This window comes from Lytechinus pictus, chromosome 4, assembly GCF_037042905.1.
Source record: "Lytechinus pictus isolate F3 Inbred chromosome 4, Lp3.0, whole genome shotgun sequence".
In the NCBI taxonomy this organism is placed as follows: domain Eukaryota; kingdom Metazoa; phylum Echinodermata; class Echinoidea; order Temnopleuroida; family Toxopneustidae; genus Lytechinus; species Lytechinus pictus.
Genome location: NC_087248.1, coordinates 7,129,010 through 7,201,098, shown reverse-complemented (window position 1 = coordinate 7,201,098; position 72,089 = coordinate 7,129,010). Strand labels below are relative to the sequence as shown.

Below are 72,089 nucleotides of genomic sequence, written 5' to 3'. Positions count from 1 at the left end.
AATTAGAAGTAAAATTGAAAACTAAAAGAATAATAATTCTATTAAATAGTAACTGCTTCTACACTGTACATTCAATTTCAAAGTAAAATGAAAGAAATTGAATCAAAATAAATAATAAAAAAAAATCAAATTACGAGTAAAATTTGAAATACACATTCAAATGAAATTTCAGAGTTACATGAACATTTGATATTTTGATTTCAAATTTCAATTTCAATTGATTTCTCCATCACAAAAGAAACATAATGTACCGGTAATGGAAACTTCTTTAATTGCATACCAAATTCAACTTAAAGGACAAATTTTATCCTCTTATGGCAAAAGTGAAGACGACTATTGTGAGTTATCAAGTTTCTTTTTGTGTTATTAGGAAGAATATTATAGTTGAAATCAAGAATGATCAGATTAAGTCCGACAGGAATTAAAGTGATTTGGACCCAAGTATAAAACATCACTCATGTGTAAAATCATGTGTAACTAATTAAAGGAAACCAAAACCCAAGAAGAGATCTTATTGAAAAGAGTAAAATGAGAGGAACAATTTATAAACAGTTTCATCAAAATCGGTTATGAAATAAGCAAGTTATGGACGTTTAGAAAGTCTTGTTGTACTTGCTATTTGTATTTCTATTTTGTACACAAATTTTCAGATTTTCCTCATTATCTTTGAAATTGCATCTTGCCTCCTTCTGAGCACAACATATGCCATGGGAAAATATAATTCACACCACATATGCTCAAGGTCGGGAGGAGATGATGTGAAATATGTAAAATAAAGGGGAAAATCTGAAAATTTGTGTACAAAACAAATGGAGAGTTGTCCACAAAATCAGCCATTTTGAAGTACGTTTGTCAATTTGAGGATCCCCATAGAAAGTACAACAAGACTTAAAGGAGAATGAAACTCTTGGAGCAAGTTAGCTTTTGTGAAAGCAGAAAAATCAAAGAATAAGATCAACAAAACTTTGAGTAAAATAGGACTAGCAATAAAAGAGTTATGAGCATTTGAATGTCGAGATCACTAATGCTATGGAGATCCTCCCATTGGCAATGCGACCAAGATCTGTGATGTCACACACGTACAACTCTACCATTCGGACACTGAAAATATACCCCAAAACATCTCTTTTTGCTCATTCTAATCATATGACAAACGATTCATCAATGATATAATGTTGTGAAACCTCTGTACTTGTCATCTCATAAAGAAAACACCTAACCTTGTGATAGACTCTATAAAAGTGAGAATATAAGTGAAATAAGTACTAAAGTAATGAGGGAGTTGTACGTGTGTGATATCACAGATCTTGGTCGCATTGCCGATGGGAGGATCTACATGGCACTAGTGATCTCAATATTCAAATGCTCATAACTTTCTTATTATTCATTCAATCTTCCTCAAACTTTCAACAATATGTTTCTTTGATTTTTCTCTTTGATATGGATTCAGCTAGTGTCAAGGGTTTCATTCTCCTTTAACCATAACTTGCTTATTTCATAACCGATTTTGATGAAACTTTTTTAAAATTGTTCCTCTCATCTTACTCTTTTCAATAGGATTGCTTCTTTTCTTGGGTTTTGGTTTCCTTTAACAACTATGTGAAATGGCCCTACATGTACGAACATTGATTGTCACAAGATAAACAAATTGACTTACATCTCGCAAGACGAAGGTAGTAAACTTGACTTTCTTCAGAAGTATGGCTTTCAACAACTCAACAACATTCTCAAACACACTTCCCTGATCTTAAAGACAAAATGAAAGGGAGAGAAGGAGAGAGAGGTCATGGTGTCAAAACTCAAAACTAACCTGGATTATTGAGTATTGTTTGAATCATAATCATTATCAAATAATCACATTATTAACATCATTATAAATTATTACAACTATGATTAACACTGTCATCATTATCTTTATTATTATCATTAACATCATCATCAAGGTTGGTGAAATGGGGGGGGTAATCGCCCCTACTTTTTATGTAGTTGATTTTTCTTTAAAAATACAAAAAAAAAAGAAAAAAAGGAAGAAATGCTATGATTTGTAATAATATATTTTGACATAATTCAAACAGATTTCAAGCATTTTTTTCTTACCTCTCTCATTCAGACTGATGGTAAATTTATTTGGTTTCATTCCTGTGAAAACTCCCACTTGACCAACAAAGGAAGTGGTTGTGTATACAGTCTGAAGAAAGGTAAAACGATAACATAAAATAAAAAAAGTTCAAGTTTACTTTGGGGCAAGGGTAACAGAATATGTACACAACTATCCAGGTACAAATCTTCATGTACTTAGCAGTATTCATCCAGCACAGATTACAATTGAGTCATACATGGAATTCACTATATAGTTTAATCACCAAGTTTTTACCCGGAAAGCCCTTTAGAGAATAAAGAAAAAAACTTCCTTTTGTACCATTTACAGGTCTTGTCAATATTTTTTAGGCATCTGGATACTATGCAATATGTATATCTTTACACACATTCACAATACAATTCCAAAGCCTTTTTTCACAAAGAATTTATACTTTGGAAATTGCTTTTCAACCCTGATACAGTTCATACACTCTGTGAGATTTCTTAGTTTGAATGCATTGTAGTTGATAACTCATCCAAAAACTGACTCAGAGGCAAATACATGTAGAGCATAGCTTTGTGCAGCCATGTGCTGCACTCAACCCAGGTGAGGTAAATGGGTACCGGTAGGAAGTAATTCCTTAAAAAGCTGTGTGCGCTATGAACGCCTAGCTTAGCCGGGTAATATAGGAGCGCCTTGAGCACCTAACAAGGTGGATATGTGCGCAATATAAATACCCTATATTATTATTTTTATTATTATATTATATTCTCACAAAATCCAATATCTTCATGTACATGAACATGGGGATGCTTTTTCAACAGGCCCTAGTACTAGCAAAACAGAACTTCTTTTTTTCACAAAGGACAAAGGATGATTACTTGGAAATTGCTTTCGAATCCGGGGGGGGGGGGGGGGGGCACTCCCATCGATGAGTGGATACCATGCGCGACCATGAGGTCTAAAAAAGCACCCTAAACACGTATTTTCCATATTCTGAAAATGCACCCCTTAACAAGTATCGGCGTGTGAAACCCTACCCTTAGCAAGTATTGGAAACAAAACGATACTATTGGCAAGTATTCCCTGAATTGAACCCCTAAACAAGTACAGCGATATATCAATTGTTGTTGTTACCTACATCAATGGGTTTAGTACAGCCCCACACGCGCAAATCGTACTCTAAACACGTAATGTTGACTGTTGGGGCAAAAAGTTCATCCTTTATAAAACTTATTTGTTTTTTATACCCTCGCAAATTTGACTCTGAACACGTAGCTTTCCTAGCGAAATAGATAGTACCCTTTTTTCATTATTTTAGTGTTTTTGACACAGGTTTATCACGTTACGTATGTAACGTGTGCTATCTTGAAAAAGACATCCCTTTTACATGTTTTTTTGGTCGTGCATGGTATCCACTCTTCAATGTAAGTGGCCCCCCCCCCCCCACCGGGTTTCGAACCCTGATACAGTTCACTCACTCTGAGGGATTGCTTAGTTTGTATGCATTGCACTTGATAACTCATCCAAAAATTGAGCCAAGTAAAGAGCACAACTTGGATCAGCCACCTTATATTCTAGCAAATCCAATATCTTCATGTAAATGTACATGAGGATACCCTTTTCAACAGGCCTGCTAGAGCTAGCAAAACAGATTCTTCTTTGATATCGAAAGGCTTCATCTTTCCTCTTCGCCAGCTTTAGATTAATACTTGAAATCAAAAGTAAACAGAAACTACCTTAAATACCAATTGCCTGGATTTAATATTTCTTTGCAAAAATTAGCCAAGAAAGGGAAGTACTTAAAAGGAAATTAGAATTCCTACAATACTAATATACATTATACATCATCATTATTATAAATGCACATTTCATGGGTTGAAAATCATGTTGCTTTCATTTTTTTGAGAATTTTGCAAAGGCCCCCCCCCCCCGAACATACAGCCTTTTGATCACTGGCGTACAGATGGGGGGGCTTGGGATCCCCTAAATTTTTCACTTGTGACCAAAATAATAAATAAAAGGAAAGAGAGGATGATGAAATATGATATTCCATCACAAAAATGGAGTTTTGTAGTAAAAAAAATGTTGAAATTGTTTGCTCGCTCGCAACTGTATATAAACTTTGCCCGATACGCCATATCTGGCCCCCTCAAAATATTTGGCTCATTACGCCACTGCTTTTGAAACAAAAGGTAAGTAGAAGTAGTAATACAGGTTATAAATCCAGTTTAATCCCTGCCTAAGGGGTAGCCATATTTACTTCCCACTCAAAGTAAATCACACTCATCCCAGCCCTACTACTATTTTTAGAAACATTTTTTTATCTTATCTCTCACATCAAAACTTACAAACTTTTTGATGAACATGAAAAGCCTCTACCAGTAAGAATATTACTTGTTTACAAAGGAAGCTTCTGTCACATGACAGTACTCGAGTATTATGTCACATGAGTAGTTAATCTCCCTTACACCTCCATGATAATAGCTACTTCATTGATAACTAATCAGCGATCAGTTTACATGGCTTCATAACCTTCATCCGTGCTTTTTACAATGTTTGTTCACACAATAGCTACGTACATTGTACTGTACTTGTTCAGTCACAAACCCAGTCCACAATTTAAACAGATTTTTCTCTTGATCAGAGTAATTACATGTATATTCATTTGATATCTCTTTTGTGAAATTCCTATACATGTAGTATAATATGTACCTGTAACTTTAAAAAATGGATCATAATTTATTAATCACCTCTTTTTACATGTACATGTATAAAATGCATTACCGTATTGCATTCATGTGGTCAATAGAGGTGAAAAGAAAATCATGTCTGTAATATTTTGTGGGTACATTACAGAATAAATGAGGTATTCCAGTTTCATTACTTACAAGCACATGCATCAGCATCAAATCAAATTGCAACCTTATATATCGTGTGAACATCACCACTGAAACTAAATTAAGGAGGGCAACGAGTGATTAAGTAAACTGATAAAACATTGATGTTATGTATTTAGATACACCTAGGCTACACTTCCTTAATAATAATAGTGGATTTATACAGAGTAGAAACTATTCAACAAACAAAATATATTTTAGTTTAAGTATAAACTGTGATGATAAATATGTTTACTGGACAAATTATAAATCAATACATCAGTGTGTCTTGAGGCAGAGAATGGAGAGAGAGAGAAATAAAAAAAGGGGGTGGTAATTTTGGTAGGAGCGGAACAATCCTCTAATTTTCATTTTTCATCTTTAAATAACATTTATAAAAATCTGAGCCTATGGTAAAATAACTGCTGGGTGTATACGGATCAAGTTGGAAACTGTGGTAGATTTTTGTCAAAAACTTACTGGTTAATTAAAAGTCAAATCCACCCAAGCAAAATGTTGATTGAATAGAAAAAGAAAAATCAAACAAGGATAAAAGTTCATCAAAATTGGATGTAATCAGTATTTCAGTAAGCATATAAGAAATATGAAATATCACAATTTCTTCTTGTATATAATGTGAAACAAAATTTAATTCCTCCCTGAATATGAGGAATTACCACCGCCTTAACATTTTATGGTTCAGTCAAGTTGGTCCTTATTGTCAAGTATATTTCAAACAATAAAAAACAAAAGAAATAGTGAGTGAGGGACATCATCAACTCTCTCATTTGCATGTCATTGAGATGTGCATATAACTGTTTTGTGAAAAATAAGCGAAATATTAAAATGTCATAACTTCCTTATTTTACATCCGATTTTGAAGAAATTTTTAGCATTATACTAGTTTGATTTTTCTCTATTTATTAAAATTTTCTGAGGTGGACTTGACCTTTAAAGAGCTTACAGACTGCAGTTAACCCACCTTTCCATGTGACTTGAAATCAACGATAGCTGTGACATTACTCAAGGAAGTTGAGAAACTATAATCGAGGTTTCGACCATGCCAGATGGTACCATTTGCATCCTGGGCAACGATGCTTGTACAGGCTCTGAAACGGTCAAGTTTGGAATAAAAATGAATCTAAAAAACATAAGAAAATAACTAAGAATTTTTTGTTTATCAAATTTATTTAAAGGAGAATGAAACCCAAAATTGAATACCACATAATATCATTGATAAGTACATGACAATCAAAATGAATCCACTTTATACCCCAATCTGATTTCCAAGTATCAAGTACCACCTCTTCAAAGTTGGGCTTCTTCAGGTTCGAAGTCTCTGAATGGAGATCGCCATTGTTGTGGGGTTCGTTCAAAATTGTGACGTCAGCGACGAACAACTGCTCTCGGTAGTACCGGTACTTCCATGTGCATTATGCATAGCTAGCTAAACGGGCTGAAACTTCCCCCAAGTTTGCATAATATAGATACTTTTTTTACCAGAAATAAATAAAATATACACATAAAACACTTGAAAATAATATTAAAAAGCTATTTAAATTATTTTATGGTTTAAAAACACAAATTGATGAGTTTTGATGAAAATTTTTACACATTTATTTACGATATCCAAATTCGCAAATTTGACAAAGCTAAATTTGTACGTACATGTACTGTACGGACGGTCATGTACCCTGAACCGAGTGATCGTGTTATGTTGGAAGTTTGGTTATTTATCCCGTTTGAATATCGGGAAATTGTTGATTGTGCTATATTTCTATATATCTAACGTTGTTTATTATTTGTTACCGTCGATTTTAAATAAAACAAAACTTATCGCGGACGTTTGTATTGAAATGGAAGGCCGAGAGCCTACGACTTCGAGCCACAAATAGATCTACTCGGCCGAAGAAATCGCTCAACGAGCAGAGCTAACTTAAAGGTAGTATACCCAGTTGTTGTGTGTCCGGACAGGTTGTGTGTCCGGACGATCAGTTTTAGAAAGTCATTTGGAAAACTTTACAAGCAAAGTTTCATAAAATGTTTAGTACGAAATATTAGGTAATATTATAGAGAACAAAACAGAAGATGATTACAACTATTGAATTCGTATTTTTAGTGTAATCCAAAGACAAAAAAGAAGGCTTCAAAAATATTAAGTGTCCGGACACCCCACCCCCCATCCTATAGAGTAGAGGCACGTCGGCGCACGGTCAGCAGCAGCCACCCAATTTTTTCTTTTAGAGAGATTTCTGGCCTCTTCTGCGGATCGTGAATTAGGTAAAAGCTAGTTGCATTTTGTCCCCTTTTCTGACCGATTTCGGCAGCCATACGCTTGGCAGTATACCATCCTAATCAGCATTGTTTTACGCTAGCAATCACAGGCTCTCGCCAGGGTCGGACACTGAGTTGTCCGTCGCTGATGTCACAACCCCCCACGGAGATATGGGGAGTATGAGCAAAATGGAGACCTCCACGGGTCTTTCGAATATCAAAATATTGATAACTTTGACTTGGCATATCATGGGAAATAGGAAACCGTTCTGCCTCATTTTAATTTTATTTTAATTAGTGAAATGTAATTGGCTTATGACCAGATAATAAATCTATCCTTTCATTTTCCTTTAAGTCTATGATCTTCAGTCTCTGACTCAATCAAGGTTGAAAAAAAGTTTCTAAAAATTAATATATAACAATGATGACTGAGATATTAAGAATTTATAATATTGTGTGCAAGACTAGTCAATTGTGACTACCAAACAAAAAGAACCAAGAAGAAGAACATCACAATTCACTATTAAGCATATATCATTGGTATTAAATATTCCCTATCTAAGCACCTTCAAAATCTCACTAAAATCCTTGAGTATCCAGATATGGTTACCACTTACAACTCTCACTATGCAAACTTTTGTTTCCTTTCTTATTATGATCATATTGCTATACTACTATTATCATCAATATGAATATTTATACACTTAATGACCACTGTTTTAGTTTTTCTATTTAAATCCATTTATTTATACATATTAATCATAAATCTGAATTATCAGCAGAATCATTTAAATAATTGATCAAATCAAATAATCTGATTTATTTATTTAATTTGTATTTATAATTCATCTAATTATTTCAATGACCAAATTCTGAATGGTAAAACAATGCGTATCTGGTACTACTTCTCATAAAGATGCAAGGGCTCAAAATTGGGCAAAAATTGAATGAGACTGTAATTTTGGCTAAAAGATTCAAGATTCAAGATTTATTAAAAGAAATGATTGCAGCTTGTGAGGCTGAATTGACAAATGTTTTACAAAAAGGCATAAAAACACACATAAAATCAACAACAAAAGCAATGTTACAAAAGAATCAAGAAATTACAAAAGCAAATACGGTATAATCATGATAATAATGAAGAAGTGATCTTAGTTTTGGAACGCTTTGAAAAAGTACATATGTTGGAAAAATAATTCACTCCTAAATATAAATTTATTGTGATGTAATATCGGTTTAGAGAAGAATTAAAAGGAAATTTGATGTAACGGCTTGAAGTAGATTCAGTATTAATAATTGAAAATGAAAAAAAGCAACAAAAATTACTGTCTAATGTGAGAGTAACTTAAGGAAAGTAAGGGAAATAAATCGGGAGAAATCAAGAGCTCAAAGATGCCAGAGACAATTGTGAGAAATACATGTAGACATGCACTTTTCTCTCTGCCCAATACAGTGCGTCCCACAAAAAACGAAACCGAGATTTATCGATGACTTATCATAACTTAATCACAAATACAGTAGACAAGTGAACTACCAATTTAAAGCTTAGAATCTCCTCTTTCATCTGAAATAACTTAGATTATTTCTCATTCATGCATGAGTGAGCAAAAACAATATGAAATAAGGATACCATTTGGCGGGGGGTATCTGAAATTCAAAAAGAAAATCACATGCCTAAAAAGTTCGATATCTGCTCTTTTATTTGATACCTTAATCACAGAATATGGTCAAGAAGTAAAAAGGTTCTGATCCCTCGAAACAATGCTTGTATTTCCATAATTTCATAAAATAAGCGCGTTTTCACCGGTTTCCCACAGAAGCTATCGCACAGTTAACAAAAGACTAATAATGCATGGCTGATCGTCAACAAAATGGAGTGTCGAGTGAGTCTGAATGCTAGCCTGTAAAACAACTTCATTTTATGAAATTATTGAAATTCAAGCCTTATTTCAAATAACCAGAACTTTGTTATTTCTTGACCATTTTCTGTTATTGAGGTATCAAATTGAAGAGCAGATATTGAACTTTTTAAAAAATGTGGCTTTCTTTTTGATTGAAACCCAGATACAGCCCGCCAAGTGACTTTTTGGTATCCCCTCTTCAAATTGTTTTTGCTCACTCATGCGTGAATGAGAAATAATTTAAGTAATTTCAGATGAAAGAGGAGACTCTATGCTTTACAATGGTAGGTCACTCGTCTATTGTATTTGTGATTAATTTATGATAAATCATCGATAAATATCGGTTTCGTTTTTTCTGGGACGCACTGTATAATAGGGTACATGGAGCTTGTCATCATATATTTTAAATTACATGAAACATGTTTCTTTTTATGATGCACAGAAAGCTTTTATTACAACATATGATTGTAAAACAATCCTGAATTTTAATTCAAATTCTCTTTCTCCTTCCTGGTGGATACTGAAATTTCATCCTTTGTGCTTGGAATCAGGGAATTTCAAGAATAAAAATGACATGGTAAGAGGACAGAAGAGTTAATATTAAATCATAATATTAGTTTCATACAAACATTCCCTAGTATTTAAAAACTCCAAAAAGAGAGATTATAAATTATCTTTAAAATAGTAGTTATTGCTTACTTTACATTTCAACAGCATCTAGACATTTTCAATTCAGTTTGTTTTATTATCATATCTCAGCCTAGGATGAATTGTATGACATTTACAACAAAAACTGACAAAAGATTCTTCATAATGACCAAAACAAGTGCAGCTCAAATAAAATTTTAATATCTCGATGACAATATTGACATTTTTTACAATGCAATCTTCTGAACTATTTCCAAATAAAATTCTTTCTTTTTGGAAAAGATCCAGTGTTTTATATCAATATTTCTTTCTTAAGATAATGACTTTCAAGGAAATTAATCTTACATTCAAACTGTATTATTTACTTTAAAAAAAATGGAAATAGTTCCACATGCACCCCCCACCAAAATAACAAAAGATTGTTGAGACTTCCGGTTCGTTCACTTCAGATTTTTCTATCATTTTTTACTGTTGCTTACCTTAGTAACTCGCCTCGTTTTATCTGCAGTCAAGACCTTTCCCGCTATGCTAGCCAGAAGCGCTGATACCGGAAGGGGTATTTTAACGATTATCAGCCGATAGTTCGACTAGTCTTGACTCACAGACCCTTTACTGACTAAATAAACCGATGTCTATGGACAATTACACGCACTAGATCCTGCTCGAAATTTGACGGAATAAAGCCATATTTTGGTATGTATTTCCACTCCCCCATCATATATGTTCTATATTAGGGCTAGACATATTATTCTGAACCTTCTGCATGTTTTTATTTTTCAATTTTAGTTGGGGGTGCATATGGAACTCTTACCAATAAAATATGAATAGCACACGAAACGACAACTTACGCTGTAAAGTCATAGAGCATATTAATGAAAGCCATCTCGCCGACACCAATGTCTAAAGTCTTTGCAACTCCCCTGATTTCTCCTGAGTAAGGGGCCGGGAGGAGTTCATCCAAGACATCACCAAGCTGGTCTACCAATGGAAGAGCTTCCTTGGGTACAACTTGTCTGAAGAAAGATTTAAAAAGAAAATAAAGCATGAATATATTGTAATAAACATTAGGCCTATTATTATCACCATTATTATTTCATACAAGAACAATGATTACTAGCATAGTCTTTCTCCTCCTTCTTTTCTCACCTCTTCTCCATTGTATTTATCTTGAATAATGTACATTCACTTCTTGATCATCTTTCTCCTCTTCATATAACATACTTTGACTAGATCTACTTCTTTGCTTGCCCTCCTCTATCTTGTTCTCTTTTTTCTTCCCCCATTTCTCATCCTTTGTCTCCTCCCATTTTTTTTTCTTTCCTTCCTTCCTAATTCCTTCTTTCTTTCTTCCTTCCTTCCTCCCGTCCGTCCTTCCTTCCTTCCGTCCTTCCTACCTTCTTTCTTTCTTTCTTTCCTTATCCTCCTCCTTCTTCTTCATCATCTTCTTCTTTCTTTTCTTGCTTAGATTCTAATTTAGAATTACAAATATCTCTCTTTTATGATAATTTCAGCTAAATGACCACAATCCAAGCCAAAAGTCACCTCTAAAGAATACTCACTCAATTGTCCCAATAAAAAGAGTTCTCATTTGAGTCAAATTCCAGTGGTGCAATGCGGGACCCCATCGCTCCTCTGCAGGAGAATCGAGGTTAACGCTCAGCCGTGGTACGGGGAGGCTTTCCGCCGGGAGTCTCGAGCCAGCACCCGCTGACACTGCCGTCAAAATTAGAGCACAAAACGCGAAGAATGCGAATTCCACGGATCCTAATTGTGCCATGTTTCTTCTTAGACCACCCTAATCCTTTACGTTTTCAGTTAATTCTTCTTGAATGTAACTTAATGAATCAACAGTTCATCATCGACGCGACTTTGTCTAAAGTATGATAAGGCTAAGCAGATTTCAGAGCCTCGATGCCATCCTAGCCTCTCTTGTTGTTTGTGTACAAGCGATCACCTGACTTTCCGGAAGCTAAAGCGGTATGTAAGTGGAAGCGCGCGTAATAAAAGGAATTTTTAATTTACCGGCGCGCCAGCCATGCATATACATGTAGTCAATGCACGTGCGCTGCATAGCTATAGAAGTATAGAGCAATATTGCATATTGACTTGCGTATATCTACCATATCATAACCTTGTTCATTGAATGAGTGATATCTACATGTGATTAAGCAGCTGTGGATGGAACTCAAGACCACCTTTATATTAAGACTTTGTGTATATTGCCAAGCCACATCTAGATCAACTGATCAACTTTGTTCTGAACAAATTAGTGAGTGATCTTTTAGTACACAAATTACAGGTTTAAAAAGTTAGGCCTTTAAGTTAGGGAGTATCATAATATATTCTAGATCTACTTATCATTATAATAAAGTTTATAGCTTTTAGTTTTAGGCTAATCTAACGTTAGATCTACATGTAAGTTAGATCTAACTTGAGTACATGATCATCAGGTCTAAATGTCGTCGACGTCATGGTTGTGTTATACTTATATTATAGGCCTAGTCATGTTGTAAATAACTCGGCTGGTTACATTAGTATATTAGCATGATTAGCAGGGGCCGCGGAAGCGGGGGGCTTCAGCCCCCCCCCCACTTTTTTCCAAAACCATTTACAAAAACTTAAAAAAGACCATACGATTGTGATTTTTTGCATGGTCAGCCCCCCACTTTTGGCTCAGCCCCCCCCCCCCCCCACTTTGAAAACTGTTCTGTGGCCCCTGATTAGGATCTAACTTAATCTGTAGTACAAATGAAATGATCAACATAAAATTCAAGAAGTTTATGTTTAAATAATAAATGATAGTTACTGTTAGATGGTTAGACTCTAGTGCCGTCTTGTGTTGAATCATGATCCATCATCTACTGAACGAGATCATTCATATTTAGCAAGATAACAGGGGCCTGTTGCACGACGAGATGCACGACGAGATGAGCGATACGTAAGTAAAGTAGGAACGTCCTAGGACCATTCTTCCGAGATGGGAAGATTGGCGACAAATCAGCGCTTTCCGTTTCACGAAGGCAATTTTGTCTTCCAAGTCCGCGACATCGTTTGATATCGATAGTATCGGAAAAATATTTAGTCTTCATCGCCACCTGAACCTTTTATTTCGGAATGACGACTTTTCATAAAATCATAGGCCTATATTTCAATAAATAGAGATCAAATAATGTTTTATTTATTATTGATTGTAGAATTGATGTATGGAGCTTACTTTATGAGGTAAAAAGAGAAAAAAAATTTAAAGATTCACAAACATTAAACTGGATAAAATAAAAATTTTCATTATTTCCCTTATTTAGAACACGGTGTCCTTTTAGAGACACCTTCCATTGATATTCCAACGAAAGAGACCCTTGTCCGACATAAAAATTGACTGAATTAAGTAATTTCGACATTGTATTACATTGTAAAAAGTAATACTAATTACTATGTACAAATGAAAGTATTAGGAGAGGCAGAGCCTTATATTAAAAGAAAATCTCATTTCAGTAGATTTAAATTTTTGAATTATTAATTAAAAATAGAAAAGTAAAATTAATTAAAAATAGTAAAGTTAAAACATACACCCATAACGTAACATCAACACACACACCATTCGTTATCAAACACCCGCATGCACACATGCATACATTTTGTATTCAAAATTTCAAACTTACATTTAAAAGGTACTTTTATAATGAATAAGATTTCATTTTTCTTCAGCGTTGGACTCTATTTTATTGTAATTGGTAATTCATTTCAAATTAAAGGACCTTTATTAAAATTGTATGTTAGGTTGAAGTTTTTGTTAAAGGAAAGCAAAAATTTTTAGAATGCCTAGTTTGATATTCATTAATATTTCAGTTCAGTGGAAAGTATGAAACAATAGAACTTGGTGATAATTTATGGATACATAAATACATAAATATTGCACATTGGTATACATATATATGAGGCATTTTCAGAGTCTTTAGATTAAAGAATATTGGTTGGTATGGGCAAGGTATTGGGCTATGGTAAACAGGTCTTACAATTTTCTTTTGTAGCACTAAAAGTCTATTAGTAGTATATGTGGCAATATCAATGTGTTATAAGATCATTAGGGTTTGTTTAGGAAAAAAAAATCAATTTGTGAAATAAACCAATACGTTTGGCTATTTTATTCCAGATGACACTAGTGTGTTCATTCCATGTTAATTTATTAACAATAGTTACACCTAAAAAGTTGTCTGTCTAGCTTGATCTATAAAAGAGTCCTTGATTTTAAATTAATTTTGGTTGCATCAATGTTTTTTTTTGTAAAAGTCATGAAATTTTTTTTTTTTATATTGAGTACAAGTTTAATATTATTAAGCCGGTCAACCAGTTTCTTCGCCCCTCGGAGAAAATAGTGATTGCCAGTCCAACCTCGGATAAATAATTCCCACTATACTTTCTCAAAGCCTGATATATTTGTTTTATATCCCTCTTTGACTTATAGACCTAGTCCCTGCTGATACGTTTAGCTATTTTATTCCAGATGACACTAGTGTGTTCATTTCATGTTAATTTATTATCAATAGTTACACCTAAAAAAGTTGTCTGTTTGACTTGATCTATAAAAGAGTCCTTGATTTTTAATTTTACTTGGGTTGCATCAATATGTTTTTTTTGTAAGTCATTAATTTTTTTTCTATTATTATTCAGCTGGTCAACCAGTTTGCCAATTTCAGTATTAAAGTTATTTTGAAGAGTAATGATGTCATGGTGGGACATAAACACACTAGTGTCATCCGCAAATAATATTGGCTCAAAAAGTCCTGAAATATTGCACATGTCATTTACAAATAGAAGAAATAAAAACGGGCTAATATTGAGCCTTGGGGCACTCCACTCCTAACTGCCATCATCTGAGATTCCTTGTCCTCTATGATAAGGCTAAAAAGTGTCTTTTTATGGAAACATCAATTGTGGGTTTAATTCATTGCAGTAGTGTTACCTTGTGCATATGACATCATAATGTCATAGCGCCCTCCTTCAGAGGATATATTAATTCACATAAACAGAGTTGTCAGAGATGCACCAGCTACAGATCACCAACACATGTAAGGCAATGGCTTCAGCCTCTAAGATGGCTGTGTGATGATATTAGTGCATGAGGTCTGTATTAAGCTTCTTGCAATACATTCTTCATCTCATTCTGACCTGGCAATAGCAGTGCACTTCCAATATGTAATACATAGATTTATCTCTATTTTGTAGATTACGGAGTTATACCCTTGAGGCATGACTGATAAAGTTCTTGTGATTGGTAGTGGAGGGAGGGAGCACTGTCTGGCATGGAAGCTAGCCCAGTCATCGCAAGTAGCCCAGGTCCTGGTTGCCCCAGGAAATGCGGGGACAGCCAACAGTGAGAAAATTACAAATATGGGTGAGTATCTCAACCTTCTCTCTAAACTACCATAGGTTTTGAATAGGGATTACTGTCTGGTACCAGGAGTCGATCAACTGGTTAAACGGTTAGCAGTGGGTAGCAGTATTTATAAGGTAGCACTGTGGATTGATATTTAACTTTCAATTTTCGGAAGTAAAGGATGAACAATTATTTCACAATCTTTACTGGGATCCAGCCTATGCCTTCATTGATATGATTCTTCATTACAATTTTGTCCTTAAAAAATATGCTGTAAATGCTTATGAGCTGTAAATTTGGTAAGCCAGACAAAAATGATTTATAATGCATGCTTAAATGTTGTAATGCTCTTGTTTTTATTGATCATAATATCATAGGATGCATTATGTGGCCGTTTATGTAGTGACTTGTTTCTGTAATGAGTTGTTACCGTTTCTGGAATGACCTGTTACCACAAATCTATTAAAAGCAAAAGAAAGTGTGTGTTTCTCTATTACAATAATGATTTACCGTAAGTCCTTTCGAAAGTAGTAAGATTTTTAAGTTGAATACCATATTTTCTTTCATATGATGTATAAGTTGCATCTTCCAGTTCCACACTGTTTTTGTTGTTTGTGCAAAATATACTTGGGTTCAGTCGATTGCAATTACTCTGGACAAGTGTTTTGATTTTACTCTTGATACCATCAGGACCAGATGTTCCAACAGGTAACTACCCCGCCCTAGCCTCCTGGTGCCAAGAAAACTGCATCAGTCTGGTGGTGGTGGGACCTGAAGCGCCTCTTGCTGCAGGAATCGCAGACGACCTCGCCGAGGCAGGCATCCCGTGCTTTGGCCCCTCGAGGGCAGCAGCCGAGATCGAATCCAGCAAGGTCTTTGCCAAGAGCTTCATGGATAATTGCAAGATTCCAACTGCTAGGTGGAAGAGTTTCACAGAGGTGGAGGAAGCCTGTAAACACATTAATACGTGAGTTGTCTGATTAGGCGTAAAGAAACAATATCGAACACTTGTGATGTTTCTGATATAGTGTGGAATCAGATAAAAACTGAATATGATCTTTCTGCAAGTCTACATTGAACAGAAAAAAATGATGCAGATGCTTCATTGTAGATCATATATCTGTGTTGGGCAATGGACATGTGATTGCTTCTGAAAAGCACCGCCCAGATTTGACTTATCAGCAAATGTGATCTTTCTATCATCTAACTCTACTATGACCCTTCCTATCCAATCAGAGACCAACACTATACCAAACTCCCAGACAATATAAATATCCCCTTTTTCTCAGTTTTGCTCATCTTCCATAAAACACCAAGAATTTACTTGCTGAAATATCAAGTTTGATTGGTCCTTTTCAGGAGTTGCCCAAGAAAGATACACTGTATAGAGTGAAGCCTCTACATTGATAAAGAAGATCCTCCATGGGATCACCTTCCTGATCCATACAGGTTTTATCCAGTAGGAACAGGACCTGTTCTTACATGTAAAGGTCATGTAAGAAATTCCTACTTAGTTTTTTCAGAAGACTAACTCAAGGTTAGGGTTTAATTGATGATCTTCAAGATAAAAATAAAAGGAAGAAAGATTAGTCACAGACTTTCCTATACCATCTGATTTCTTTTCAGCGCCCCCTATAAAGCCTTGGTAGTTAAGGCCAATGGGTTGGCCGCTGGTAAAGGAGTAGTCGTTGCTTCAAGTACAGAAGAAGCTTGTGATGCTGTCAGGAACATTATAAAGGTGAGTTTGGATGACGATTGATCTGAAATCAATTGTAAATTTTCAATTGGTTGCAATAAGTATGATTTAATTTGTAATAAAATGTCACTTGCAACCAGGCCTTCTTCACTGCAGATTTTCAGGATAGCTTGTTCCACTTGTTGGGAATTTACAACATTTTCCGGCCCTATTTGTTCTTGATGTTTGGCAAACATTCCTCACTAGTTCTTGATTCCCAAATCTGTATCTTAAGGGATGAATACAATACTTTCTGGAGGAAATAAGGAAACCTTACCATAAAACAAGTCATCTGTGTACCAAATGGCTAAGTTACTGTACATATTTCTATCTTGATGAGCTCTATACATCATTTTTAGGGGGATGTCTAGAGAAAGCCTTGCTTTCAATATTATTGTGAATTGTATTATGCTTCTGTTAGATTCTTGCTAGTTTTATTGAAAGGCTGTCTCTTGAAAACTTTTTCTGTCCTATTTCCAGGATAAATTATTTGGTGCTGCAGGAGAAAGCGTCATCATAGAAGAACTCTTGGAAGGTGAAGAAGTTTCAGTAAGTTGAGAATTGCATAAGATATAATGAGCAGTTATCACATTAATACTGGGGCATTTAGGGGTTTTTAATGCAACTTCTTTGAATTGCTATTTTACAGTTTTGATAAGTTACATAGATTTTTAATAATACAGTGAGGATCAGCATTGACCTTTTGTGGCTAGTGTTTGGCTGATATTTACATCAGCACAGCATCAAACTTTAAAATGTAGCTGAACCTAGTATGGATCTCATTGGATGTTGAGATATTGATGATGTGATTTTGAAAAACTTTGTTAGCTATCTTAACTGTGTTAGAGCTAGGGAATGAAATTGCAATTGCACTTCCACTTGGAATCTAACAATCTAGCATGTAACAACCATCCATCTTCTCTCCCAATGTGGTGCCATATTTTTAAGTAGTGTTGGGAATTTGTGCGGATGATGTATTGGCTCAGAACAATCAAGGCCAAACTCAGTTAAGTTCAGGTTCATTTGTACTGATCAATCATTTCAGAAACATAATTATTTTGCTAGAATAACGATGTAATTCTGGGCCCCATCTTACAAAGAGTTACAATTGATCCGATCAACCACAACTATGGAAGGCCAGCAATGTCAACATCTAAAATGCATGTTCAAAATATTTTCAAGATGTGATGTATAATCATACATTCATTGTTTTCTTGAAAATTCAGTGTGCATCTCTTTTGTTTACAAAGGACATCATGCAAATTTCCTGGAGAAAATTATGACATTTATGGATTTCCATATAGTTTAAGATGATGGGATCAATTATAACTCTTTGTAAGACAGGGCCCTGATCCACCAGAAGCAGAGGTTTTGATATCTGTCATCAACCTCAGAATTAACACTAATAATGTGTATGTTCACACCTTTTTTTTGTCTTCAAAATCAATCACTGTTATTGTTCTTTAGTAATTTTTGTTGTTTCTTCTTTGTTTTAAACTTGATCATGGTTATCATTATTATATAGGTTCTGGCATTTTGTGATGGTAGCCATTTTGAGTCGATGCTTCCAGCACAGGATCACAAACGGGTTGGAGAAGGAGACCATGGTCCTAATACAGGTGGAATGGGAGCATACTGTCCTTGCCCACAGGTGAGGCTACGGTGTATCTATACTTCAGGAATGTTATCAGATGTTTCAACAAATTATGTAATATTAGAACTAACCCAATCTTTTCATGCAACAGTGATGTGTTGATATACAAAAGATTACCACCATTAGACAATTCATTTCTGCAATACAGACTCACCTTTCTTTTTTCTCGGAAGAAATTAAAATTCTTTATTAGTCTATGACTGTAACTATGATCAAGTGGACAGAGTTAACTTCTGATTTTTTATCAAATTCTGAAGAGAAATGTTATTACAGCAAGGATGATTATGATCCTACCACAAAAATTAGAATTTTGTATATAAATCTTTCATTGATTTTTGCATCCATCTTGCAGATATCTATTTTTTAGTTTGGAAGTTTTGTTGAATCTTGAACAAATATGATATTAGCCCTTCGATTCTATTCTGGTTGCTGCAGCACATACAGATATTCATTTGATCATCAACAAAGATTGTGAATTTCAAAATGTTTTGTTTGTGTGAGTGCAGGTGTCAAGGCAGGTTATTCAGCAGATAGATGAAGAGATCATTCAGAGAGCAGTAGATGGAATGAAGGAGCAAGGGAGGCCATACAAAGGTGATTCTGAGTAATGGTTTTAAGGGTGGGGAATTCGTTTTTTTTTTAATGTGGAAATAAAAAAACTGGAGAAAAGAGAATGTTACTGGGCATTTTCTTTAGGGCTTTTTAAGTTGAAACAGTAAGGAAATATTATGCCATTAGGTAAATATATCAGAATTTAGGAGTATTTATTTTTTTTACATACAGTTTGTTGAAAGGTACTAGCATTTATAGTATCTTTGCACTATATATATGTCACATGTGGTGTATATTGATGACTCTTTCCAGAGGCCAATGCTTGACAACCCCTTGTGAGTCAATTATATATTTTGTGTATCTCTTTGCTATTTGTCACACAGTGTATTTTATGATATGATTGCCATGCAACATTTCTTTTTTGTAACAAGTTTTGAACATAGCACAATGCATTAAGGTATTTCTTTCCCATTGCTTGACACTGCCAATCAAAAACAGATGTGAAAAAGTCCCTGAGATTTGTGGTTTGTTTCCATTATTAGGAGTCCTGTATGCGGGCCTGATGATCACCAAAGACGGCCCAAGTGTTCTGGAGTTCAACTGTCGCTTCGGAGACCCTGAAACCCAGGTCGTTCTGCCGTTACTGAAGAGTGATCTCTATGCTACCATGAAGGCCTGTGTGACCGGAGACCTGCCCAAGGCCAAGCCAAGTTTCCATGACGACAGATGCTGCGTGGCAATCGTTCAGGCCAGTGGTGGCTACCCAGCATCGTACAAGAAAGGCTATGAGATTTCAGGTAGGTCAGGGTCGTGTTTTTATGATTGATAAAAAACAGAACTGGATTTTAAGATGCCATAGATCAGTTAAACTTCAGAACATAATTATTTAGCTGTTCGGCATGTTTCATAAAACTTGGTATGCTGAGTTAGGACCTTTTGTTGCAAGCTTCTTAAATCTTGTTTTTTCAAGAAGTTGTTCTGTCTGCATGTCAAGCTTTCCCTCGGCACTGCTAGTAGGTTCCAAAGGAATGGGCAAACTATTTGGTACTAGCACAGCTCCAGAATTTACTGGAAGGTAATGTAAGCTATTCTACAACTTTTGGGCTCCACTCCTGATTAGAAAAGGGTTCACTTCCTTAGCCTTTTCCATGTCACATGGCTCACCACAAGTCAGTGGCTGACTCATGGTGGGTTGGTGCATCAAACTCATACAGGCATCGGAAGGCCTACCACAGACCTGCCAACCAGTACGTTTTAGCCGTATTTAGTACGTTTTTGCAACCAAAATACGGCAGTACGTTTTTTTGTTGTTTTTTAAAAACTAAATTGTAATTTATTGAGAAAAATAATCTCTATATGTCTCTATTTCATAAAACATGCACAAATATGGTTATTAGATCAATGTAATTTCAGGTAACTTGTTTTTTGTTTTTCAATCATTTTGTTCAAACCAGGGTGAAGATATACACATGTTTTAATGTTGTTTTTTTCATCTGCAAGAGCAGTGCGCATTTTAGCTTGCATGCAGCTTGAGCGCCGCGATGAGCGAGTGCGCCAAGCATTTTATTATGAAATACACTTTTTTGGGGAAAAATACAGTTTTTTTTATCACAGAATACAGTTTTTCATTCCCAGAGGTTGGCAGGTCTGCTACCAATGCCTGTGTACAGAGATGAAAGGAAAAAGATGACAGAACCCCATGCCTATACCTTTACCACAGTACGGGGATAGGTCTTGTCAAAATGCGGATCTATTTATACATGTATGTACCTCAAATCAATATCACTGAAGATATGATCATTCCAGGGGGCAGGCAAGGAGTTCCTTGAAATTTTGAAAAATTGTTGATAGTAAGAAGATAGACATCTTGGGAGGTCAAGGGACTTTATCTCCTTACTCTAGTGAAGAATTACATGTAGCCCATCAAACTCCATTGTAAATTGATTTAAATCAATCTAGCTCATCAAGGGTTACCTTTATAGAGCTGCCAACTAAGACTAATTTTCGGTATTTGGTACTGAAAAAATTAGAAGAATACCGAGCGTTGCATGCAATACACTGATTTCTAAAATTTTCAGTTTTATGTGTTATGCAGTGGTGTTTCTTTAAAAATATTGATTTCTTTACAAAAATTATTACTGAATTTTAGCTTAAAAGCTAGCGAAATGCTCTTGTTGAGGTTGGCAGCTTTGCTTTTGGTCTATTGTGAAAGGTCTAAACCTTGAAATACAGGCTAGATGGATAAGAATATAGTCCAGATAATTCTTAGATTATTGCTACAACCTTGTTACAGTACAATCGTTTAAATCGCTTGCGTGTGATCTGACTTGGCGGTCACTCTAGTACATTTGCTTATTCATGACAAAATGGTCACAGTCACTTTGTCCCTTTTATTTTCTCACCTAGGATTGGATGAGATAGCCAGCCAACCGGACATGATGGTCATCCACGCAGGCACTGCCGTCAAGGATGGGAAGGTCGTGACCTCAGGTGGGCGTGTCCTAGCAGTGGTAGCCTCGGCAAGGGATCTGGTGACAGCAGCCGCCATGGCCAATAAGGGGGCAAAGACAGTCAAGTTTGAGGGAAGCTTTCACAGAACGGATATAGCAAAAAGAGCATGTGACTTCCTAACTGGTAACAGGTACAGTCAATCTGCTTTAGTGATTACCTGTATAGAAGCATTACTTCTCTGTAAAGACCACAAAGTTGTTTTTTTTTCTTGCATGGAACTCCCCATTAAATCATGTATTAAAGAAACCTGTTCATAAAAACCAAATTTCTCTTTTCCCTAGGCGGTCATGAACACATCTGTCCGACAAGTTGTCAGATCTGACAACTTTCCTTGAATTTTATTGGCTGAGAAGCACTGTTACTATAGTAACTCTCGCATTAGGCAGGACTTGTTGGATGAAACGTCCTTGCATTCATGAAACGCTCCCCTGGTTTCACTGATTATGGAAGCATTTGAAATCATTTTCAGGGAGAGTGATAATGCAGATGCATTTTACTTTATTTTTTGTGAAAGCATGTGAATGATTCGATGTGAATACCATAGATTTAAGATTTAGATAAAAAGCTATGCACCTTTTATTTCATATAAAATTTGTTAGCGAAGGGGTTGTTTAAAAAAAAATTTTCATTACAAGAATCATACATTGGCGTCCAACCCCTCCAAAATTAAAAAATCTTATATCTAATCCCAGGGAGGTGTTCACAAAGATTTAAGTGTGACTTAGAGTCGCACTTAAACTTCAGATGCATGCGGGTTATAACGCATCATCACAGATCATGCACACTGCCATCAATCAGATTAAGTATTAAATGACATATTTTGGAGGAAAGGACAGTGGCTGTAGAGGTCCTTGATTCCTGGATGGCTTGTTTGTTTTAAGTTCTTGTTGACATGTGCACGTTGGCAGTTAAGCATGACTCTAAGTGACACTTAACTCTGTGAAATACCCCCCAGATCATCAGGTTTAACATACAGTGGCAGTGGAGTTGACATCACAGCTGGTAATTCACTAGTCCAAGCTATCAAACCTCTAGCCAAAGCCACGGCCAGACCAGGATGTGATGCCGCCCTTGGTGGTTTCGGGGGACTCTTTGATGTGAGAGCTGCTGGCTACAAGGACCCTATCCTAGTATCGGGTACTGACGGCGTCGGCACAAAATTGAAGGTGAGTTTGACTGTTTCTGCTCGTCATGGAGGATGTGTATGAGGTTATTTGTTTTCTTTGTGTTTTCTTTGCTTTTGACTTCTCACTAGCTTGTGTTTTTCTGACCTGTAGATGCATTTATACATTATTCAAACTTCAAACAGAATTCAATTCAATTAGCATATATTTCATTCTTGAATTAAAAAAGGAGGCTACATAATGCAAAATGTATGAAATGAAAATGAAATGGGAACCTGTATGAATAAAGCTAGGAAGCATTGTAAAAGCTCAGTTCCCACAACATTGATTACATGGTAAGAAAAAGAGACCATTGAATTACAAAAAGCATCTCATGACAGTTTAAACAAGGTATTGACTAATAAAAACAATACAAAAGTTCCCCAAGAAATGTATCTATTGGTCCATAAGTTTCACTGTTTTTTCTCTAATCTGATGGCAGGAATATTCAGTGTTCGTCATCATTTGCAACAGTGATGAAACTGATTAGCTAAGCTAAATTTACCTGCAACTACTCCCAATTGTCTTGCAATGGGTGGTCAACAAGGAATTGGAAATCATGACGTTTCATCACTTGAAGAAGTGCACAGCAGTAACGCACGAAACAATGTGATCTGCTGTTCCTTGTCGACCACCTATTGGGAGAAAAAAAAACTGGAATAGTTGCAAATATCATTATCTGCACGGAATAATACCTTTATAGCCTCATTAAGCTAGATTAATTTAATTTCAGATCGCTCAAGCCTGCAACCTTCATCAGACGATAGGCCAAGACCTGGTTGCCATGTGTGTCAATGATATCCTAGCACACGGAGCAGAGTCTCTCTTCTTCTTAGACTACTTCTCATGTGGGAAACTAGAAGTGGGCGTGGCAAGGGACGTGGTGGGAGGCGTGGCCAAGGGGTGTAAGATGGCTGGCTGTGCCCTGCTTGGTGAGTTAATCCTTTAGCTTAAACCTTACTTTACTAGAGATCTAGACCGTTAAGAAATATGATCTGCCGAAAATTGCATCAATGCTGTGCACCTGCAACATACCCAATCAGTATGTGAGCAGAAGTTAATATTTGAAGTGTCTCATGGCAATAGATATTCACTTCCTTGCATCATATCTTAAAAGAGATAAGGTAATATGTCGGGCAGGAGGTTGTCGAATGTGAACAAGGATGCAGTATCCATTATCTTATCATGGGCACTGTGCTTATAGTGGGGTATTGATATTGCCAGTGTTGGAAAATAAGTTTTTAGGGCTCTATATATGTAATGACATATTATCATTACTATGCATGTGAGTTGAGGTCATACATGAATCTTTGTAAAACATCCTAGATGTAGACAGTGCCTTGGTATTCAAAGGATATGCTTTTACTTCTTGATTTAGGTGGTGAAACCGCTGAGATGCCTGGCATGTACGCACCAAACGAGTACGACCTTGCAGGGTTTGCCGTGGGGGCAGTAGAGAGGGGTCACATGCTTCCGAGGGTAGATGAGATTCAAGCAGGTGATGTCATCCTGGGCGTGGCATCGTCTGGTATCCATAGCAACGGCTACAGTCTGGTGAGGAGGTTGGTCGAGCAGGAGGGACTGGACTTCAAGGATCCTTGTCCTTTTAGAGATGGAACCACTTTGGGTAAGATTGATATTCAATTTAATTCAATTTCATTTCACGTTGATAACAAATACAAATCAATGTAATGCAATGCCTCTCAATAATGATAGTGGCAGGATTACAAAGAGCACAAAGTAATGGCTTATTAGAAATGACCCTTGGCAGTAAGTACCGGTATGCATGCAGAGATGAATTTATATAAATGGTTACATTTACACCCAAGTCCAGCTTCTCACACACACTGAGTCGGTGATAAGATCTGTAAGAATCTTCAAATCTGAAGGAGGCATATGAATCAAGGTTTTGTTTTACAAAGTGTTGCAATCGTTTAAAATCAAACTCAAAGGTTTTTATTGAACATATTTCCCTATCTCTTATCTCGGCGATTCAAGATTAATCTCAGTTTAATTTTGATTTGAATCTCTTGCAACTATGCTAGACTGGCCCTTGTAGGAGGAGGAAATAAGTTCATACTGTTTTTCATTCCCAGGTGAAGCACTGTTGACCCCAACTAGAATCTACTCCAAGACCCTACTCCCTGCCATCCGCTCAGGCTGCGTCAAGGCCTTTGCACACATCACCGGTGGGGGGCTTTTGGAGAACATCCCCAGGATAATGCCCGGTTCCATGGCTGTCCAATTAGATGCCTCCAAATGGGAGATTCCATCGGTGTTTGGGTGGATCTCACATCATGGAGGGGTGGAGGAGATGGAGATGGCCAGGACGTTTAACTGCGGTGTTGGGGGCGTCCTGGTGGTGAGATCGGAAGATGAGGGCGCTGTCTTAGAGATGGTGAGACAGAGTGGAGAGACGGCATGGAAGATTGGTCAGGTGATGCCGAAATGTGGAGGTGAGTGAGACAACAATTAGATTTCTCTTTTCATTTTTTGTAAATTTCTCTTCAAGGGAGTGCTAGTTCACTGGCTTGTACCTCATTTCATGATAGCTTATGTCATGATGGTATTTGCTTCAAGTGATTTTTCTTTTTGAACTGCATTTCATATTTTATCTTCAAGCCTTGTTATTATCTACACTTGCTGAAACAAAAGAGTATCCTGGGGGGAATTTCATCAGCATTTTCATCCGACAAGTTCTCAGATTTGACAATTTTCCTTGATTTTGATTGGCTGATAAGCACTGTTACTACGCTAACTGTCGGATAAAACGCCGACAAGTCCTTTCATGAAACGCCCCCTAGGTGGTTGTTTCATAAAGTTTCATAATGTACAAATTGATTAACACCCGACCGGTGACCCTGTCTTAGCCCAAATTATATTCATATGTTGCTGACTTAGCACTTATGTTCCAGTCAAGTTTAAAGTCATTCACAACTTTGAAACAGCTTTATGAAACACCCTCCTGGATCCTGTTTCATGAAGACTTGTTACAATAACAAATGCATGATTTCTATAACAAATTTACCATCAGCCAATCAGATTAAAGGATTTCAGTAGCTTTTAACTGTTATTGTAAATTTGTTATATAACAAGTTTTATGAAACAGAATCTTGATCCCTTATAACACAACAGTAATCACCATTTGTTATGTCTTGCTTTATACTAGATGGTGCAGGAGTATCAATCTCCAACCTTTCCTCATCCCTGGCTCGATCATACTCCCCTGCTATGAATGGTATCCAAGAAGGCGGAGCTGAGAGGAAGATGAGAGTAGCTGTTCTCATCTCAGGCACAGGTTAGTCTACGAGGTCCCCGTGATCGCCTAGCTGATTTTTATATGCCGTCCTAGACGGGACGTATTATGATATCACGCTCGGTGTCCGTCTGTCCGTCCGTCTGTTAACTTTTCCTTGTAAATGCAATTACTTCAGTTTGACTTAGCCTAGGCTTATATAATTTGGTGTGTATGATACAAGCATTGATCCAAGGAAGCCTATTGATTTTGAGGTCAAAAGGTCAAGGTCACAGTGACATGTTTTCATCTTACTCTTCTGCAATCCTTGTAAACGCGATAACTTCAGTTTAACTTAACCTAGGCTGATATAATTTGGTGTGTATGATACTAGCATGTATCCCAGGAAGCCTATTGATTTTTAGCTCAAGAGGTCATAGGACAAGTCCCCACCTTTCACTTTTCTTGCTTGACCAATAGCTCCCATTTCCAAGTTACAGGCGGGCGTATTATGTGCTCGCCCTAGTGACACTCTTGTTACAATTGATCATACACAATAATCAATGCAATCAATCTTATACATCAGCCAAAAGATCAGTTGATTAGCTTTATGTTATGGGTTCTGTTCATCAGTTCCTGATCAACATGTTTACTATGAAAACTTGAAGCATACAGGGAATTTGAAGTCCCACAGATTCCATTCTGTGTCAGATCATAACAATATGCTCTGCCTTGTTTATATCTGTTCATTTCGATGTTGATTGGATTGTGCCTCAAAATCACCATTGCTTATATACATGTATCTCGTTGATAGCAGCAATATAGCAGTCATATATCTGTCATTGTGTCATTTATGTTTTTAAGGTCATACAGGTAACGTTGCCAACCAGTGAGTCATCTCTTTTGGTATCACAGAAATCTGTTCAGTTAGGAGAAATTAGATTTATAAGATGTTTATGAGGCATATTTTGCATAATCAGGAGGGGGGGGGGAGGTGTTTCACAAAGATTTAAGTATGACTTAGAGTCAAACTTAAATGCCTAGTGTTATAAAAAGGCATCACTGCATTGGTCAGATTATGCAAAGAGGACTACTGGGTATTAAAAAGATTGCGCGTTACATATCATGTACACGTTGGCATTTAAGTATGTGTGTGTATTTGAGTTTTGTCAGACGTGTATCAATCAGATATGATTATTTACGTCTGGGACCGACCTTTAACGTCACCATCCGAAAGACGTGACCAGGGCTCGAACCTCTGCATCAATTTGTAACTTCCCCACAGCTTGGATTACAGGCGCACGCCACAACACCCAGTATGACTCTAAGTCATACTTAAATCTTTGTGAAACACCCCCCAGGTCTGAAAAACTTGCTAGAACTAGGGTGAACATAAAAGTTATAAAAAGTTGACTTGTAAATGCAAGGTATCCTGTATATTTATTTTACCTTTTAACAGGTACAAATCTTCAGGCCCTTATCAACCACACCAAGGATCCAAAGAAAGTGTCTAGAGCTGAGATCTGTCTTGTCATCTCTAATATTCCTGATGTATTAGGATTAGAGAGAGCAAAGAAAGCTGGTATACCAACAAAGGTAAGAAAATATTATCTTCTTGATCTTTATCAGGGAAATCTCATAATACATGTTTGTCTGATCCTCTATATAGGGCACTTTTCTGAAATAATTTTCTATGATAAATAGTGAGTGACCCCATGGACTCTCATTTGCATATCACTGGGGTTTGCATATAATCGTTTTGTGAAAAATAATCAAAATTTTAATGTAATTCTTATTTTACTTCAAATTTCAATTAAATTTTCAGTATTATAACTGTTTTTTCTCATTTCTTTCAAAGAAACTTTTTGTTGGGGTGGACTTAGCTTTTAGATAAACGATTTAGTTAGAATTTGCTACAGATAGAAAACAAAATTAAGTGGAATTTATTTCATTTTAAAATTCCCATCTTAATTCAACAGGTTATATGTCACAAGGGCCTAAGCAGAGTAGATTTTGACATGAAAGTCCACGACACTCTCCAAGCAGCTAACATAGAGTTCATATGCCTTGCCGGTTTTATGCGTATTCTCAGTGGAGAGTTTGTCAACCGATGGCACGGAAGACTCATCAACATTCATCCCTCCCTCCTGCCATCCTTCAAGGGAATGAATGCCCACAAAATGGTCTTAGAGGCTGGAGTGAGACTATCAGGATGTTCGGTTCATTATGTAGTGGTAATATATGGGTTTCTGTTCTTGATAAGTAAAATGATTTGTGACTGTCTTTTCTTATGACTCTCTCTTTCTCCCTCAATCTTTCACCCTCCCTGCCCCGCCATTTCTCCCTATGTTTCTTTTTCTATTTCGAACTCAATTCTTACTAGCTTGCAATTTTTTCTTTTTCTCTTTTCCTTATCTTCTTCTTTATTTGGTATGGCTGGCAACTAGTCAAGAAATTACTTTTTTGCAACGGCTTGTTGGAGCTTTTTTTTTATAGTATTAATAGCTTTCAATGCTTGAGTGCATAGCTTTGATTCAAAATGATTTAAACATTCACCAGTAAAACAAAAATATGTATATTTTGTTTGTAAATGAAAGCTTCTTTTAATTGTATTAACCTAATCTGCTGTTTAACTTTGTGTTGTTGGACTTAGTGCTTTTAGTTTCATCGTATTATGAATTTGGTTTTTTAACCATAATTTCATTTTTTTCTTCTGTATGAACAGGAAGAGGTAGATGCTGGAGCCATATTGGTCCAGGAATCCGTCCCTGTGTTGCCAGGGGATACGGAACCAACCCTACAGGAGCGTGTGAAGACAGCAGAACATGTCGCGTACCCTCGCGCTCTGGAACTGATCGCAAGGGGTCAGGCCTCACTGGGGACAGAGGGAAAAGTTGTTTGGAAGTTGGATTCATAGCGGGATTGTTTTTTGCGACGATGGGGAAACATTGTTTGAACTTTGAACCGTAACAGGATTGTCACCGCTAAGGTGGTATGAACTGCTTTCAAGAACACTCCTTGACATCACCTGTACGTAGGTCACCGATATTGCTCCATCAAAAGGACATTTTGACAGATGGAACTTGTTTGACTTTTTGTGTGACAATTACTGCTTGCTCATTGGAGCAATTTTTTTCTTCAGGCAAATGGATGTTATTATTAGATTAAATTTGTACTTTTGATCATAAAATGTTGTCTTTATAGATAAGTTTAACAAACTTTGTATTTTGAATGCAAGGAGATTTTTCTTTTGTTGACACATTTTCTCTGATGATTGAATAATAGAAAATACTTGTAATTTTACTTATGAATTTCTTCTGGTCATTCCAATGAAGTGAATAATGTATTCATGACACATTTTTAATGTTGCCTAACATCTTTATGGGATATGGAAAGTTTTCACAAAAAACTTGCACAGTGTGCTTGTTTTAGAATTCAATTTAATTTGATTTAATAATGGCTTAAAAAAAAAAATCTTTAGACAACGGACAAAGGCTGAATTAGTCTATGAAATACTTTTGTGAAACAAATTTCTCATTGCTTTATGAAAATGAATTAAATTATTTTTTTACTGCTATACAACATGAAATGTATGTCTTGTCAGCTGAATTGGATTTATTATGGTTTGTATCTTATTTGTTTTTGTATTGTAGATGGTAAACTGAAATATGTAATAAGAGGCAGTAGGATAATATATTTATGTCCTTTTTTCAAACAAAATATGGAATATTTGGCCTTTTAATTATCATGGGGATATATGACATTGGTCCTTTACGAATTGGCCAGAAAAATTGAGTCATCTACTTGCTATCAAAGATGGTATGAAATCATGGCTTATAAGTCCATTTATCTTTTACTTTTAATCAAATCACTAAGCTATTCAATATAGAGAATGTTTTCTATGCCAACCAGTGCCATCAGTGGCAGAAGGAAGGCAGGAAGTGGTTTTAAAGTCTTGTTGGTTTTCGTAAATCTCCCTTAATACATGTGTCCTATTCTCCTGAAGATGACAAGAACACACTTGTCGAAATGTCAAGTTTGGGTGGTCCACAAAAGAATACATGGTGTACCGTGAAACCCACTACACTCATGCCCCCTAAAACGGTTATGGTGTGAAAGATATAAACTAGAAATGTGTTTTATTGGATAAATTTACCAATTTTACAACAAAATTTAATTCAATCGGGTGTCCAATCAAAATAGAATATCCGCAATTCTGCATATTTTTGTCCTGTTTATATAAAACACTTGCATGGAATGGGCCGTAAATTTCAGGATCTTATCTATGTCAGTAGCTCTCTATCCATGTACTAAATATGTAGAAATTAGTGCTTGAACCAACTTATCATCAGGGTTGAAATTCCCCTTTACTCGGGACTTCTCTTGTGGGAGAGGTAAAAACAACCGTTAAAGTTATGTTATCAAAGAAAAATGTCACCTTTGCATGTTAAGAACCCACTGCACTATTCTTATAAGAGTAGGGGGAAACCCCGGTGTAGTGGTCCACCTGCACTCCCCCCAATCAGTTATATCGGGAGGAGAGACTTGCGGGTCATAGTGATTCAGTTCGCTTTTCGCCTCCCAGGCACAGGTGACGCCAAAACAAATAATGATAATAATAACCTGAACTTTTTTTTTCTCGTCTCATCCATGTACTTTTGTGATGCACAACAAACTATATAGTTCATTTCTGATCATTTTTTGGTGATCCTGAAATCTTACAGCGTACTGTAAATCAATTTGTAGGGTAAATTACCATTTGGTCTACTATCACTTCCTCTACTTACTGTGTGGTCTCAACCTACATACATGTACTTGAATCCTCTTTTGTTGAATCATGTGTTCTAATTTGCTATTTAGCCTATGTTTACCTTTTTTCCTGGCTTTCTCCATTTTATCTCTTAACGCAGTCAAGTGATTTTCATTTGACAAATTGTAAAATATTTAGAAGACAGATCTGGGCATAAACTAAACAACGGGTTGTCCAAGCGAGTATTGAACCAACAGATGGTGAGACTAAATGGTAATTAGACCAAATTTATAGTAGACCAAGTGGATTTAGCACCATGATACATAGGTGCATTAAAATCAACATTCCGAGAAGACATTTTCTTCCACGAACCGGTCTTTATTGCCCTTTGTGGTTCAGTGATTTGGCGTTCAATGCACAATTTTTTTTTTTTCATGTTTTTGGGTTTTTTTTTCTTCTTCATTGCATTTCTCAAGTAGACAGTCCTTTTTCAATGTATTTTTTTTTTGTTTTGTTCAAAATAGATATTGATACGAAAATTAGAACTATTTGATATTCATGGATGTATATAATTATTACTTTATCACTGAACTATGTTTGACAGAAATAAGGTATTTTATGGTGTTCAAAACACAGTATCTGTTATTTTTGTTGTTTTCTGTTCAAGATATTACCTATATATATTGTTTTTGGCTTTTTGCCAATTCCCATTATCAATGCTGCATAGATTTGTACTCGCCAAGGCAGCAAAATAAGTAAAGCATTCATCTTGCTCATAAAACCAAGACTGATATTGTTGTATTTGCGGAGCTGGTCAGTATTGCAATAGATGTACCCCAATAACAAGATGAAATGAACATTTCATTAATTGAAGAACGCACAAACTTTTGTATTCATAAACATTACTTATTTCATTATATTACTGAAATGTTTGCTGATCTATTTTAGCGAGGATATTGTTTCTCCTTTACCAGATATATTGCCCTTGTCAGTGGCAAATACTTGGAGTTAGTTCCTTCCAATTTTGTGTGCTGGTTTTGTCCAATTTCTTGCAAAGAACATAATTTCAGTGTACATTTTTCTGTCCATTTTTCCATTTGTTTCAAGAAATAAATAAAATACATAAATTTCTTACTGAATGATATAGCCTTCTCTTGTAATTTTTGACATTTTAATGTCTACTCAAAGGATGAATGCCAGTTATGGTAACAATTTCAAAGTGAGTTTGTAGCAAATCCAATAAAATGACCACCCTAGTGTCAGTAAAACATGTATGCATAAATATGTGCCAGAGGATTTCTCATAAAATTATTGTTTAATGCAACTGGGTACCCCAGGCTTAAAATCTAAAATAGATTATAATTCAATGAACAAAATGCTTAAAATTTCATTCAAATCTGAAAATGATAGTTACGAAGTTATTGAATTTCAAAGTTCAGTAGTATTTTGTGACAGTTGTGTGCCTTCATGAATATGCAAAATTATTTCATATTTTCATACTTGTAAAAACATATCCTTGTAACAAAAAGTAAATTTAAGCAACTGTACATGTAAATCAGCTTTTGATCCAATAAACTCCAAATAGGACAATATTATAATAAAATATATAATAAATTACAAAAGAATATGCAGCTATTGAATAGGCAACTAGATAATTGGTGCCTCGAAAATGCTATATATTTTAATTGATATCAGGTCACTCCTAGCATATTCACGAGGACATGACCCAACAAAGCTCGGCAAGATTTAGGGGATATTTTTTCCATCTGATTTTGATAAGCTGTGACGGATCAAATTCTTAGAAATAATTCATCAGTCATATAGAATTTCTAATATTCACTTGTTACGACTTTGTCAAAGCATCCTCAGGCCGTTTTTGTCTCACCTGCATAGCAGAGTGAGACTATAGGCGCCGCTTTTCCGACGGCGACGGCGGCGGCGACGGCGGCGTCAACACCAAATCTTAACCTGAGGTTAAGTTTTTGAAATGACAGCATAACTTAGAAAGTATATGGACCTAGTTCATGAAACTTGGCCATAAGGTTAATCAAGTATTACTGAACATCCTGCCTGAGTTTCATGTCACATGACCAAGGTCAAAGGTCATTTAGGGTCAATGAACTTAGACCATGTTGGGGGAATCAACATCAAAATCTTAACCTAAGGTTAAGTTTTTGAAATGTCATCATAACTTAGAAAATATATGAACCTAGTTCATGAAACTTATACATAAGGTTAATCAAGTATCACTGAACATCCTGCATGAGTTTCACGTCACATGACCAAGGTCAAAGGTCATTTAGGGTCAATGAACTTTGGCCGAATTGGGGGTATCTGTTGAATTACCATCATAACTTTGAAAGTTTATGGATCTGATTCATGAAACTTGGACATAATAGTAATCAAGTATTACTGAACATCCTGTGCAAGTTTCAGGTCACATGATCAAGGTCAAAGGTCATTTAGGGTCAATGAACTTTGGCCAAATTGGGGTATTTGTTGAATTACAGCCATAAATTTGAAAGTGTGTTGGTCTAGTTCATAAAACTTGGACATAATAGTAATCAAGTATCACTGAACATCCTGTGCGAGTTTCAGGTCACATGATCAAGGTCAAAGGTCATGTAAGGTCAAAGAACTTTGGCCACGTGGGGGGTATTTGTTGAATTGCCATCATATCTCTATAAGTGTATTGGTCTAGTTCATAAAACGTGGAAATAAGAGTAACCAAGTATCACTGAACATCTTGTGCGAGTTATAGTAGTTTTCAAAATCAGCACTGCTGCTATATTGAATCGCGTGATGCAGGTGAGACGGCCAGAGGCATTCCACTTGTTATGGAATAAAAGCACTTTTGTGTTTTTAACTTTGATGGTGTTTTTTTTTTGTTAAAGGTGGCATTTTACTGGCTTTTTGTTTTCTGCATTCAATTAAATTGCAATAAAACATATATGCAGTTTATAAACATTTGTAAAATATGATTTTAAAGTTATGTATCTTATTGAATTAAATTAAATATATTTTTTGTTTTATGTTTCTGTTATTGATTGACTTATTCTTCTCTCTTTTTTGTTCCTTTGAATATTAATATTCTATTTCTGTTCCTTGCTATCCCTTGCTCTCTGCATCTGTCTTTGTCAATGTTCAATCCCACCTTTTCTGTTGATTCCTGCTGCTTTATTTTTCTCTTCCCATCAGGGGTGTACCAGCTGTGGTAGACTTTGCAGCTATGAGGGATGCTGTAAAGAGACTAGGAGGCAATCCAGAAAAGATAAATCCTGTTTGTCCTGCAGACCTTGTCATTGACCATTCCGTTCAAGTAGATTTCACAGGAAGGTATGAAATTTGCTTGTTCACCTCCACCCCCCTCACATTCACCTTCTTTTTCAAGTTTACACTCTCTGCTTTTCTTCTCATTAACCAGAAAACACAAATCCAAATCAATTTTTGTCTCGCCTGCATAGCAGAGTGAGACTATAGGTGCCGCTTTTCCGACGGTGGCGGCGTCAACACCAAATCTTGACCGAAGGTTAAGTTTTTGAAATGACAGCATAGCTTACAAAATATATGGACCTAGTTCATGAAATTTGGACATAAGGTTAATCAAGTATTACTGAACATCCTGCATGAGTTTCACGTCACATGACCAAGGTCAAAGGTCATTTAGGGTCAATGAACTTTGGCCAAATTGGGGGTAACTGTTGAATTACCATCATAAATTTAAAAGTTTATTGGTCTAGTTCATAAAACTTGGACATAAGAGTAATCAAGTATCATTGAACATCCTGTGCGCATTTCAGGTTACATGACCAAGGTCAAAGAACTTTGGCCATAATGAGGGTATCTGTTGAATTACCATCATAACTTTGAAAGTTTATGGATCTGACTCATGAAACTTGGACATAAGAGTCGTCAAGTATCACCGAGTTTCAGGTCACATGACCAAAGTCAAAGGTCATTTAAGGTCATTGAACTTTGGCCATTTTAGAGGTAATTATTAGATTGCTGTCATAACTTTCAAAGTTTATAGGTATAGTGTATAAAATGTGGATATAGGGGTAATCAAGTATCACTGACAAGTTTAAGGTCACATGATCAAGGCCAAATATCAATGAACGTAGTATTGTATCATTATATGAATGGTGTTTTTTGTGAATAATTATTTTATAGTAGTTTTCAAAGTCAGCACTGCTGCTATATTTAGAATCGCGTGATGCAGGTGAGACCGCCAGAGGCATTCCACTTGTTTTAAAGAATCAACGCTTACGAGTAATGAACTCAAAGGGGGTCATTTTTCTCATAATTATGAACACCAAAATGGTTGCAAAGTTTTAATGGGTAATTAGACATTTGCTCTTGCAACAAATGCTCCTCTGCTAATTTCTCTTAACCCTATCCAGGCCGGCGGGGGGGGGCTTGGAGGCTCCCCTCAACGATTCGCGCAATATTTTCGCCGTGCAAAATTTTTTGACCGTGCCGCTCGCTGACTTTTTACTTTCAAGTCTTGCGCAACTTTTGAGACCAGTTTGCATCGCCCGGGTAAGCGGTTCGGAAATTACGCAACATTATGTAAGTGCATGTCAGACCAAAAATTGCTCAAAAACATGATTTCGTGTACAAAGTTCAAAATTCAACCAAAAATCATAAATGTATTATTTTTAGTTTTGCTGGTCCAAATGGATTTATTTTATGCTGTTTATGATCTCAGACGAGTCCCCAACATATTTCATTGAAAAAACAATGAAAAACAGAAGGTAAAAAAAACCAAAGAAATACATAAGAAATTGCCAAAAACAATATAATACATAAGAAATTGATCTGAAATCGCAATTTTTTTTCATGTACACTTGCCAACAACACCACAAAGGGTTTCTAAATAAAAAATTAGAACATTTGGAGCTTTATTTAGGGAGTTAGAGGGAAATGTATGATTTTGCATACTAATTACGCATAAATTAGCATAATCACTTAATAGCAATTCGCATGAAATGAATTACTATACAATTTTGTAGATTATGTCCCAGACAATCTGCGCGCCAATTTTCGGCGCGATCATGCGGCCAACGGCCGAGATCTCAAGGGGGGGGGGGGGCCTGAGAGGCCCCCCCCACCCCGGCCATATGAACTCCCAAAATACCCCGGCCTAGATAGGGTAAAGATATAAGCGGAAATCTAGGCCCGTATCTTAAAGTCAGGTTTAATTTCAACTCTGGTTTAAAGTTGTGGTTTAAATATGGATAGCCAATTGTGGCATAAATCTCTAATGGTAATCAGCTCATTTATCTCTCTAATCATTATAAACTGTTTCAAGATAAATAAAGACAGCTTTCTTCACCGTTCATAAGTTAGGAGCACAATAGATGTAAGAAAAATATGTTAAGAAAATTTTGACATTTTTCGTAAATCTCCCTTAATACATGTGTCCTATTCTCCTGAAGATGACAAGAACACACTTGTCGAAATGTCAAGTTTGGGTGGTCCACAAAAGAATACATGGTGTACCGTGAAACCCACTACACTCATGCCCCCTAAAACGGTTATGGTGTGAAAGATATAAACTAGAAATGTGTTTTATTGGATAAATTTACCAATTTTACAACAAAATTTAATTCAATCGGGTGTCCAATCAAAATAGAATATCCGCAATTCTGCATATTTTTGTCCTGTTTATATAAAACACTTGCATGGAATGGGCCGTAAATTTCAGGATCTTATCTATGTCAGTAGCTCTCTATCCATGTACTAAATATGTAGAAATTAGTGCTTGAACCAACTTATCATCAGGGTTGAAATTCCCCTTTACTCGGGACTTCTCTTGTGGGAGAGGTAAAAACAACCGTTAAAGTTATGTTATCAAAGAAAAATGTCACCTTTGCATGTTAAGAACCCACTGCACTATTCTTATAAGAGTAGGGGGAAACCCCGGTGTAGTGGTCCACCTGCACTCCCCCCAATCAGTTATATCGGGAGGAGAGACTTGCGGGTCATAGTGATTCAGTTCGCTTTTCGCCTCCCAGGCACAGGTGACGCCAAAACAAATAATGATAATAATAACCTGAACTTTTTTTTTCTCGTCTCATCCATGTACTTTTGTGATGCACAACAAACTATATAGTTCATTTCTGATCATTTTTTGGTGATCCTGAAATCTTACAGCGTACTGTAAATCAATTTGTAGGGTAAATTACCATTTGGTCTACTATCACTTCCTCTACTTACTGTGTGGTCTCAACCTACATACATGTACTTGAATCCTCTTTTGTTGAATCATGTGTTCTAATTTGCTATTTAGCCTATGTTTACCTTTTTTCCTGGCTTTCTCCATTTTATCTCTTAACGCAGTCAAGTGATTTTCATTTGACAAATTGTAAAATATTTAGAAGACAGATCTGGGCATAAACTAAACAACGGGTTGTCCAAGCGAGTATTGAACCAACAGATGGTGAGACTAAATGGTAATTAGACCAAATTTATAGTAGACCAAGTGGATTTAGCACCATGATACATAGGTGCATTAAAATCAACATTCCGAGAAGACATTTTCTTCCACGAACCGGTCTTTATTGCCCTTTGTGGTTCAGTGATTTGGCGTTCAATGCACAATTTTTTTTTTTTCATGTTTTTGGGTTTTTTTTTCTTCTTCATTGCATTTCTCAAGTAGACAGTCCTTTTTCAATGTATTTTTTTTTTGTTTTGTTCAAAATAGATATTGATACGAAAATTAGAACTATTTGATATTCATGGATGTATATAATTATTACTTTATCACTGAACTATGTTTGACAGAAATAAGGTATTTTATGGTGTTCAAAACACAGTATCTGTTATTTTTGTTGTTTTCTGTTCAAGATATTACCTATATATATTGTTTTTGGCTTTTTGCCAATTCCCATTATCAATGCTGCATAGATTTGTACTCGCCAAGGCAGCAAAATAAGTAAAGCATTCATCTTGCTCATAAAACCAAGACTGATATTGTTGTATTTGCGGAGCTGGTCAGTATTGCAATAGATGTACCCCAATAACAAGATGAAATGAACATTTCATTAATTGAAGAACGCACAAACTTTTGTATTCATAAACATTACTTATTTCATTATATTACTGAAATGTTTGCTGATCTATTTTAGCGAGGATATTGTTTCTCCTTTACCAGATATATTGCCCTTGTCAGTGGCAAATACTTGGAGTTAGTTCCTTCCAATTTTGTGTGCTGGTTTTGTCCAATTTCTTGCAAAGAACATAATTTCAGTGTACATTTTTCTGTCCATTTTTCCATTTGTTTCAAGAAATAAATAAAATACATAAATTTCTTACTGAATGATATAGCCTTCTCTTGTAATTTTTGACATTTTAATGTCTACTCAAAGGATGAATGCCAGTTATGGTAACAATTTCAAAGTGAGTTTGTAGCAAATCCAATAAAATGACCACCCTAGTGTCAGTAAAACATGTATGCATAAATATGTGCCAGAGGATTTCTCATAAAATTATTGTTTAATGCAACTGGGTACCCCAGGCTTAAAATCTAAAATAGATTATAATTCAATGAACAAAATGCTTAAAATTTCATTCAAATCTGAAAATGATAGTTACGAAGTTATTGAATTTCAAAGTTCAGTAGTATTTTGTGACAGTTGTGTGCCTTCATGAATATGCAAAATTATTTCATATTTTCATACTTGTAAAAACATATCCTTGTAACAAAAAGTAAATTTAAGCAACTGTACATGTAAATCAGCTTTTGATCCAATAAACTCCAAATAGGACAATATTATAATAAAATATATAATAAATTACAAAAGAATATGCAGCTATTGAATAGGCAACTAGATAATTGGTGCCTCGAAAATGCTATATATTTTAATTGATATCAGGTCACTCCTAGCATATTCACGAGGACATGACCCAACAAAGCTCGGCAAGATTTAGGGGATATTTTTTCCATCTGATTTTGATAAGCTGTGACGGATCAAATTCTTAGAAATAATTCATCAGTCATATAGAATTTCTAATATTCACTTGTTACGACTTTGTCAAAGCATCCTCAGGCCGTTTTTGTCTCACCTGCATAGCAGAGTGAGACTATAGGCGCCGCTTTTCCGACGGCGACGGCGGCGGCGACGGCGGCGTCAACACCAAATCTTAACCTGAGGTTAAGTTTTTGAAATGACAGCATAACTTAGAAAGTATATGGACCTAGTTCATGAAACTTGGCCATAAGGTTAATCAAGTATTACTGAACATCCTGCCTGAGTTTCATGTCACATGACCAAGGTCAAAGGTCATTTAGGGTCAATGAACTTAGACCATGTTGGGGGAATCAACATCAAAATCTTAACCTAAGGTTAAGTTTTTGAAATGTCATCATAACTTAGAAAATATATGAACCTAGTTCATGAAACTTATACATAAGGTTAATCAAGTATCACTGAACATCCTGCATGAGTTTCACGTCACATGACCAAGGTCAAAGGTCATTTAGGGTCAATGAACTTTGGCCGAATTGGGGGTATCTGTTGAATTACCATCATAACTTTGAAAGTTTATGGATCTGATTCATGAAACTTGGACATAATAGTAATCAAGTATTACTGAACATCCTGTGCAAGTTTCAGGTCACATGATCAAGGTCAAAGGTCATTTAGGGTCAATGAACTTTGGCCAAATTGGGGTATTTGTTGAATTACAGCCATAAATTTGAAAGTGTGTTGGTCTAGTTCATAAAACTTGGACATAATAGTAATCAAGTATCACTGAACATCCTGTGCGAGTTTCAGGTCACATGATCAAGGTCAAAGGTCATGTAAGGTCAAAGAACTTTGGCCACGTGGGGGGTATTTGTTGAATTGCCATCATATCTCTATAAGTGTATTGGTCTAGTTCATAAAACGTGGAAATAAGAGTAACCAAGTATCACTGAACATCTTGTGCGAGTTATAGTAGTTTTCAAAATCAGCACTGCTGCTATATTGAATCGCGTGATGCAGGTGAGACGGCCAGAGGCATTCCACTTGTTATGGAATAAAAGCACTTTTGTGTTTTTAACTTTGATGGTGTTTTTTTTTTGTTAAAGGTGGCATTTTACTGGCTTTTTGTTTTCTGCATTCAATTAAATTGCAATAAAACATATATGCAGTTTATAAACATTTGTAAAATATGATTTTAAAGTTATGTATCTTATTGAATTAAATTAAATATATTTTTTGTTTTATGTTTCTGTTATTGATTGACTTATTCTTCTCTCTTTTTTGTTCCTTTGAATATTAATATTCTATTTCTGTTCCTTGCTATCCCTTGCTCTCTGCATCTGTCTTTGTCAATGTTCAATCCCACCTTTTCTGTTGATTCCTGCTGCTTTATTTTTCTCTTCCCATCAGGGGTGTACCAGCTGTGGTAGACTTTGCAGCTATGAGGGATGCTGTAAAGAGACTAGGAGGCAATCCAGAAAAGATAAATCCTGTTTGTCCTGCAGACCTTGTCATTGACCATTCCGTTCAAGTAGATTTCACAGGAAGGTATGAAATTTGCTTGTTCACCTCCACCCCCCTCACATTCACCTTCTTTTTCAAGTTTACACTCTCTGCTTTTCTTCTCATTAACCAGAAAACACAAATCCAAATCAATTTTTGTCTCGCCTGCATAGCAGAGTGAGACTATAGGTGCCGCTTTTCCGACGGTGGCGGCGTCAACACCAAATCTTGACCGAAGGTTAAGTTTTTGAAATGACAGCATAGCTTACAAAATATATGGACCTAGTTCATGAAATTTGGACATAAGGTTAATCAAGTATTACTGAACATCCTGCATGAGTTTCACGTCACATGACCAAGGTCAAAGGTCATTTAGGGTCAATGAACTTTGGCCAAATTGGGGGTAACTGTTGAATTACCATCATAAATTTAAAAGTTTATTGGTCTAGTTCATAAAACTTGGACATAAGAGTAATCAAGTATCATTGAACATCCTGTGCGCATTTCAGGTTACATGACCAAGGTCAAAGAACTTTGGCCATAATGAGGGTATCTGTTGAATTACCATCATAACTTTGAAAGTTTATGGATCTGACTCATGAAACTTGGACATAAGAGTCGTCAAGTATCACCGAGTTTCAGGTCACATGACCAAAGTCAAAGGTCATTTAAGGTCATTGAACTTTGGCCATTTTAGAGGTAATTATTAGATTGCTGTCATAACTTTCAAAGTTTATAGGTATAGTGTATAAAATGTGGATATAGGGGTAATCAAGTATCACTGACAAGTTTAAGGTCACATGATCAAGGCCAAATATCAATGAACGTAGTATTGTATCATTATATGAATGGTGTTTTTTGTGAATAATTATTTTATAGTAGTTTTCAAAGTCAGCACTGCTGCTATATTTAGAATCGCGTGATGCAGGTGAGACCGCCAGAGGCATTCCACTTGTTTTAAAGAATCAACGCTTACGAGTAATGAACTCAAAGGGGGTCATTTTTCTCATAATTATGAACACCAAAATGGTTGCAAAGTTTTAATGGGTAATTAGACATTTGCTCTTGCAACAAATGCTCCTCTGCTAATTTCTCTTAACCCTATCCAGGCCGGCGGGGGGGGGCTTGGAGGCTCCCCTCAACGATTCGCGCAATATTTTCGCCGTGCAAAATTTTTTGACCGTGCCGCTCGCTGACTTTTTACTTTCAAGTCTTGCGCAACTTTTGAGACCAGTTTGCATCGCCCGGGTAAGCGGTTCGGAAATTACGCAACATTATGTAAGTGCATGTCAGACCAAAAATTGCTCAAAAACATGATTTCGTGTACAAAGTTCAAAATTCAACCAAAAATCATAAATGTATTATTTTTAGTTTTGCTGGTCCAAATGGATTTATTTTATGCTGTTTATGATCTCAGACGAGTCCCCAACATATTTCATTGAAAAAACAATGAAAAACAGAAGGTAAAAAAAACCAAAGAAATACATAAGAAATTGCCAAAAACAATATAATACATAAGAAATTGATCTGAAATCGCAATTTTTTTTCATGTACACTTGCCAACAACACCACAAAGGGTTTCTAAATAAAAAATTAGAACATTTGGAGCTTTATTTAGGGAGTTAGAGGGAAATGTATGATTTTGCATACTAATTACGCATAAATTAGCATAATCACTTAATAGCAATTCGCATGAAATGAATTACTATACAATTTTGTAGATTATGTCCCAGACAATCTGCGCGCCAATTTTCGGCGCGATCATGCGGCCAACGGCCGAGATCTCAAGGGGGGGGGGGGGGCCTGAGAGGCCCCCCCCACCCCGGCCATATGAACTCCCAAAATACCCCGGCCTAGATAGGGTAAAGATATAAGCGGAAATCTAGGCCCGTATCTTAAAGTCAGGTTTAATTTCAACTCTGGTTTAAAGTTGTGGTTTAAATATGGATAGCCAATTGTGGCATAAATCTCTAATGGTAATCAGCTCATTTATCTCTCTAATCATTATAAACTGTTTCAAGATAAATAAAGACAGCTTTCTTCACCGTTCATAAGTTAGGAGCACAATAGATGTAAGAAAAATATGTTAAGAAAATTTTGACATTTTTGGCTTTCCATAATCTTAGCACAGAGTTAGACCATGTTCTAAGTTAAACCCGACTTCAGAATACTGGCCCTACACTTCAAAATCATTTAATATATAAGGATTAGGATTTAGAGTAGGTTTGAAGCATGGGTTCATATTTGGCATGATGGGTGTATTTTCAGGTGCAAACACCATGGAACCTTTTATTGCACCATTTCAAAACAAAACTATTTCTACTCCTATTTAAACTTTACAATGCAATGGTAGAGTGCATGTCAAAGTAAAAAATCATACCCCAGATTGGAAACCAACACCGATTTGAAACTTACATCTATCATAGGATAAAGGAGTAATTACTTGTTCCACTTTTACCCTTCAAAATGAGAAGACTAAGAGGAGAGAAATAACAACAGACACAATAGGACTTTCTTTTCCGTGATATTTACAATTTTATTTCATGTTGACGTATAAACTTGTGTTATCTTGTTACAGGCAATGTACAGAAACAAAAAATGTACTGTATAATTCATCAGCCTATACAATATTCCCCAACACACTTGGTTAAGGAATTACACAACTTAAATTTAAATTTCTCTTTTCTTCATCATCAAACATCAAGAGATTCCATGTCTAGAAACATACACAATGAAAAAAAATTGTCTCTAAAGCTACATTAGATACTACACAAAAACAATATGAAAATTCCTCTGTAGAGTGTTCTGTTTTCCTTCAAAGACAAGTTTGCACATGGGACCAACGTAAGATGTACACTGAACTAAACTAACTTCCAGATGAAACATATACACAAAACATAAAAGAACATATCAAAGTACGCACAAATCAACAAGTTCAGTTCAATGTAATCACTTTTCACTAGATAAAACATATATTACATATCTGCCTCAAGTATAAATCAAAACACCTTTTCTTAGTACAGTTATCCCATCTTTACAAAGAATTACACTTGTATCATGAAAAGGCAAATGTTTTCTTTTCTCTTTTATTTTGATCATTTCCTTAAATAAATGAAGACAAAAATTAAAATCTGGTCAGCGAGATATCTCTGGCTGGTCTTTTTCCTCTGGAACTTCCTGCAGCTCTTTGCGACTCAATGTTGTCGCCTACCTACATGTACAAACACACCCTGCGATGAATTCTTCGCAGACATATGCCATTTTGAAGTATCATTTAAAAAAATCTTTACAACGAAAGAATAAAGTTTATACATATCAAACTGCATTTGAATTCTAGAAGACATCTCAAAAACTAGAAGACAACTGCAGAGGTCTCGAAAAGAATGAAGTTACAGAGATAGAAATCGGAGCGAGAGAGAAAGATAAGAGAAGGATAACTCGTTTTGTATGTAATGAAAGCACCATGACATTTTCCTCTTTACAAATCTATCTTGGAACAAATGCTTGTGAGAAATTGAGAACATTGACAAAAAATTCAAGTTTTACAAAAATAGTCCTATACACAATTCATCTAAAAACAATCTTCCACACTAGTCTCCAATCCCGATTACCCACTACCCCTTTTATGCCCTCTCCCATCCAATGCTAATCATATACTTCCAGTATTCAGGCAGTCATTATACATCATATTCATCTTGTCTAGGCGGTGCAACTAGTCAGTAAAGCAATAAAGTTGTCTCTGCTCGCTCAAATGTGTAAATGGTGCAGCTAATATAAATAAATTCTTCTGGGTCGTTACCATCAGCATATCTTGGTCAAATTCCATGATTCTGTGAATATTAAATTAACCATGCAGCAAGTAGCAGCACAATACAATTATATTAAATTAAGTACAAAATTAGATCCATATATTGTTTATTTTAATATCTGTGCAAACTACGAAATAGTCTCTGCTTATATCTTATTCATTAGATAACTTCGAGTGACGAAAATAGATTTAGTTATAAAGTTTTCTGACAGACTTCATTAGAATAAGAAATCTTTCAAAATAAACTTTGGCTTGACAAATTTAATTCAACTCAAAACTTGCAGCAACATTGCTTTGTTAACAAGTCAATCTTAATTGGCTTATGGCTATATGCAAGAATAGATTTCTAAAAGTTCTCTTAACTCGGAGGTTTTTAAAACGTAAAAAGTAGGTGCATCTCCGTAAGCCTTAGTTTTCAGATCATCCAGCAATTTCTGGTACAGCAAAATTTCCCTACCAAAACAATCTTGAGATTTGTGTAAAATAAAGACAAAACTAGCAGGATGTTTTGTTGACTTGATCTTGGGATCACAATCCCAAGTTAACTTAGAACCGTTTTCAAATAAGTTATTTCACTAGTTTTTCCGGTTAGTAATAGTTGGGTATTATGCACTTGGTATACGATTGCATGCTTATCAAACATGTAACCCAATATAGGCCTGTTTCGCAGCCCAAAGTCTCATTCCGCGCTCACATGAGAATTCCCACAATTGTACCGATGGAGATGGGGGTTTTCAAATCTTGCAAATAATGACGCAGTGGGATGACTGAGCTAAATTTTCAAGATTAAGCAAACTGAGGCTTTAGGAAAATCACTGATAAAAATCAATTGGTTTCCCTTTGAAATTCCATGACTTCAACTTTGGCTCTGAATTTAAAAGGTTCATTCAGCTTTCATATTGCGTCTATGCAAAAAGAGAATGCTTGAACCTTTGTTTCTTATTGATAATGGTTTTCTTACATGGTAAATACAATCATTATCACACATATCAATAAAAGAATTTTAAAAAATCCAGCATCTACAAACCATGCTTGTGCTTCAATATTTTCTTTCTTTTTGTAAGTCTTCCCCCACTATACAGTGATATGCACTGGTATGAATCGGTAGTCTTTCTTTTTCAGGCACTTGTGTTATTGCAATGCTCCGACGGGCCCCGTAGAATATGATTTGTATACATCTCATAAAAGCCTACAAACACTGCCTGAACTAACCAAGATCTGTGCATTCAAGTAGCAATGTATTTCTTCATAAAATGTATGTCTTAGCATAGCAACAGCTGATTTGATTAATGTTTACAGTGTTTTACTTTATCTGTTATTCTAAAGACCTGGAAAATGGAAATTCATACAAAATGAATTGTACTACGGTATATAAAATGGAATGAGAAAATATTAAGATGCAACCTATACTTGAAGAATAGAATCACTAGAAAAAAATTCAGAAGAAAATGAAAATAGAACTCTTCAGGGAAAATCAAATAGATATTTGAGGATTGCACAACATGAATAAATTTGACTTGACATACACTTTAAGCACCGTTTATAGATTACACATTGACATGGCCAAATATCTTCTTCCACAGTATTTGACAAATAGTCATTTTGATTCCTACCCATTACCAACACAAAGGGATAATCAACAAATTATATTATATTAAGGTCAATATCAAGTTGAGTTCAGGTGCATGACTTAACAAATGATCAGAATATGAAGTGCTGAAATTTGAGCCAAAATTAAAAAAAAATTATATTTCAAATTGTGACTGTTTCTCAAATAGTCTATCGTGGTAAAAATACCTTGTTCTCAAAGAGTTTGCTTTTATAAAAGAAAGAAAATGTTAACTGATCTATTTTAGAACCTGTCTAAAACTTTGGTACAGGTTAAATAAAAGGAATCGTATGAGATTGTCATTTGTGACATTCCATTACATTCTTAGACCTCTTCCAAGTATCTTGTAAATTTCGTGATTGCAAATCATTACAAACAAAAGATTATATCCTGATATTTTCAGTCCATTCCATGCTTTAGAGATTATTTCATACCAAAATGGGGGGAAAAAAATCTGAAGTTATTTTCATTTCAGTCAGGACCCCAAATAAAATGAAACAAACTAAACATACTTTTATTTCATATAAACCATATCCGAAGAGCCTTATGGACATATGTAATAAAACTGGAATAATGACCAACACTTTTGACGTTACCATCTTTTCCTATAAATGAATGAGAATTAAAGAGATTGGAAAAAAAAGCCTGCCATATTCCTATCATTTGTAAAGACATGCACAAATTAATAAACAACCTTCACTACATTCCATTGGGTGAACAAACAGCATTATCAATTGACATAACATATGCAAGATGTAAACAACATCTAGAGTTCATCAGACCCTAGGAATAAATGCTTCCCCATCACACAGATGTCTCAGAAAGCTTTAGATAGCTTGCTTGCTTACATTTTTACAGTCTACATAACCCCAAAAGCAATTCAGAATGACAAGTGATTTCAAATGCAATCCCATTCCTTCACTTGAAATAAATATTAATATCACAATCTGGACAGGCAAGGATCGTTTTTACTAAAATATGAAAATCTTACAAGGTATCAATTCATATCTACCAAGGTCCTTTATAAACATTAGCATTTAACATGGAGCAGGATATTTAAACAAATTTACCAATTTATGTTGAGGCTACACAGTAGCATCTAAAAAAAAAAAAAAAGCAAAGAAGGAAAGTTGCAGTAACCTTCAATAACTGACAATTACAATCAAAGAATGTCAATAGGAATGTTGTAATTACATCAGTACCACATCCAACCCAGTGTTCTACCAAAAGATTGCAACTAATATTCCTACAAAAAAATCATCACCAAAGAACAATAATGAAGCCAGAGTAAAATATCAGAATTAAAAGATGCTGTTCACCATAATTTAAGAGAGTGAGAAGTCTGTTGTGTTCACAGCATCTTCACAAATACAATCCAAAGAAATTTATAATATGAGAAATTAATCCACAGAGTTCATCTTTATAAGGTATTTTGGTCAAAGTGCCAATTCAAATAATGCACTTGCTACTCTCTCCTTAACTTCAGAGTCTAAAAGAGGTGACATGGAGAGATTAAGCAGTCTGTTCTGATGCTGAAGGAAGAGCGCCTTGTTGGTTGGGACTCGAGCCAAGCTTGCAAGAGCATCAGCAGCCCTACGCATCATGTCATGACTGGGCTTCGCTAGATCAGGGTTTATCATGTGAGGCGAATTCTTCTCACAGGACATGGTGTACTCGCTGTCCTCAATGTAGCGCAAGAGGAATGAGACAACAGAGTTCTTGGTGGCGATGGCACGGCTAGCCGTCATGTCTGACCTAGCAATGTTGCTGAGAAGGACTAACGAGAGCTCCCGCATGACAGGATCTGAACGTTCACCGAGGTACTGGGTCAAGGTGGCATAGAGGCGCTCGAGTCTGTGGAACGGCGGAGTGGCAAGGATCATGTCCACATTATTCTCTTGGATGCTGAGCTTTGCAAGAGCTTCAATAGCTAATCTCTGAGGGGTTAGGGGAGAGTCACTAGACATGGTTGGGAACGGATCAAGAGCACAGGCCGACACACACACTGCCCAATGCAGAAGTCCATCTAGCATAGGTAGAGTCACACTTTCAACATATTTTGACATGTCCAGGACACCACCCAAGTTGGTGATGGTAACAAGTGCATTTTCCCGCATGCACTCTAGGTGTTCACACCACCATCTGTGAGAGTTGGTAATAGGGCACTCTAGATCCAAGTCTTCCTGGTCATCACGGTCATAGGTTTGGGGCAGCTCTTTCCTGCGTGGATGACTATGATGTAGAAGAAGGATGCGACTAAGCACTGTGATGAGACCTGGGTGTTTAGCCATCTCAAGATCATTACCAGGTATGAATGACAAGCTCCTGATTATATTGGAAACACAGACACAGCGTTGTCCAAATGCATTTTGCATATCAGATGTTGTCACCAGTGAAGGGGTATCATTGACAAACTGCTCTTCATCTTCCAGTACGACCTCCCCTTTCTTTTTCTGAGATTCAGAAACATATATTACATGCTTTTCTTCCTCTACAACATCGAAGTCTCTGATTGCCTTCAATTCTTCACTACAATGTCTTAACCACTCTATTGTGGTCCGTCTTGCATCACTATTCTCTTTGTCCTCGTCCGATTCAATCCTCTCAAAAACACGCAAAATATGTTTGGTCATTTCTCCTCCGCCTTCCTGCCAATGTAACGAACCAGCATCGAACCCTTCGTGCACGTCCCATTCTTGCTGGTTGCAGAAGTATCCGCTTTGTACCCCATCAAACTTGATGGGTTTTGTTTTGTCAACACCACGCAATCTCTCCACATCAGCACAGTCGGCTGCTTCCGCAAGAAGCTCTGCTTCAGTCTTATCATTTGTGCACTCTCCATTAATATCAACATCATTCTCTACCACATTGTCTTCAAGCTTCTCCTCATCACTCTCCTCATCCTGAACCTCTTCTTTGATCTCTTCCTTGACCTCTGTCTTTGAAGATTGGATGCGACGTTCCAATTGGCTTTTAGTCCTTATTTCAAGATCTTCAAAGCAACCAAACATCTCAATAAGGAGGGCTCTGTAATGTTCACAGACAATCTCCAAGAGTCCTTTCATTTGCTTGAGATCAAAGTACATCACGGTGTGGTGATCAAAGAGTAGGACACTCAGAACTTCTAGAGCCCAGGTGGTCTCTGCCAACAGGCCTGACTTTAGGGACATCATCAGTTTCCAAGCCTCCACAGCACCTAACATAATGAAGCAAAAATAAAAAGAATATTTGAAGTCGATATACACTTAATTAAAAAATAATGAGCAGCTTTATGTTTGCAAAGCAACTTCTGTGAGGAGTTATTTCACTGGTTGTGTTGCACATTCTCCTTTTTGCTTACATCATGATGAAACGTGCCATAATATTTGGGGAAGATGTGATGTAGTTAATAGGCAAAACAGCAGCTGAATTTTCTACCTTGTGCGATACAACATATAAGCAAAGCTAGCATTGAAATATTTGTTTAGACAGAAACATTCTGAGATATTGGAGGATGTAAAGCTGCCAATGAGCTGTCTCGCACGTTTGCATAAAACATTTCCTTCTCCAAATGTGTGTACTCCAGAAGTTGCATGACATACACAAAGCTACCAATACACATAATCAAGAGGAAACAAGGTCCAGGGTCCCCTTTCCATTGATGTTGTTATCATCAGTCAATGATAGTTACCATATTCTACCATAACCCCTATTAATTTCATTCTTCATAACCTATAAGATAAGAGGTCTAAAATAAACATTACCATTTACAAACAAAAAAATATAGCCAACTGACAGGTATACATGCACGTATATACACGAGGAATATAAACAAATGAAAATCTTCTCCCCTTAACCCTAAAATGGCCGGGGGGGGGTTGAATCAACCCCCCCCTCAAAATTTTCTGCGATCATTTGGCCGCGCGAAATTTTTTGACCGCGCCACACGCAGAGTTTATACTTTAAAGTCTCGCGCATCTTTTGAGACCAAATTTACAACGCCCGGGTACGCGGTTCCGAAATTACGCAACATTTTGTAAGTGCATGTCAGACCAAAAATTGTTCCAAAACGTGATTTTGTGTACAAAGTCAATGCAAATTGAGTTTTCTCATCTTATTCATAAAGATATGATTATTTTTACTTTAAACAGCTGAAAACAATTGATTTTAGCATAATTATGCTTAAAAAAGGTTGTGCAATAAATCTGGTGAAAAAAACAAAGAAAAACAAAAGGTTGAAAAACAAAGAAATACATAAGAAATTCATAAAACAATAAAATACATAAGAAATTGATTTCCAAACCGAAGTTTTTTTCAATTGCCATTGTTGAGAATGCTACAAAGAATATTTTTGCCAAAAATTAGCATTCTGGGAGCTTTATTTAGTGAATTAGAGCCAAAAGTATGATTTATGCATAAATTAGCATAATTAATTTATATAAAATAAAATCGCATTATTTTGGAAAATTTTACCATACAGCCTTGTAGATTACATCGCACACTACCAGCGTGCAAATTTTTGCGGCGCTCGCGCGATCAGCGGCCGAGATCTCAGGGGGGGTTGAATCAACCCCCCCCCCCGGCCACAGAACAGCCAAAAAAGCCCGGTCTAGTTAGGGTTAAGAAAATAAATATATCGTCAGAAAATTTGTTTGACAATCAATTAATTTATACCTACATATTGATTGAAAGTTTATACGTTTTTCTCTCCAGAAAATGAAAGAATCAAACTCACCAATATCTTTACTTGTCTTGCGTTTGGTCTTGACAATTATGGGTTGAGTGGCCTCCACTGAATCTGGGGGAAAAGTCATCTCTTTCTTCTGCTGTGATGATGCATACACAGGTTGCTGTGGTTTATGAGGAGGCTTCATTCCCTGCATGCTGGAGATGGGATGCGGGTGATGACTGCTACCACGAGGTGGCATTCCCTGAGTGAGGACAGAGTGGAGCGTCCGGGCCCCAGTGAATGGACTCTGATTCATCATGCTAGCTGGTGGACGCTGTTGTACGCTGCCCCAGGATGGAGATGGACCAAGACCAGAGTGGCTGGAGGCTGGTGGTGGAGGCATGCCTTTGCCGTATCCTTCCGGTGGAATCCCGTCTCGCTTAGCACCTTGATCAGAGGGAAAGGGATAGTTAGAATTGAGCCAGCCTGGTTCCCTCATAGGAGGGCCTGGACCAGGGATATTGCGAGGTGAAGGGGTAGGGGCGTGTCTCTGGTTGTACATGTCCATGGGTGGACCATCCATACCTGAACTAGATGCTGGCCAGGGTCCGGGTTCATTGAAAAACGGCGGGTGGTAGGAGTTTACAGGATTACCTAGGGCTGTGCAAAGGAATGGAGCAAGCAACAAAAAACAAAAGAATGGAATAATGGCACATAAGATTTTGAAATCATCACTTTTTCCACCCAAATACAACTACTCAGATTTTTAAAATCTCCCTTCCAGAAATCTTATTTTCAATATTTCTAAAGCCTTTTTTCAGGACTGTTTTATATGAAAAAATAAACCCTCCATTTCTAGAGTTTAAAAGAGATATAAATACAAGGAAAATGTTTAAAGAAAAAGACAAAAATTTTGTTTTACAAAATTAAAATTCAAACTGTAAGGAAATTATTAAGCCTTATAAATTATTGAGGTTGAATATAAGTTATGAACAGTTTTTAAGGATTTATTTCATGACAGCCACACAAACCTCTATAATGAGTAAGCCAAGTTTCTAAAGGAAACTTCTTTTCATAAGGAAATGTGATGATTAGTGAACCGCAACCTAGATGTGCCAATATACCCAATGAAAGATGAGATTGGAGAAGTATTTTTTTTAGAAGCATGAAGTTAGAATGCAGACAGGATAATGAAAGATTGCTAGGGAGGTGTTAGTAGCAAAGCAATATCTAAATTCAATTTTAAGATTGATGATGTCAACCTCATTCAGAAAGAGTGCAGTAAACTATCGAAAAATCATTAACCAATTCATAAAAAAGTTACAACTATGGTAAAATTACCACTATGGCAAATATCATGGCTCAGCAGTCAATCACAATCAGGGTTACCATGGTAGTGAAAATAATGGTAAAGTTTGCATAGTCGTAGGTATTTATGAAATGGTAATGGTCCTGGGATGTTTTTACTTTCATTTTTGAGCAGACCTTCATCTATTTATCTCTAGCTATTTGCAGAAAATTATTCATAATTCAAACTCTCTGCACGAATTGGAGTTATGAGAAAATGCTAGAGGGATATGCTAGCATACTAAAACTGAAGAGTTCATAATTTCACATCTATGACCAAATGAATTGAAAATAAGTTTTAAAAACATCATCCAAAATTGATCTATTCTTTTATCAAAGCAAAACAAATCTTGTGTCATGGGAGTTTGATTTATATTCAAATTAACTGCAAATAATGAATTAGAATATTAGGTGTTAGGAATGATTAGAATAGCAATAGTAGTCATAGAAAGAAATATCAGTTGCAAAGACATCATATCAAGAAATGGAGGAGAGCATCAACCTGGAAAAGATGGTGAGTTGAGGCGAAAAGTACAAGACAGGATTCATATATGAGGAATCAGACAATAAACATGGTTAGAAAAAGGATATTTTCTTAGGGATAAAACACTGGTGTCTAATCATATTAAACGTAATATGTGCTCACACTTATTTGGTCACTTTCAATTTCTTCAAAATTCAATAACTCTGTCTACTTTTATAAAATTCAAAATTATCTTCATTTTTCTTGAAATATAGCACCCCTGAAAAGTTAGTTTTTAGTAATGTAAGAACATTTCTTGGTATAGATCTAACAATGTTTTTGTCCACAATATACTGAAAATCATGTTAAAGGGGTACTCCAGACTAAATATAACATGATCTGAACAAACAAAACACTGGAAGTTTGATCAAGATTTGAAAAGGAATAATTAATTCATAGCACTTTAAAGATTTGTATTATTTTGGTGAAATATTTCTATGCATGACTTCATAAATATTCAATGAGCAAACTGATGACATATCCCCACTTGCTCTTTTGTATTTTTATGTTAAATTTTCAGCATATTTCTCATTGAATTTTATCTCTTCTAATTATTTAGATTAAATTATTTTCAGCCTGAAGCATCCCTTTAATGAATTGATATTCAATATGGTATCAGATAACAGCAGGAAAATGGTCTATAATACATTCCATACTAAAGTTTTACAAAGTATTGATACATACATGATAATAACAAACTTCAAATGAAAAAGTATGGTAGTGGAACATTTTACATAAAATATGAAAGAGCTAGTCTTCTAGTGTTCTATAAAATGACAAAACTGAACTATCTACTGATTTGCATGAAAACTATTGCAGTTTGCTTAGTTAGAGGGGGGGGGGGGGGGCATTTCAGTATCTTATCAGTGATTTCCACTCACAAATTTCATTCTCAGCCAATTGTATGTAAGAATTTCAGTAGCTTTTTATAGTTGCCAATGAAAATCACTAACATGTATCATGAAACCCACCCCTGAAATACAGTAGAAACTAAGGTATGGAAATAGAGAGCCACTTACCAGGGCCATGAGGGGGGTGTGGTGATTGTTGTCTGTCGTTGTACACGGGCGGGAACGAGCTTGGGCCCATGGGCCTGTCGCTGCTGCCGTACCCACCCTGGGAGAAGTTTCCCTGCTGCGAGCTGTAAGGAGGCATACCATGGAAGCCTGGTCCACTGCCGTGGCTCCCATCCCCGGTGTGCTGGCCTGGCCCCATGAAGTCTGGCCGCTTGGGGGGTGGTGGAAAGACATCACTCTGTGAAGGCAAAACACATCAACAATTTCAAATAACTCCTCCCTTAATCATATTGAACACCCACGTAATATCAAGAAAAAATTGCACAACAGTACTTTAGAAACATCCATCCATTCTACCTTGTCATAACATACTCTTTGATTGTACTCTGGACTGCTTTTTAAAATATTCACTACAAAATTTTAACAAAACAAAATAAACAAATTAATTGAGAGATGCCAGACTTTTGTAAACAACACTTTCGTATCTAATCTCAGCAATAAAGTGATTTGGAGAAAACCATTTCATCCCTTGATAGAGATATCAAGGAGATATATGATGGAAAGAAGTGCAATTGTCGATGCAAAGGGGGATGTTACCAAAACAGATAATTGATATTCTGTGACTCAACAATAAGACATTGACAGCTCAAGTCATGATGATCTACTCACTGGTCTTTTCTGGGGAAAATTCATTCTCATTGGATCATTGCCAAAAGACTGTGGAGGAGGCTGACTTGATGGAGGCACACCACCAGACTGTGACTGCTGCTGACCTGGAGCTGGAGGTCCTGATGGTTGGGAAGTAGGCCCAGACTGTGGTGAAGGCTGTGGAGGGGTTTGACCTTTTGGCGGGGTAGGGGTCGGGGTTGGTGGCTTCTGTGGCATTTGCTGCTGCTGCTGGGACTGGGCGGGTTGAGATGGTGGAACACTCGGGCTGGCCTGACTCATTGCAGGTGGCTGCTGACCTTGCGACTGCTTAGCCGGTGAAGGCCCAGCTGCAGAATATGGCGGGGGAAGGAATGGGGATGAGGAAGCCGAGGTATGAGAGTCACTGGGTGTGGTAGGCCTGGAGCTGGAGCCAAAGCGGGAAGTAAATGGAGGCTGCTGCTGTGGGTCTGGTGTGGAGGAACTGGAGAATGGAGGCATCTGACCCGATGATGGTGGTCCTTGATTAGGACTTGGTGTCATGTGCGTTGTAGGTGATGCACTGTACCTGCAAAATATAACCACATCATAAAATGTAAAGAAATGGACAATGTTTCTTAGAATCATCATTGTCATGCAGATCATTTCTTAATACAATATCATATGCCTTGAACTCGGATAAGACTTTAAGAATTGTCAGAAAGATTAGCAAAATTCAGGCACTCCAATCTAAACATGACTATCATTAGATTTATCAGCAAATTACAACTCAATATATTCATTCAAATGTTTACAAGAAACTATTTGATATAAATTTACCTGTTTTGATCAAAGTTTGGAGCACCAGGTGGGTGGTTTCCTCCAGCATACTGCCCAGCATTGGCCTGGTTCATCGGACCAGATCCCTGGCCAGCACCTGCTCCTCCTCCACCACCACCACCACCACCTCCGCCGCTGTAGGGATCCACGTTACCCCTTCTCGTGTAGCTGTTCATTGCGTATGGGTCGTTGCAAGGCATGTTCCTGTTTGGCATGGAATACGGATCAGACTCTCCAGGCCCTGGGGGTCCTCCAAAGGGCATATTGTTTCCTCCACCTGACGCCCCCGGACCACTGGGTGGCCCTCCTCCCATATTGTTCCTATTAAACTGGTGGTTCATGGCAGCATGGCTGTTGGGCGGGAAAGAACCATTCATTGCATTTTGTCCCGGGTAAGGTCCTTGTTGCTGTTGCTGCTGCTGACCACCATGCTGATAGTCCATATCTGAAAAAGGGTCACACACCATCACGCTGTTAGCTGTCATGTCCCCGCCTGGGCCTCCAGGATGCATGTTACCAGGGACGTTGCTGTTGGGCATGTTCGGACGTGGAGCCATATGTGGACCCATGGGCCCCATGTTGTTTCCGTACATGGAGGGCGGGCCATAGCCATGCATCTGGTTGGGCATGGGTGGAAAGCCTGGCTTGCCTCCCTGAGGACCAAACTGTGAGTAGGGATCACTAGGATTGGGGTGATGATTCATTGCTGCTGCTGCTGCTGCCGCTGCTGCTGTAATAAGAAAATATCACATATATAACTATAAGTATACAAGCATAAGATGCAATATTTACTTTTTTAACACATTGACTAAAGAAAAACAAAGAAAATTCACAATGAAATGACTTAAACCTTCAAACAAATTTCCAGAAAAATAATAGGTGTTGACAACATACAAAGAATACAAATCCCATTCTTAACTTTTGCACTGTAAAATGTCCATATATTTTGATATTTCAATCACTTATCAAATGATTATCAGTTATGAACAATCCCACAAACAATCTGAAGAAACGGTAACTCGTTCTTCAACAGATATACCAACATCTTTTTTGAAGCATACTATTATTGAATAAATTTTAAAGAAAAAAACCCTAAAGAATTTGAAAGACAAACTCACATGAAGAGTCTTTTGACTTCTTTGTGGAGGTAGTGTCAATCTCTGCTAGGATCTGCTGTGGGTCTATACCACCCCTATCAAAGAGGCACTCGTACGCCAGCAAGTGACGGATGTAGTTCTTCTTCAACGTAAAGGCCGCACTGTTGGAGTTGCCTACAGAGATTTCAATTGCAATCTGCTTCCATTGCTTGCTCTTCGACACCTGGTTTAGAGATAACAAATGGCAATCTCAATAATGGAAAATTATATGTATCTACTGCATATTCAATATGAATATGCAGAGCTGCGAACCTGAACAAAAACATTTCAGCATTGTAAAAAGTTAAAAATCAATATTTCAATGAGGAAATCATTATTTTCCAAGACATACCATAACACCACATAAAACTGAAACTCTTTGGCAGCTCTGAATATGGATATGACAGAAATATTGACCAAACATAAAGTCAAAGGATTATAAATCATATACCAACTAGTTGGGACAATCAATTGTAATGCTCCAATTGCAATTCTACCAGAAATTAGAATGAAATACTCTGGCATAGTGGTATATTGTATCAGAACAAAAAAAAAAAGATTATTTTTTTTTTGTTCTGCAGGAATCCCATTACATTTGGCTGGAGAGTGTCAAATGTAGAAAAAATATATCTTGCAAAGTATGTTAGTGCTACCGTGGGATTTAAATTCTAGCACTTGGGGTTCATGATTCTGTGGCTTATCCAAAGTGACATTTTTGAAAGGATATTGTAGAAGCGTGATGTGAGGATGAGATTTCAAACTGTGAAACACAAGCCTGAATCCCATTTAGAGTTTTATCCTTGAAACACCATATTATCAGCTTTCACATAGGTGAAGGGGACTTCAGCTTGAAATCAAAATATGGAGAAATTTTGAAAGACTTTTTTTTTATCATGAGGCCATTTTGAACCCTTTCAACTACTTTTTAAAAGTCCCGATGATAGCCTAGGGCATTGACTACAGTGCCATTGTCAAATAGAGTACCGGAGTGAGGACATATTTGATACCATACGATGAAAAGCATCCACAACACCAATTCAGTTGGAATCGGTCCATGGAGCTCAAGATGTGGCCATGTTAACACCGACTTGGTCTATCGGGTATTCATTTTGCCATACCTTGGACCACCATTAACCAATCCATGTCAAATTTGGTGTGGAGGTTTTAATCATGCTCTCCCAAAATATGATGATGATAATGCTGAAACGCTCTAAAAGAAAATTGATGGATGTCACACTTGCAAAAATTGACGGATGTCACTCCGTTGCAATTCCTTATACAACCTCCACAGAATGCCCAGCAACCACGGATGTATGAACAGAAAACACCTACCTTGATAACACCACCCCTATCTTTGACAGTGTTGTAGAGCTTGAAGAGATCCAGGACGTGACTGCTGATCTGTGGCATGGTGCGGATGGGCTGGCCCCTATCCTCCATTAGCTTGAAGAGACGATCCAGAAAAGCGCGTCTCTCCGGGTGAGGGCACAACTCGTACAGCTTGTACAACTGTTTTGAGAGAAGGAAAGATTTTGATGATGTCATTATGGAAGTACTCTAAGCAAAGTTATTCCATGAATTCATAATGTGAAAAGAATATAAGAGATCTTTAAATCACGAAGCTGATTAAAATTGTGCAGAATAAAATATTATTTGTGAAGTTTGATATGTACTATTACTCATATATGATGATCTATCATTATTTTCTACACCTTTTCAATACAAAGAGATTTCATGACATTAAAACGGTTAATTGCTACTTGCAAAGTGAAAAGACCATTTAGAAACACTATGACTAAGAAAAGATGAAATATTTAAAAACTTTTTTAATACTGTTGATTTCCCCTTAAGAATAGAAATATGTTTCAATGTCCTTCATTTAAATTTTTACCTTTTTAGGCAAGTTCAGACTGGTAAGTTTACTAGCAGGCTCCTGCGATTGCCCCTTCTTCGACTTCGAAGTGGTGGTTGTCGTTGTTGAAGATGCCGTTGTTTTGGGGGTAGGTGCTGGTTGTGGAGTGACTGGAGCAGCAGCTCCTTGTTGCTGTTGCGGAGTTGGTGGTTGTTGTGAGTATGGCGGCTGCTGCCCAGGATGTTGCGGAGGTGGATGCTGGCCAGGATGTTGTGGTGTTGGTGGCTGTTGGCCAGGATGTTGTGGTGTTGGTGGCTGTTGGCCAGGTTGTTGTGGTGTTGGTGGCTGTTGGCCAGGATGTTGTGGTGTTGGTGGCTGTTGGCCAGGATGATGCTGCTGTTGATGTGGATGATGTTGCTGCTGCATATGTTGTGGCGGGTGATGCTGGGGGTGGGGAAGGGACTGATGTTGTTGGTGGTACATACCAGGGTAGGGAGGGGGAGGTTGGTGTGGCTGTGGTGGATGTCCTGGTCCTGATGCCTGTTGCATACCCATCCCAGGGCTAGGGGTATTAGCCATGTCTTCCTGGGAGGATTTACTCATCGCCCCAGGTGAAGCTAAAGGTGACGGTCTGGAATGAACTGATGGTGGTCTGGACAATACATTTTCCTCCTAACAAAACATAAAACACAAGTATTATTAAGCACAGTGGATGGAATTCTAAACTCACTCTGTCATAGGTGGCAAATAATGGTATCAAAGACTTCCATAACAGAGATAAGGATTTATCATGCATACTGTATTTCTTCTATAACAGTACCTCAGCAAGTGACCATTGTGTCTCTTAATAGATAATTGTACAGAGGGGACTGACGTCCAGACTGTGGAAGACTTCAGCCTGAACGCTAATTAACCTCCATAGAGTGATCTCTCACACACAGCATCATCAACCTTCAAATTGAGTTTGAGGTCAAGAAAGGGCTGGTGTGGATATTTTCAATCAAAATATTTGGTATTGCAATAAAAAGGTGATCAGAGAACTGGTACGAAGTCTCTGTATGTTACAAGGTTTACATAGATATTCTATAAAGAAAAAAAAAAGAAAGCTTGGTGATTTTTAGTTCACAGAATTGATGCCAACAAGCGTTGTCTTGGTTGACAGCAACAAGGATATAACAAGGATATAAGACGATTTCAGAGTAGCCTCAGTCATTGTCAACTTCGGTATAATTAACAATATTTTGCTAAAAAATGTACTGACAATTACAGGAAAGATGATAAAGACCACCTAATCAGTTTTTAACAGAATTTGGAAGTATGACAAAGAAGACATAATCAGCCTTCGTCATAATTTGGAATATCAGATTCTTGTAACCAAAAAAGTAAAGTAAATTATTTAAGGTTGAGTGTCTACTGTGGTCAATACAATAAATTGTGAAAAACTAAAATCTAAATGCTCTGAATCACCATTGGAACTGCTGTTCTCATTCTTTAATCATTGACAAAGACTTCTCAGGAACCCTTCCTCATGTGACAATTTCATTCCTCTCTATACAATATCCTGCGAGTAGAGGAATGAAAACTCCCCACCCTTTCACTGATTGTGGAATATCTACCTTGATAATCGAATGAGGTGTTCCAGGAGTGCCGGCATCTCTACTCGATTCGCTGGCCGTGCTTGGTGTGAGTGAGCTGACAGAGGATGCTACTGGAGTTGTGATACTCTGGGTTACTGACGTACTGTTGCTTCCTGTAGTCCCATATGAAGATTTTAGTGATGGAAAGGCAGGTAAGACATGAAAATTAGTCATTGGATACTCACATCAATGAGTAATACTCGGTCACATTTGCTCTACAGCGGCCTTACGGCGAGTCGAAAACAGCCGTTTTAACGTATTTTTGTACCAGCTACATATAGGTAGTTTGAATATAAATGAATAAAACGGCTGTTTTCAACTCGCCGTAGAGCAAATGCGACCGAGGTACAAATGATGGTACTTCATAAAGATCAATCACAAAATGTGACTATTATAATTGTACACTCTTGGCAAAATAAACTGAAAGTCAATATCATTTTGACCCCCCCTCCCCCCCCCCCCCCGAACGAACAAATAAATAAAAATTAGCTATCCTTGAGTCTGATTCTTCTGCATTCTCAAAAATTTGAATTCATTTACACCCAAATCATGTGATGGGAAGGTTATGGTTATTACAATCCGAGCCATAGCAAAGAACTTAAACATATGCCATATATAAGAATAACAACGGTATGGGCCAACTTACCAGAATTAGTGTTGGCTATTGTAGTTGCAGCTGTATGAGGTGGCATCTGGTTACCAGAACTAGGATGCATGTATCCATGCATAGCATCATTGGGCACTGAAGAAGGCATTTGGTTAAAGTTTGTTTGGTCTGCACTTGTCGGTGGCACACCGCCAGAAAACGGGGGACCATTGCCCTGGCTGTACTGTTGATGTTGCCTAAAGGACTGCTGGTTCCACTGCTGCTGCTGCTGCTGCTGCTGCTGCTGCTGGGGAAAGGATTGGGGAAATGAACCCTGCTGCTGGTTGGGGAGTGGTGGAGGCGGTTGCTGTCCTTGCATCTGCTGGTTCAAAGGGTACTGGTTCCTCTTGCTGAGGTGGGCAGAGCTTGCTGCGGCGGCAGCAACAGCAGCTGCAGCTGCTGCCTGAGCTCCTCCACCGACCCCCACCCCACCAGGTCCTGGAGACGGACCGGGGGAAAGTCCAGGAGAAGGGCCGGAGCCCATGTTATCTGTCCTATGTATCTGCCCTTGAGCATTTGGTCCATATCCGTACGTTGGGCTCATGCCTGGTCCACCACGTGCTACATTTGGGCTCATGTTGTTAGGTCCAGATTGGTTGTTAGCTCCCATCCCATGGCTAGCATTGGGCATGTTGCTTGAGTTGTATCCACTATGTTGAGAGTTGTTTTCCATATTCATACCACTACCCCCACCACTGCTACCACTACTATTGTTTCGCATCCGTTGCTCATAGCTCATGTTGCCAGAGTTGTTTGGTGCAGAGCTCGGTACATTGCCATGATGACCACCATATCCCTGTGGCCCTGTCTGCCTTCCATAGTTACCTACAAAGAGAAAAAGAAGTAGGAAAGTTGAAAACATCGTATAATGAAACTACATGAAATTTTTCAAAATTAATTACTTAGAATAAAAGCAGGATATGGATTTTGAAAAAAAGGTATGTTAGCACAAAGCCAAGGCTTATCTATTTCTGAACTGACAAACATGTCACAACAAACAGGTTTTAAAAAAGGAAAAGATAAGACCAATTTCACTCAATCACTTCTATTATACATGAAGAAGCAACAAAGACTGAATACGATCACAGCAGAATTTATATATGTATTGAACTCACTATTCATGAATTACTAGAAGGGGAAAACCCACTCTTAAAATCATAGCTGGTATTAATACAAGCAGAATAACAAGAAACAATTAGTGAAAGTTGTTGAAAAACTTTATCAAAACACACATGTCAATCTGTACAACACAAATGGACAATGTTACATACATTACATACCAAGGTTCTCCTTTTTAATGTGCAGAGAAAGATAATTCACCTTTATTTTTAGTGAATGATGATGAAATGCATGTTTATTGACAGGATGCCTTATTGAACAATTTGTACAGGATTAAATTCAGTGTCCAGCGCATATATGTGGACCATATATGTATTAGTGGATCACAAGTTTAAAAGTTTTTTCAATTTTGTAGATAAAGATGTTTCTCCAAAAGTTTTCCTCTTGTTAAAACCTACTTAACAGATCATTGAACTTGTCCCCTTAACCTACATTTATATTTCATCATGCATTATCACATTAAAAAGACACATTTTCACAATGATCATCAGCTAATTAACCAATATACTTATCAATAGAAAGTAGTCTTCAGGAGAAATTTACAAGCATTACAGAAAATAAAAGGGAAAATAAACAGCCTTGAAAGTACCATGCAGTCCATATGTATAGTATATCAACAATAATTTTGAAGGGTTTTGGAGTCTTCTTGGATGTGCTGGGAGTTTATTTTTCTTTCATTCCAGAAAGATATGTAAAACTAAGGTGTGAAAAATACAACAGTGCCTGAATTAAGGCTTTGGTATATTACAGATACACTGTTAAGCAAGAATGCATGTATCATGTAATACTAATTTCGGTTAAAAATATAATCTGCCGAACAAATATGGATAAAATCTCCCATTTCTGCAAATGCACAATGTTAAGCCTACACAGTCTATAGAGATCAAGGGTCAGTTATATCATTTTTGACTTCCAATAAATTTTTACTTTGTAAATGACACAAAATAAATATTTGCATAAAAGTTGTCAATTTTTCATGTATATGAAAGATTCATGTGCCCAACCGTCTTGTAATGAATAATATGTTAATACGGTGGCGCTATATAGATATGAGCTATTATAATTAAAAATAACACTTGAAATTATCATGGTGATTAAAATATACTGTATTTACTCTAAACTACTCATATTTGTCTGTTTGTTCCTTTAAAAATATCAGCAATTACTTTTACTATCAAACCACTTAGGACCACTGAAGTATGTACACTGAAAAGTTTATTTCCAAAAATTAAATAATGAATAAAAGTAAACAAATTCCTTATCAAACTCAGTGACTTTTTTCATCCAGATAACTGTTAAAATGAATCAATAGGTCAAAATTATGATGATACAATCAAACAATCAAAATGTACAATTAAATTTTTTTTAAATGGAAAGAAATGTTGCAGGTTTGAAACAGGAAATGGTTTTCCACATTCAATCAAGCAAGCAAACTATGCAAATGGTAGAGCGCAGAAACTATTCCATTAAGTATATATTCTACTGCGCTTTATGGGACTCCTAAAATGCTTGTAAAAACAAATATCTCCACATATGGAAGGTAATATGGAATGCTGGCAAGGGGGTATTTTAATGAATATCCCCTCCCCCATTTAATATACACCAACAGTATTAAAAAAGTAAAAAGAAAATAAATTTAGCAAAAAAAATGACAGTTTCATATTGAATCCATCAATTGTGATCTAAATTTATTTACTAATTCATTAGTTTATTTATCATATTTCCAGGCAGGATAAATGGTTTATTTCATCTTACTTCATAAAACCTACCTATTTCTAATCAAATTTGCACCAGGGCTCCGTAACACAAAGGTTTGCGATGAATTGCAAAAATGAAATAACCGCACTGATTGGTTCCCGGTAAGTATTTCAAACAGAGTGTGCGTGCAACAATGATCTTGATTGGTCATTCGCATTTAGCGACTGATTCCAAACCTTTGTGTTACAGGGCCCAGAACTCAATATTACAAATACAAAGGTAATTTATTATTCTAATTTTAATCAAACAACATTCACTCTACGGAACAGGGTAAAATAAACATACTCAAATGAAAAGATCAAATGGGTTACTAACACACAAATGAAAGGAGAGGGAAGACATTCGGTAGTTGTTTCAATCAAGCAAATAAAAAAGGATTTTTTTTTTTTAATAGCATGGTTGGTTAAGAAGGAAAATAATGAAACAAGGAGATAGTTGATATGGGAAACACTCTGAGAGAGAGTCTCACCTTGCTGGTTATAATGACTCATATTTTGGTTGTAGTAACCACCAGCAGTGCCACCAGCGCCACCTTGGCCCTGGTAGCCCCAATACTGGGGCGGGCCCCCGCCCATCCCACCTGTCGGAGAGGAAGAAGATACAAAGTCCTGTCATATGCTGACCAGCTATTTTTGCCCCATCCCGATTACATTACAATCACATTCAACTAGTATTAGTTTCAAGGCCATGCAGAGAAAGTGTAAATTGTTTACATTTGATATCACTCAAGGTGGTTTCAGACCGCCTCGAAGTTCACCAGTTCCAGGTATTCTCTGATCGGGAAATTTACCCCGATCAGAAAATACCAGGTATTTTGGCGGTGTGAAAGCAAACTACGCGTAATATCCCCAAAAGAAAATACCTGATAAATAGTAGGTACTTGGCAAAATTACGAGAACTTTCGCGGGGATTTTTCCAAGGTCGTGGGTATTTTGACGGTCTGAAAGCAAATTACGGGAACTTTTAGCCCAGCGTGTCGTTGGGTGCGGCGTCGTGCATGGGTTGCTGCTGGGCTAGTGATTTTGAATTTCGCGCCTTGCTGCTTATCAGACCATACTGCGCATGCTCGTAACTTCAGGAACTTATCCCGAAGGGTATGTTTCAGGGCGGTGTGAATGCAGGAATAATTAATGGGTATTTTTCAGCCTAAAAAAGTTCTCGTAATTTAACGAGGATTCTTGTGATCGAGGCGGTTTGAAACCACCTTAAGAGTAATTTTCCAACCATTAGACCTTTCACTAATTCAACCTTCAATAGTACAGATTAGATTTCTAAAATAGTCCACACTATCTTTTTATGAGTGCAGTGGGGGAAAAAATGCAGACTATCTTAATTGTAAATGCAAATGATAAAGAAATATGAAATCTGATGTTCAATTATATAATGTGGAAACAAATGAACTCTGACCAGAGAGTCCATAGCAATGCTTGTATAGTCAAGACTATTCTGGTCTTCCTACTTTCATTATCATTTTTAAGAAATATGCCTTTAGTCCACGCACACAATCAATGAAACGGGTACAAGATTGAAGACAACTCACTTCCCACAAAGAGTCGGCATAGGTTCATATTCATGTTATTTGCAGTTGTTAATACTTTCATATCATCCTGTAATGTAACTACAGAAAAGCTTTCACAATAAAAGTATGCAAAAAACCACACCAACAGATAAAATTCTAAGAAGCAGCCTAGTTTAATAAACAGGATGCAAGAAAAGTAAATCATGGGAAATCCATTTACTTCCAATATTACTTAAAGGTCAATGCTATTCCAACAAGTGAATTAAAATAAAAACTAGGGAAATCAAACGAGCATAACAATGACAATCAGATGCACATGTACATGTAGTGTCATTATATCATTATTTAGAATATCAAATATTGCGTTTTTTTCTTCAAATAATTAGTTTGCTTCCTATCATTTATTATTACAGCTTAGTGATCACATTATAAAAATTTAAATATTTCATAAAACAAGATAAATGTGCTGCATCACTGGGTACCCCTGTGTTTATACTACTCAGGATGTGTAGTCTCTATTTCAGATAAAAATATTTGACATTGTTCAATGTCATGAAGCATGTTTCACCTTTGATGACATAAAAGTATCACAGATCAAATTACTAAATTTACTAGCTTTTACTTTGTTAAAGTCATCTGTTTTTTCAGCGTAGCTGATACCATGACTTTAACAGTTACCCTAAGGATTTCAACATTCGACCTATCGTCAAATTCCAGCTAACCCTCTTGTACAATTAATACGAAAAACAGATTCTGCGCCAATTCCACACCACACGTGTCCACCCCTTTCTTTCTCACTTTCAATCTTCCAAATTGATCCACCCATCTTCACGATGCTGGGTGTACGGTATGTAACATAAATGACAATAACCCCTCAAAGAAATCAGAGCACGCCACTACATGTAGATTTACTTATGAAAATTTTTGAGTTCCATTCTTACACACACATTAATAGGAGGTAAATTCAACTCATCGTCCGCAAAGATTTCTTTCCTTTTTTAAAATCACAAACGGCAAAAACGAGTTATCGGCATTACATAAATGATCTCATAACTGTTCTGAATTCATACTAGACTTTCATTTAACCTGTGAACTGATGAGCAATTTCATTCCATACTCAAGTACATGTATGTCATCACCTAATCAGAGCACACATTCAATCAATATGAAGTGTTCCCTCTCCAGTGTTGGAGAAACGTACAATAAATTATCCTTTTTTTCATCAAATCTTTGTTTATTAAATGAGCATGATATACTTTCCTCAGGATATGTCAGTTTCATAGTCTTACAAGAAAATTGGGAAAAGGCTGTGCATAAAGTCAAATAAGCAGGGAAGGGGAGGGTAAAACAATGATATTTAAGGATAAAATTTTAGGCATGGCATTGGAAAAAGAAAGATAAAAATAAGGGGGAAGGAAGGAAAGAAGGGATAAAACATTAGAAATAATGTAGGTGAAAATGAAATGGAATCACAGTAAAGACAAAGACATTACAAAATATAGAACATAAAGAAAAAAAGAGGAAGAATGAAAGACTGGACACAGAATTATACATACAGTACATGTGTGTATGTTTAAAAAAGGGAAGAAAACAAATTACAAGAAACAGAGAGTAAAATTGGAAAAAGGGAAGGCATATTCAGGATAAATTCAGGGGAAAGGATATTTTTTTAAAGAGGTTTTTCTTTAGTTGGTTTATCATTGGATAACCAATCTACCTGAAGGATTCTGGGAAGGCAATTTGGAAGCAGGTCCTTGCTGGCTATTGTAAGGAGGGGGCTTTTGTGCCGAACCACCAGTACCACTGCTATTACCACAGTTCATCCCATGCTGATTGTATCCTTTGGAAATGGAACAGAATAATGGAAGGATGGTGTGAGTGATTATTTGTAACAGCAAACTTGGCATTCCCATACCAATTCATGCACATCTCTCATCTTCAGCAACGATTGGTTCACGATCACATGCGTATTAAGCACAAGAAAACAAATCAGAAACTGACCCTAATCCATATCCTCACCCCCCCCCCAAAAAAAAAAATACCCATATCACAATCCTATTTCATGTAAGTCCCACTTCCCAAAGACATTCATACCACATTCATTCTTAAATTTCATTAATTCACTTTTTCCCCTATGGAATTAAAAAACACACATTGCTAGATGAAGAATTGTGGAACTAAAAGGAGCTTGACTCTAAACCAAATGGGTATTTTCAACAAACCAATAGAGAAGAACAACTCCGCAATCACCAACTATTTGTACAAGGTTCAATGATAAATTTTCATTGCATTAGCCATAATTAAAAGGTGCGGTTATCATCGCAAATTAACAAAAATTTCTTGACTCGCGGTCATACCATCATAACTTTTTTCCCTAGAATAAAGGTGCTAAGTACATGTATGTAAGTTTAATAAGAAATCTCCTAAGTACATTTTCGTGCAGATTTACACAGAGAAAGTGTTTTTTTTTACACATCTCATGAAAAAAAAGCATGATTTCAATGAAGCTACCACAATTCATCAAAAGTTTATCAACTTAGTTCTACAATTAACGTTGTTAATGCATAATGTTGAGCAAGTGCTGTGTTTTAGGCACAATTTGTTCTCAATTAAACTTTTAGGTATGATTTGTTCTCAATTAAACTCTATGTATTCACAGAACAAACGTGTACATGGGGATTCAAGGCTGAAATTTGTGTGCTTGAAACCACTTTCAACCTCATCTAAAATCTCTAAAGATTTATTTTCTATTGATGAAACAAACTTGTACCTCATGAACCAGAAATCTCATTTTTTATGGAAGCTTCATGTGTCCTTTATTTCCTCCAGGTTCATTCAGCAAAATTATACTGATCCCAATTTTAAATACAATGCTTTCAATCTGTTTTGTCAATGTAATTGTATACATTCTTGTATTTATTCAAAATTTGAAAACAATGTTAAAAAAATATTTGGGGATGCGTTCTCATAGTGTAATCGTAAATAATCTTTCTGAAAAGCAGATTATATCAAGATTATTGCAATAAAGCCAACAAATTCTGGGAAGAGAGCATTTCCCTTGATTTCTACATGTACATGCAGAACACAATTCTAATGAAGTGAAATAAGTTCAACCAAGTACAGTGGATTTCTTGAAATCATATTACCACATTATGACAAATTTTAATGAACTGTTGCATTTACTTGCATACTTCTTATCTCACTTCTTTTTATCAATTTTTCTGTTTTGAAAACCACAGACTTTTTTTCTCCCAATCCAATTATGCATGCAAAAAGAAATGAACGATTTACTTCATATTCAAATTGTATGTTAAATTTTAATTGGTTATCCAGGACATGAAAGATAGCAAGATGTCTGTCTGTCAAGCAACACAGAATGCAAACTAGACCCACTTAAATTTCTTTATTCTTACAATTTTATAGATCCCAAAACGGATCTAAAGTAATGAATTTAATATATTTTACCCATATCTATCTCATCTTCAATGCAGATGTAGAGGTAATTAAAGATTTGACCTAAAACTACCCCCAAGTTCACCCTTTTTCATGATTTGTCAGTGTATTAGTCCAATGGAAAGTCAAACTCAAATCAGGCTCACACCCACTCTCAATGATTAACTCTCATAGGAATTTAACAAATTCACTAGCTATACTCTATACAAACTAAACGATAATGCTGTTAAAAGACAAGACAGAGTTCAAACATATCATTCCAAAGAGTTCAAGATTGTCTGAGGAAAAATAAAAGAAAAATGTCGATTTAAATCAATAGAGAAAAATCAGACCAGCATAATGCTGAAAATTTCATCGAAATCAGATGTAAAATAAGAAAGTTATGACATTTTGAAGTTTAGCTTATTTTTCACAACATAGTTATATGCACAATTTAGTCACATGCAAATGAGAGAATCAATGATGTCCCTCACTCACTTGAATTACACAATATTTCAATTTTTACGGATTTGAAAATAAGGACCAACTTGACTGAACCATAAAATGTTTAACAATGGTAGATCCACATGTTCAGGGGGGAATAAAACTTTGTTCTAAAGGACAATGAGGAGAAAATTATAATACTTTATATTTCATACAATAAAATACAAAAGAAATAGTGAGTGAGTGATGTCATCAGTTCCCTCATTTGCATACCGACCGGGATGTGCAGAGAACTGTTTTGTGAAATTAAGCGAAACTTAAAAATGTCATAACTTTCTTATTTTACATCGGATTTTGATGAAATTTTCAGTGTTGTGTTTGTTGGATTTTTCTCTTTTTATTATAATCAATTTTTTGTTGGGGTGGACTTGTCCTTTAAAGCGACTTTACATTGACAAATCATGGAGAAATCAAGGCTAATCTAAAAAAACAGAGAAGGGATTCAAGTCTTTCACTCGGCTGCATGCCTGGGGTGTTACGTAATAGACGCCGGCGTGTCTGGGAGGTCTAATCTTAGGAGAGCAATAGTTAGTAGACTAACCAACCAGAAGTAAACTGCATGTTTTCACTTTGAAACATGTAACTCCACAGAGGTTATTTATTTTGCTTTAGCAATCAAGAGACCTGCTATGAGTCTAGGGATTGGGATTGTTGGAAGCTAGAACTGCGACGACCTGAAGTAAATAACCATCGGTCAAATTCGTGTGCTGTCCGAATTTTATCGCATTAGTCCGACGGGCGCTCATGACGGACGGATTATATTGTGCAAGTCAATTGGCCTTTTGCAAATTTCTTATTGATTCAATTTCCCCATGATTTGTCAGTTGCCAGGCCCTTTAAGCATCGAGAACTCCTACCACGATCCTATTACATAAAACGTCTCATTGATGGTAACTTTGCCATCAATGGGATTGTGTAGAATTGCTCATTTTCACTGGCTGCTAAGCAGTGTTGCAATTGTCGGTCCACTGCAGGAAAAGTTGCTGTTCATGGTTACCTTACACAGGGACCACTTCATGTGAACAAATACTGATTTCACTGACAAATGTTATAAGCTATTGATATTCTTGCATCTGATTGGCAGAGAGCAGCAAAGTAGGCAGTGGAAATCAGGGACTAAACTCTTCCTGAAATGTTCCAAGATAACAGTAGGCCTATATTGTTCTGCCCACTAACTATGATAAAGAGACCGAAATATCGCTTCCCGTGCTCTTTTATATAATTGACATTAATGGACATAGTGCCGATGTCACAAAACTGTGTCAGAGCTTGAAGATCCCAATAAAACATCAAACTTACACATTAAGCATAGTTTCTATGGAACCATTTCCTCTCTATGGATTTATCCTATATCAGGGGAGCATATCACAAATCAATTTGTTAGTGATTTTTACTGACAAATCTTCTGAAATCCTTGCATTTGATTGGATGAGAGAGCACATTTATAACTTTTTTGTCAGTGAATAATAACCAACAAATGCTTCATGAAAACCTTCCCTAGCTAAAAGCTAGTCCCAAACTCAACAAGCATACTTGTGCATGCAGTGAAATTAGATTGGTAGACTTGTGGGCTACTTCATCACACAACAGACATTCGATAATAGAGTGATAACTCACCTCTGCTATCTGCTGAAGCTGATGGTGGTGTCTGTGAAGGAGCTTCCGGTGTGTTAGAAGGAGGCTGAGATGGCTGAGGTGTCATTGACCCACCTTTTGGCATAACGAAAAGAATGAAGTGGCAGAATTTTTAACAAAGTAGCTATTGAATGTCGGATGATATAAACTCACAACAGTGCAATCTGTTGTTAGATTTTCATGACCAGCATTAAATAAACTTTATCACATGGATATTCTGTGGGTAAATGAATTGGAAAGTGATTTTAAATGACTTGTCTGAGTAAAGCTTATTACTAATACTTTCAGGCAAGTCTTCATACATGTATAATCAGGTATTAAAGTAATGAGATGCAATCCCTCCCGTCGCATCCAAATGTCATTAGAATTTAGACGAGTCTGGAGAAAGAAAAGGAGGTCATCAATATTTCCCTTTTCAAGTGAAGTAGATTGATCTCATAACAAAAATGAGTCAACAAAAAAATTTTAAGTTGAAAGACTTTGAAGACACTCACCATGAACACTAGCTGGCGATTGAGAAGAGCGTGATAAATGGCTAGAAGGTGATCCTACAGGTGAAGGGGAAGGTCTGAGGGCCGTGACGGAAGGATGCACATGGGGCGAGTGTACCGAATGCACTGAGGTGGCGGGAGAGAGGGGTGGAGCGGTAGACGTGGATGAACCCCCACTTCCACTGTGGTTGGTAGAGCTGCTGCTTGTGTTGGCGGTGGCATGGCTGCTGGAGTTACCCGCTGCTGAACCAGTCGTTGTCGCTGCTGCTGCCCCTCCTGATGAAGTCGATGACTGGCTGTTGAAGTCACATCCTGTAGGAAGATCATCTAATGATCCTGATAGGTCCTGGAGTGAGGGAGAAATAATACAGGATGGTTGATCAGTGGCAGGGTAATTTACACACCTTTATGGGACATTGATCCAAATATAGCCACATACATGCTTGACAATTTTTTTCAATACAACTAAAAAACATCTTTGAAAGTGCAGGAACAAAATGAGGCTAGCAGAATGTAACTGGAATATCCATGCTGAAATCAGATCACATTTTTTTCCCTCTGCAACGCCAAACATATTACCTCATGACCTAGATTCTTAGGAACTTTATGAATCAATCGTGGAAAGGACACTATAAGCTCTGCCCCAAACATATTGCTTTATTTCGCTCAGTATGCCACCTTAAATAATAACTTTTTTTTCGAAGCTACCTCTTAAAGGTCAAGTTTACCCCAGAAAAATGTTGATTTTAATAAATAGAGAAAAATCAAACTAGCATAATGCTGAAAATTTCATCAAAATCGGATGTAAAATAAGAAAGTTATGATATTTTAAAGTTTCGCTTATTTTTTTACAAAACAGTGATATGCACAATTCAATGATTGATATGCAAATGAGACAGTCAATGATGTCCTTCACTCACTATTTCTCATGTTTTTTATTGCTTGAATTGTACAATATTTCATTTTTTTTTTACAGATTTTACAATAAGGACCAACTTGACTGAACCAGAGTATTAAATAATGTTAATTCCACATGTTCAGAGAGTAATTAATCGTTGATTCACTTGAAAAGAAAATTAAAATATTTTGTATTTCATATAATAAAATACAAAAGAAATAATGAGTGGATGACGTCATTAGTCTTCTCATTTGCATACCGACCACAATGTACATATAACTGTTTTGTGAATTTAAGCAAAACTTTGTTAAAATAAATTTGTTAACTTTGTTAACATAAATTGTTAAAATTTTGTGAACATTTCTCATGCTTACTGTCTTCTTTCAAATGCTTTAACCGTGAAGAAACACTATTTCGGTATCAAACACAAGCCGTTATAAATGAATTAAGCACCAAATGTGCTGACAAATTGAACCTCCACTGTTAGAGATGTATGTCACGGCTGACTATCCATACTTAAACAACAACTTTTAACCAAAGTTTCAATTAAACCGGGTTCTGAATACGACAGGTCAGTGTTGTTTAAAAAAAAAAGGTAAAAAATATAAAACTCTATTGATAACAGCTAATTACTTTTTAACAACCAGAATATCTCAAGAGTGAACTGCATGAGATTTTCAGACAGAGAAAAGAAGAAAGGATGTTACTCGATGAGAGGATTTAGTTTTGGTACCGTAGGACCTCAAAAATAATTTCTTATAGTTTCTTGTGTTCTAGCTGTGCCCATAATATAGGCCTTTGTGACTGAACAAAGAGCT

General features: G+C 36.5%; 3 protein-coding genes across 3 annotated transcripts in view; 1 reads left to right on the top strand and 2 right to left on the bottom strand.

Moving 5' to 3' along the window:
- LOC129259097 (N-acylethanolamine-hydrolyzing acid amidase-like) overlaps positions 1–11,753 on the bottom strand; it is a 14,948-nt gene extending 3,195 nt beyond the window's left edge. Inside the window, exons 1-5 of the mRNA XM_054897364.2 lie at positions 11,342–11,753; positions 10,631–10,795; positions 5,942–6,068; positions 2,098–2,188; positions 1,658–1,746 (exon numbers count right to left, since the gene is read on the bottom strand). Coding sequence (XP_054753339.2) covers positions 1,658–1,746; positions 2,098–2,188; positions 5,942–6,068; positions 10,631–10,795; positions 11,342–11,559 — 690 coding nt within the window. The 5' untranslated portion in view covers positions 11,560–11,753. The remainder of the gene's footprint in view (positions 1–1,657; positions 1,747–2,097; positions 2,189–5,941; positions 6,069–10,630; positions 10,796–11,341) is intronic.
- An 8-nt stretch (positions 11,754–11,761) lies between these two features.
- Positions 11,762–31,895, top strand: LOC129259098 (trifunctional purine biosynthetic protein adenosine-3-like). Its single transcript, XM_064098280.1, has 17 exons — positions 11,762–12,051; positions 15,006–15,174; positions 15,847–16,123; positions 16,783–16,894; positions 17,372–17,440; positions 18,417–18,542; positions 19,052–19,139; positions 19,640–19,894; positions 21,504–21,738; positions 22,564–22,774; positions 23,505–23,703; positions 24,150–24,398; positions 24,868–25,227; positions 25,941–26,069; positions 27,466–27,602; positions 27,986–28,240; positions 28,732–31,895. Exons 2-17 carry the CDS (start codon positions 15,030–15,032, stop codon positions 28,921–28,923), a joined length of 3,039 nt encoding a protein of 1,012 aa, XP_063954350.1. The 5' UTR covers positions 11,762–12,051; positions 15,006–15,029; the 3' UTR covers positions 28,924–31,895.
- A 10,861-nt stretch (positions 31,896–42,756) lies between these two features.
- LOC129259621 (AT-rich interactive domain-containing protein 1A-like) lies at positions 42,757–70,957 on the bottom strand. Its single transcript, XM_064098943.1, has 15 exons — positions 70,953–70,957; positions 70,377–70,777; positions 69,865–69,957; positions 66,029–66,151; positions 63,262–63,372; positions 59,916–60,740; positions 59,249–59,382; positions 57,672–58,304; positions 57,113–57,289; positions 55,763–55,964; positions 54,645–55,374; positions 53,850–54,393; positions 53,184–53,418; positions 50,361–50,954; positions 42,757–48,842 (listed from the first exon to the last, which is right to left on the bottom strand). The coding sequence occupies exons 1-15, from the start codon at positions 70,955–70,957 to the stop codon at positions 47,083–47,085; spliced, it is 6,567 nt and encodes a 2,188-aa protein (XP_063955013.1). The 3' UTR covers positions 42,757–47,082.
- Positions 70,958–72,089: the final 1,132 nt, after the last annotated feature.

Excerpts from the sequence above, each read along its gene's own strand:
- LOC129259098 (XM_064098280.1), top strand. The coding sequence starts at position 15,030 with ATGACTGATAAAGTTCTTGTGATTGGTAGTGGAGGGAGGGAGCACTGT. Across the intron at positions 21,739-22,563 it reads GACTTCCTAACTGGTAACAG|ATCATCAGGTTTAACATACA; the intron begins GTACAGTCAATC and ends AATACCCCCCAG. Across the intron at positions 23,704-24,149 it reads GGCTGGCTGTGCCCTGCTTG|GTGGTGAAACCGCTGAGATG; the intron begins GTGAGTTAATCC and ends TTCTTGATTTAG.
- LOC129259621 (XM_064098943.1), bottom strand. Across the intron at positions 54,394-54,644 it reads CCAAACTTTGATCAAAACAG|GTACAGTGCATCACCTACAA; the intron begins GTAAATTTATAT and ends TATATTTTGCAG. Across the intron at positions 48,843-50,360 it reads CAAGACAAGTAAAGATATTG|GTGCTGTGGAGGCTTGGAAA; the intron begins GTGAGTTTGATT and ends TCATTATGTTAG.